At 41.1% G+C, this 72,089-nt stretch overlaps 1 protein-coding gene across 1 annotated transcript; it reads right to left on the bottom strand.

Annotated features, from left to right (window-relative positions):
* Window positions 1-56,965: 56,965 nt before the first annotated feature.
* On the bottom strand, window positions 56,966-68,508 carry NRN1 (neuritin 1). Its single transcript, XM_063450534.1, has 3 exons — window positions 68,200-68,508; window positions 62,402-62,546; window positions 56,966-58,238 (listed from the first exon to the last, which is right to left on the bottom strand). The coding sequence occupies exons 1-3, from the start codon at window positions 68,252-68,254 to the stop codon at window positions 58,004-58,006; spliced, it is 435 nt and encodes a 144-aa protein (XP_063306604.1). The 5' UTR covers window positions 68,255-68,508; the 3' UTR covers window positions 56,966-58,003.
* Between the last annotated feature and the right edge of the window lie 3,581 nt (window positions 68,509-72,089).

Raw genomic sequence — 72,089 nt, 5'->3', positions numbered from 1 at the left:
TTGGTGCTTACAGTAGTTGCTGGTCTAGGAAAAAGGGGATTATCGGCTAAACGATTTTTATCCCCTTTTGAGCAAAACGGTCCGTTACAGTTTTCTCCTGTGAGTGCAACTCTCTTAGTGTAAATATTGTTTTTTAACTGTATTACACTATTGTATGTTTTGCTTTTTGTAGATCTTCAGCTGTATCCTCTATATTGTTTTGGTTACATTTATTGTTAATAGGATATATTCTGGGATGCCCTTGAGGGAAGCTGTATACAATAAGATAAGTGTATACGAGGAGATGACGTAGGACGCTAGGGGCGGAGCGTCTGAGGTTCTGGCAGAGCGTCGGAGGTTCTGGCAAAGCGTCTCGACCTAAGACGCGAGGTGGAGGACGAGACAGGAGGGTAGCGGTTTGCGAGTGTTTTGCCATCTGTGAGAGAAGGATCCTCCAGCTTAATGGTGCTGTGCGGCGGCCCTGCCACGAGAAACCATCGTCCTCAAAAGACCACAGGTGGAAATACCCACAGTGGAACTGCTGAACCACCACTGATTGGAGAGAAGAGACCGGAGCCCTGGAGGAGGTATGAGTGGGAGGCTTGCAGTGCAGCTGCATGACAGGCTGAAATATTGGGGATTGCATGTGTTGGGAGAGTGAGCAGGGAAGAAATCCCCATACCCCACAAGCCTAAATCAAATCCTTCCACAGAAATTAATTAGATCTCATGCTGAATTAAAAAAGAAATGATTAAAAAAAACTGTTAAAAAACTGCTAAGATTTAGGTGAAGAACCAACTCTAAGGAAAAGGAGGGGTGGACAAATATAAAGCACAGAGGGTGGAGGAGTTAATAAGAGAGAAAGAAAAGGAAAATCTACTAAGTGGTTATTTGAATTGTAGAGAGCTGAAAAGAGCATGGCCTCAAAAAAAGGTGATATCAAAGCAAAAAAAAAAAGAAGCTGAAACAAGAAATGAATAAAAATCAACATGATATTTTCTGCCCAGGGCTAAAAAACCCCCAGATATAACAAACACCTCATTTGGTATGTATGAGAGTGATATGGATGTTTCAAGTAGATATTCAGTTGGCTCAGCTGAACAAAATCCTCAGCATCAAATAATACAGAAATCTCAATCAATTACCCAGGAATACTTGCAGCAATGCATGAATACACAATTAAATCTATTTAAAGAAGAACTAAACAAACTATTTGGCTCTATGAAAGAAGACATTGCCGCACTTGGGGAAAGAATTAGAATAAGTGAACAGAAAAATTAATTATTGGAATTCGAACTAAAAAATGTTCAGGAAGAATGTACGCTATTAAACAAGAAGTTACAAGATTTGGAAGAGAAATTAGAGAAGAATTAGAGGCATAAATGAGAATTTCGATTTCTATTTATTATCAGAATTCTTATTAGATCTCTTTAAAACCATGGGAGCTCAAGAAGCACAGAAGGAAGGCATAATAGAACAAGCACATCGAACAGCAAAACCTAAGGGATCTCGGAATCCCTTCCAGGAGATATAATTGTTTGATTTTCATCATCATTGTCCGACAAAAAATCCTCCAAGCTTCAAGAGATTTCAAATCCAATGAGGAAAAAAACAAAAATCTTTCAAGACTTAAGGGCACAAGGAAAAAATTATATGCTTTCAAGGATTTAAATACAATACTTAGAACCAGACAAATTAAATATAGCTGGGGATTCCCTACCAAATTATTTTTGTGGCATGAAAATCGGCAATATATCATTCATACAGTAGAAGAAGGCCACAAATGGCTAAAAGCACACTCAGCAAAATAGAAAGAAGTTCCAAGAATTAAAGAGAATTAAAGAAAAAGTAAAGAAAGTGTTTTGGTTTTTCTCTACTCCCAAGTAGTGATGTCCCGAACAGTTCGCCGGGAACCGTTCGCCGGTGAACACGCGCGATGTTCGGTCCGCCCCCTATTCATCATCATTGAGTAAACTTTGACCCTGTACCTCACAGTTAGCAGACACATTCCAGCCAATCAGCAGTAGACCCTTCCTCCCAGACCCTCCCACCTCCATGATGAATAGGGGGCGGACTGAACATTGCGCGTGTTCGCGACCGCAAACACGCTATGTTCGCCGGCGAACGGTTCCTGGCGAACTGTTCGGGACATCACTACTCCCAAGTGGTTAATATTCTGCTCTACAGAAATATGGTCCAGAAGATATGTTGGTTAAAATAATTCCTTATAAACACACTCAAATCTTAATACCTAAAATTTTAAATGTAACACTTCTAGTCTTGGAAAAGGATATAAATATATAAATGAATGCAACAGAGGAGGGGATGATGAATGAGATACAATATGATGAGGACATATGAACACATGGATGAAAAGAAAATGTTTTCAAGGAATGTAATACACTTATTTTTCTCAATTTATTGTGAATATTGCAATTTTTTTCCAATAAATGTGAATAATACACATACGATTATATTTCTCAAAACAAGCCCCCAGCATAGGGTATATCTACTGGCATAATATAAAGTACAGGTATATATGCCTACTTTCTAAAGCACTTTTCTTTTTTAATAATTAAGATGAGCACTCAAACATAATGGGAAGGAATTGTTAAAAAAATTTGACACAATGGGGAAAATGAACATGGGAAAGGGGAAAAAAGGGGAAGAAAAAAGGAAAAAAAAATTTTTTTATTGCTGCTACACATCTTGAACGGGTATAGCATTCATATATAGCAGTAGATTTTTTTCTTTGTAATATCTGAGTGAATGTAGAATAAAATCCATGATGGTTTTGGGTTAATGCACTTGAAGAACACATCATTTGAGGGGCATGGATGTGTAGGAAAACTACTGTCTATATTGAAAGATTTTGGGAAAAATTTATAACTTTTTGTACAATGTATGGAGGGCCCTGCTCAACGAGCTTACATTCTAGAGGGAGTGGGGTAAAGTGACACAGAGGGTAAAAGTAGGGGTACGAAGTAGGTTGTTAGAAAAGTATTCACTGAGGGCTAAGTGGGTAATTTTTGACAGTTGCAGGAGAGGAGTCATGGGGGGTTGGGGATAAGGGAAGGGAGTTCCACAGAAGAGGTGCAGCCCTGGAGAAATCTTGGAGGTGAGCATTAGAGGTGGGAGTACAGACAGAAGATATACGTAGGTCTTTGGCAGAGCGTAGGGGCCTTGACGGGACATACTTGTGTATTAGGGAGGATAGGTAGGTTGGAGCAGCATTATGAAGGGACTTGTAAGCAAGCAACAGAATTTTAAATTGAGCCCTATATCTAACTGGAAGCCAATGCAGGGACTGACAGAGCGGGAGGCGTGGGAGGTGCGAGCGGACAGGAAAATGAGCCTCGCCTCATTAATTATAGATTGCAGCGGTGCAATCTGGGAACACGTAAGACCACTGAGAAGGGTATTGCAGTAGTCAAGGTGAGAAAGAACAACAGCATGGACCAGCACCTTAGCCGCATCCGGGGTTAAATAGGGGCGGATGCGCTCTATGTTTTTGAGATGGAAGTGACAGGATTTGGCGATTGATTGGACATGAAGGGTGAAGGAGAGGTTGGAGTCGAAAAGAACACCCAGGCAGCGAGCCTGCGAGAGGATATATAAGTAATGACAAATATTTTGTACAGCTTTGAAGTCCCCCTTACATTTTACACCTCATCCCTCTTTATTTGGAGGGATCGATTAAAATCGTGACTAAAAGGATTTATACAGTATAACTTATGTCTACTTACATGTAATATTCTGGTTACAGGAGCACCCCCTTGTCTCGCCTATTCCCCATTGCATATAAATGTAAGTTTACGATATAGAGTCGTCTGGCATAGGTCCTCATTCTTGTTTTTTGAGGGAAAATGTGGAATGGAGGAAAGAGGATTTTCCCCCTATTCCATAAGGTGTTACGTCTTGATGGTCCAAATGTATGGACCTTTTATATTTTTTTATTGTTTGTTATGTTGTTGTGCATGTATGTGGGATATAGCAATATCAGATATGGAAAAAAAAAGATTAAGTAAAAAGTTTAAATTCTGCTGGGGGGTCAATGCAATGAATTATCTTGGAGTTAAAATTCCTAAAAGTATAGAAACAATTATTGAAATGAATTACTCTACACTTCTAGAAGAAACAGTTAGACAACTTGGCAAATGGAAAGGTCAGCTCATATCACGGTTGGGAAGAATCGATGTAATTAGAGCTTATATTATCCCAAAATGGTTATATTTATTGAGAATGATACCTTCAAAATTAAATTAAATTTGGATTAGGATATTCCAACCAAACATTAATAGATTTGTCTGGGATGACCAAAAACCTAGAATAAATACAAAAAAATTATTTATTCTAATCGCATGAAAGGGGGATTGAACATGCCTAGTTTGGAACGATATGCAGAAGCTAGTATGCTGTGCCATTTGTCTAAGCTCCAATATAACCAAAATAAAGATGAGAGCTAGTACTACATAGAACTAGAACTAGCAGGAATGAGTATCCTGGAATGCTTATTATGGTTACATGATGAAAAATGTAAGAAGCTCAAAAAAAATCAAATGGTAATGATAACTAGGAACTGCATTGAATTCTGGATAACTTTTAAAAGTCGAATAGGTATGAAAGATAATTTTTTTCCGTCTGCTCCTTTAGACATTCTATAAAATAATATCCCTCATTTGAAATTATCCAACTGGGCAAATCTTAAAAACTTAAAAAAAATACGAGAATTTTTGACTGAAGATGGAATAAAATCTCCAATTCAATTGCTTAATGAATATGCATTTAATGAATCTGAGTTTTTGAACTCTCTAAGAATATGGCACTATTTAAGAACTTATCTTTATAATAATACTAATAAAACTTGCCAGAATATTTGTATAATACTCAAGGGCAAAAAATTCAAAAAGCTATGAGTAAATGGTATAGTATATTAGAAAATTTAGAAAAGATGTTCAAATTACAACCCTTTGAGGCATGGCAAAAATAACTGAATTCTCAATATTACTTAGAACATTGGATAAGTAGGCTGTATGGAGTGAGTAATATAACCCACTGTCTAAATATGGTTGAATTACATTATAAAGTTATGATGCGTTGATGTATGGTCCCAGTATAATTGGCAAAATTCAAGGCAGAGGTAAATCCACTATGTTGGAGGTACAAAGAAACCGAAGGGACCTTTAGCCATATATCGGGGAGTTGTAAAAAAAAATAAAACAGGCTTGGATTGATATTTCTGGTATTCTTTCCAACATTACCAATAGTGTTGTCGCGAACCCGAAATTTTCGGTTCGCGAACGGCGAACGCGAACTTCCGCAAATGTTCGCGAACGGACGAACCGTACGAACTGCCATAGACTTCAATGGACAGGCGAATTTTAAAACACACAGGGACTCTTTCTGGCCACAATAGTGATGGAAAAGTTGTTTCAAGGGGACTAACACCTGGACTGTGGCATGCCGGAGGGGGATCCATGGCAAAACTCCCATGGAAAATTACATAGTTGATGCAGAGTCTGGTTTTAATCCATAAAGGGCATAAATCACCTAACATTCCTAAATTGTTTGGAATAACGTGCTTTAAAACATCAGGTATGATGTTGTATCGATCAGGTAGTGTAAGGGTTACGCCCGCTTCACAGTGACAGACCAAACTCCCCGTTTAACGCACCACAAACAGTCCTCTATATACAGAGTAAACATGGCTCACTCTATATACAGAGTAACATGGCTCCCTCTGTATACTGTGTAAACATGGCTCCCCTCTATATACAGTGTAAACATGGCTCCCTCTATATACAGTGTAACATGGCTCCCCTCTATATACAGAGTAACATGGCTCCCCTCTATATACAGTGTAAACATGGTTCCCTCTATATACAGTGTAAACATGGCTCCTCTCTATATACAGAGTAACATGGCTTCCCTCTATATACCGTGTAAACATGGCTCCCTCTATATACAGAATAACATGGCTTCCCTCTATATACCGTGTAAACATGGCTCCCCTCTGTATATAGAGGGAGCCATGTTACTCTGTATATAGAGGGAGCCATGTTTCCACTGTATATAGTGTAACATGGCTCCCCTCTATATACAGAGTAACATGGCTCCCCTCTATATACAGTGTAAACATGGCTCCTCTCTATATACAGAGTAACATGGCTCCCCTCTATACAGGGGCGTACTTGGAGCATTTGGCACCCGGGGCGGATCCTTTATTTGGCACCCCCCTCCCCAACTTTGAAATGTAAAAAACAGCTGCAATTTTTTTTTAAATGTATGTTTATGCAGTGTGTGTATAGTGTGTAAAGTGTGTGTATATTGTGTGTATAGTGAATGTGTATAGTGTGTACAGTGTGTGTATATTGTGTGTATAGTGAGTGTGTATAGTGTGTGTGTATAGTGTGTATAGTGTGTGCAGTGTGTGTATAGAGTGTGTATAGTGTGTGTATGCAGTGTGTGTAGTGTGTGTGTATAGTGTGTGCATAGTGTATGCAGTGTGTGCAGTGTGTGCATAGTGTGTACAGTGTGTGTGTATATTGTGTGTATAGTGTGTGTAGTGTGTGTATAATGTGTGCAGTGTGTGCAGTGTGTATGTAGTGTGTGTGTATAGTGTGTGCATAGTGTATGCAGTGTGTGTATAGTGTGTATGCAGTGTGTGTATAGTGTATGCAGTGTGTGTATAGTGTGTGCAGTGTGTGTATAGTTAGTGCAGTGTGTGTATAGTGTATGCAGTGTGTGCAGTGTGTATGCAGTGTGTGTAGAGTGTGTATAGTGTATGCAGTGTGTGTATAGTGTGTGTATAGAGTGTGCAGTATGTGTATAGTGTGTGCAGTGTGTATAGTGTGTGCAGTGTGTATGCAGTGTGTGTAGTGTGTGTATGCAGTGTGTGTAGTGTGTGTGTGCAGAGTGTGTACAGTGTGTGTATAGTGTGTACAGTGTGTGTGTATATTGTGTGTATAGTGTGTGTATATTGTGTGTAGTGTGTGTATAGTGTGTGCAGTGTGTGTATAGTGTGTATGCAGTGTGTGTCCCCAAGCCCCTAGTCACACAACCAAATAAAAAAGCCCCTAACTACCCCCCTCACCCTAAAAAATAGTGAAGGGGGAATAAAATTACTACCCTGTAAAGTAAAATTCAACTTACTATTCAACGTCTTCTTCTTCTAAAATCTTCATTTTTTTAGCCCCAAAAAAGGCCAAATAAAAAGCCATCATACCCGTCGAACTTAAAAATAAAATAAAAAACCCGAGCACAAAAAAAAATTTATCCATCTTCACCCATGGAGGGCTCCGTGTCAGTGTTTATCAGGGATCCTTAGGATAGGTGTCAATCCATATCTGCCAAGTGACCCTATGTAGGGGGAACAGTCCCTATTCTGCTCTGTGTCAGTGTCTGGAGGGAGTATCTGCAGTAACACAGAGTGTCTGGGGGGAGTATCTGCAGTAACACAGGGTGTCTGGAGGGAGTATCTGCAGTAACACAGAGTGTCTGGGGGTAGTATCTACTTGTAACATTTATATGCACTAAAAAAAAAAAATAATAAATTGAAAAAAAAAAAATGGTTGCAGCTTCCGAATTAATCTAAAATGGATGCTGTCCAGTAGGTGGGAGGGTCTGCTAGGGAGGGTGTGCTGCTGATTGGCTGTAATGTGTCTGCTGACTGTGAGGTACAGGGTCAAAGTTTACTCAATGATGACGAATAGGGGGCGGACCGAACACTGCATGTGTTCGCCCGCGGTGGCGGACGCGAACATGCTATGTTCGCCGGGAACTATTCGCCGGCGAACAGTTCGGTACATCACTAATTACCAATACCATTATTCCACCAACGATTGAGAGAGCGTTGTTTCATATGAATTTAGATATACTATCGGAAAATAATAAAACCATGTATATTGGCTTTAAAGATTATAATAGCCAAGAAATGGCACCAATTCGATGCTATAAAAAACTAAATGGTAATTAATAAAATTCGACATCAGGCTCAAATGGAAAAAGGATACTACTCTACTCATCAGCAGTATGAAAAAGTTTAGAATTAATTGGCAATCGTGGCAAAATATCCTATTTGACTAAACCTTCCTTTGTATTTATATTCTGATACAATACAATGATTCAGCTGATCTGTTATCCCCGTTGCGCACAACCTAGTTTATTTTTAGTCTAGTATGTATGAGTATGTAATGTCTTGTTGCATGTATCGTTATGTCAAATTCTTAATTATACTGATTGTGACAGACCACCCTGTCACTGGAATACTCTGTTAGCTTATTATTCCCTAATTTGTTCGGTAAAAACCGTGTACACCTACTTTTTCCATGTTTTGTTCGGTAACCGAACAAAACCACAAAATACCCAGACCACCCATATGCTTGTTAACCTCCTGTTTGGTGGAATCATGCACACAGATTAGGCGAACACTATCTGCATACCAGCTCAAGCCTACGTTCGTTATTTTAGACGTTTTCATAGTCCTGAAAGAGACCGACCACCACCACCTTTTTCCTGGAACTATTTGGGGCATTGGGCATTGTATATTTTTCTGTACCAGAGAGATAATTTAATTATACTTTTTTCCCAGGCAATTATCTCACAGCCACAGAGGATCTTGGGGGGAAAAAATCTGTATGTCTGTGTTGGAAACCCGTTCACCGTGGCCCCTAATGAAACAGTTCACTCCCAGCATTCAGTCTCGACTAATGTCTTTGGGGCAAAGCTATACCTGCTCTGTACAATTCTACTTGGGAAATTCTATTCTGCCTTACTAATACTATTGGATTTACTGCAGCAAAGTTCCAGAGAGAAAGAAAAAGACGTCCTTGGCGGCGAAACCCATGTTCCACTTCCTATCCGGCCACACTGATTATTTCTATGATGGTATGTTTAGTGTATTAGCATGTTATATATTCACAAATGGCTCTCAGACATTGTAGTAAAATAGAACTTCTCTTTACTTCAGTACACACACATAATGACATAACACCAAAGAGACTAAACACAACAGAACAAGTGCATAACTTCACTATGCTGCCATCTACTGGAAGGTGGACTGCATAAACCTCAATACATAACACTCCTCCCCCCTAGACCTCAAAGTCTTTGAGATAACTGCGAGGTTTAATATTTTGTCTTGGGCGCCCCAAAACCGTGTTTGGAACTGCTTCACCTGGACCTTCAGTTGTGCCCATCCCTTCTTCCTGTGCTCTGTCAGATGGACCACACAGAACTGGTTCTTCAATAACAACTCCTGGAGAACTGAGACCTGTATCATCCAGTGGTTCCACATCATTTGGTATCACAGAAAACCCAGTATGACTGGGACCGGCAGCAGGCACAATCTCATCACTCCGTTCCCGAATCTGATCGACATGCCTTCGTAATATTCTACCATCAGGAATTCGTACTTTGTATGACAAAGGTCCTGTGGCCATAAGTACTTTTGCAGGTATCCATTTAGGCCCAGAAACATAGTTCATAGTTGTAACTCAGTTGTCAAATCAGGATGTAAACGATCCAAACAAGTTTTAAGACGCTGGTTCATAAGGAGCTCTGCTGGACTACTACCGGTGCTTGAGCAAGGTGTCACATGTTGTTGCAGAAGGAAATTTGCAAGTCTACGATTCCAATCTCCTTCAATAATTCTCTTTAATGAGTCTTTGGTAGTCTGAACCATACGCTCAGCTTGACCATTTGATGATGGGTGAAATGGTGCAATAGTAACATGTCGAATAAGATTACTTGCCATGAACATTTTGAATTCTGATGAGGTAAATTGTGTTCCATTATCAGACACAATTGTATCTGGCAACCCATGTGTAGCAAACAACCTCCTTAGAATCTTTATGACTGTGACTGAGGTAGCAGATGTAACTGGAACAACTTCTAACCATTTTGAAAAGGAGTCAACAACTAAAAAAAACATCTGTCCGTGAAAAGGGCCAGCAAAATCTATATGTAAACGGGACCAAGGTGACCTAGTCACTTCCCAAGGATGTACTGAGGCTTTAGGTGGAGCATGACGAGTAGATTGGCATGGTACATAGTTCTTCACCCACTTTTCAATAACTTCATCCATTTTAGGCCACCAAACATAACTTCTGGCTAAAGCTTTCATGCGAACTATTCCAGGATGTCCTTCATGAAGAGCATGCAATACTCGAGCTTGTCCTGCATTTGGAATTACCACTCTGTTTCCCCATAATAGGCACCCTTTATAGGCAGATAGTTCATGTTGGCGCACTACAAATGGTTTGAACTTGTCTTCCACTTTTGATTTTGGCCACCCCCTCCAAACCCAGTTGAGCACACGGGACAGCAAAGGATCCTTGGCAGACATACAAGCAATGTCACTTGCATGTAACGGAGGGTTTGGAATGGATTCCAACATGAGGACCTCAGACATAGGAGGAACAAGGAAGTCAGGAGAAGGCAAAGGTAATCGGCTTAATCCATCAGCATGTGTGATATCCTTGCCAGGACGATACTTGAACTCACAATCATAGGCATTCAGCAGAAGGGACCACCTGAGCATGTGTGGTGAAATTATTTGAGGAGTGGGAGTATTGCTGGTGAACAGACCCAGTAAAGGTTTATGATCTGTTATAATAGTAAACCTCCTCCCATACAAATAGTCATGAAACTTTTTTACACCGGACACAATAGCTAAAGCCTCCTTGTCAATTTGGGCGTAATTCCTCTCTGTAGTAGATAAAGTCCGTGAATAAAATGCAATAGGAGCCTCAACCCCATTTCTCAAAGTGTGGCTCAATACAGCCCCTATGCCATACGGAGAAGCATCGCAGGTGAGGTTGAGCGGTTTCTCCAAATCATAGTGTACAAGCAAACTGTCAGAAGACAACAGTTTTTTAGCAGCGCTGAAAGCGGTAGTATGAACGTCAGTCCACTTCCATGGAGCATCTTTATCTAGTAGACGATGCAGAGGTTCAGCAACAGTGGCTTTATCAGGCAGAAAAGAATGGTAAAAATTAAGCAACCCTAGGAAAGCTTGCAGTTCTTGTTTGTTTGTTGGAACCGGAGCTCTATGGATAGCTTCAACCTTAGAATCAGTTGGATGAATGCCCTGTGCGTCAACTCGGTAACCAAGGAAGTCCACGCTGCTTACACCAAAAACACACTTTTCTTTTTTAAGTTTTAGACCAGCATCAAGAAAACGTTGTAAAACAAGTTGTAGCTGTGCAGCCAATGACTGTATAGAATCTGCTCCAATAAGAACGTCATCAAAATAAGGCACTACACCTGGAAGTCCAGATAAGAGGTCCTCCATTAAATTCTGGAATATGCCAGGAGCAATGGAAACTCCAAACTGCAAACGTCTTGCTCGGAAAGCTCCTTTGTGTGTTATTATCGTTTGTGCATCAGCAGCCTCATCATCCACAGGTAACTGCTGGTAGGCTTGAGCCATATCCAACTTGGCAAATACTTTTCCTTTTGCCAAAGTAGTAAGAATTTGATTAACAGCTGGAATTTGATAGGGATGCTCTTGCAACGCTTTATTTATTGTACATTTGTAGTCAGCACAGATTCTGACATCCCCATTTGGTTTCATGACCGGAACTATGGGTGTACACCACTTTGGGTGTGTTATGGGTTCAAGTATGCCTTGTTCCACAAGACGTGTAATCTCAGCATCTATTTTTGGTCTGAGAGCTAATGCAATTTTGCGAGGCTTCATACGAATTGGGGGTACTTTTGAATCTAATACAAAATAAACAGGAGGGCCTTTAAACATGCCAAGACCTTCTTCAAAGACTGCACTAAATTTATCAATCACATTCTGTAGAATATCTGTGGCTACATTATTAACTCCAGTTAATGAAATTCCTAAGGGTTCAAACCACTCTCTACCTAGCAAACTTGCTCTTTGTCCCTTAGTAATTATTAAACGTAAATGTCCTCTGAATTTACCATATTTTACTGGTATAAAACAAACCCCTTTAACATCCACAGCCTGTTTGTTGTAGTCCACGAGATGAATATCACAAGGTACTATTGAAGGAGAATTATGAGGCCATAACAATGTAAATGTCTCTTCTGAAATCAAAGAATATGCGCACCCAGAATCTACTTCCTGTTTGCACGGAACATCTTGAAGCACAATTTCAGTGTAAATCTTCAGTCCTGATGGTGAATTTTCCACTTTATTCACAGTCATTTGAGTAAACACCTGCAGTCATTTCACTATCTGAAACGGTTTGTGGAGTATTAAAAGAGTGCGCTGTGGTTTGTATTTTATTCACATTCTTATATTTGGTCTGAATTCCACTGGCTTGACTTTGGCAAACTGTCTGTATGTGACCTGTACGTTTACATGTGTGGCAAACTGCATTTCGAAAACGACATGTATTACGCCTGTGTTTTCCACCGCAGCTATAACAAGTTCCTTTAAATGGAGCTGTGACATCAGTGTGTGGTGAACAGTGTTTTGATTTAACATCAGTCTTCTTCACTAGATTTACTTCAGGTGAGTTATCTTTGCTGGAGGATTGTATCTCTTTTGAATGGACATATGCAGCCTCATTTGCGAGCGCTTCCTCTTGTGCAATAATAAAAGTTAAATTCTGTCTTGCAAGCAGTCTCCTCTGCAGTGCTTCATCTTGCACCCCACACACAAGCCTGTCCCTTAACAAGGATTCTAAGCTGGTACCAAAATTGCAATTTTCAGACAGCCTGCGCAGTCCTGCAATGTATGCTGCAATGCTTTCACCTGGTTTCTGATTTCTTCTATTGAAATGGAAACGCCTCACTGTTTCAGATGGGGTGGGTGCTAAATGATGTTTTAACAGTGCCAGTATTTCTTCAAATGAGTAGTCTTGTGGTTTAGCAGGAGATATCAGTGAGCGGACAATATCAAATGTTTTGGATCCAATAACACTCAGTAACACAGCTCTCTTCTGAATAGCATCCACCACCTTATTAGCTTCCAGGAAAAACACTAACCTGTCAGCATATGAGTCCCATGAGGCTGGATTAGCCAGATCAAATTCCTCCATGTGTCCCAGAGAAGCCATGCTGGAAATATTTGTAGATAAAAGAATTCCAAAAATAAGTTTTACTTCCTCACTCAGGCTGATTTCATTTCCTTTATATATATTCTGCAGTGTCCATTTATTATAATCCCATCCTCGTCGCCAGTTTAGTGTATTAGCATGTTATATATTCACAAATGGCTCTCAGACATTGTAGTAAAATAGAACTTCTCTTTACTTCAGTACACACACATAATGACATAACACCAAAGAGACTAAACACAACAGAACAAGTGCATACCTTCACTATGCTGCCATCTACTGGAAGGTGGACTGCATAAACCTCAATACATAACAGTATGAATATTACTTTAATACCTGGACTATTAAGATAAATTATATGTAGGAAATTGTTTGACATAATTGATGTCTATGTTTGTAAGAAAAAAAAAAGACAAGTGTATACATATTTTTTCCCACATGTCACTTAACTGGTGAGGGTGTGGTGCATGTCTGTGTGTGTAAGGAGTTGTTAACAGTGTAGCATGTGTGTACATTTGAATGATGGCTGTATGTGGATAGGGGCTGTAATGCATATTTAAGTCAATACTGGCTACAGAGTGTCTGGGGGAAATTGAGGATATAGTGTGCATTTGTGAAGAAATTGGGTGTATTTGGGGGAACATTGAGGCAGTAGTGTGTGTTTGGGGGAAATTAGGGCTTTAGTGTGAGGAGGTTGGGGCTGTAATGTTTGTGTATAGGGGAAAAAGGGCTGTAATATGTGTTTGGGGTAAAAGGAACATTTCTGTGTATTGGTGGAAATAGGCTGTTAAAAGGATACGAAGGTGCTAAGAATACAGATCTGTATGTACTCCAAAATCATGCAACAGACGGGGGGGCTAATGCACATTCACGGTGAGTGCTACGAGTGCATTAGGCCCTCCCCATAGGAATGCATTGTCTCAATGACTACTGATGGTTTCAGACCAGGAGTTTGGCAACTGTTCTAGGTTTGTTACATTGACTGTCTCTTTACTTTACACCTTACTGGAATGTACTGCACTTCACCACCTGAGTACCAACTGCCATTCTTATTTTCAGGCAACCCTGATATGTCTTAGTGCCAGCCCTGGTCATCTGTCTGCATTCTCCAGGCAGAGTAAGGTATAGCTGCACACTCCGATCGCTACTACCCCCTTCCATCCATGTCTCTTTTCTAGTCCCTTCCTTCTCTCTCTCTCCTTTCCTTCCTTGTCTCTTCCCCCTTTCATCCATTTCTCTTCTTCCCTTCCTTCCATGTCTCTTTTCACCCATACCTCCCTATCCCTTCCATACCAATCTCTCCCCTATACCTCCCTACCCCTTTAATCCATGTCTCGCCCCCCCATACCTCTCTATCTCTTTCAATCCATGTCATCCCCCCATACCTCCCTACCCCTTCCATCCATATCTCTCCCCCATACCTCCTTAACCCTTCCATCCATATTTCTCTTCCCCCATACCTTCCTACCCCTTCAATCCATGCCCCCTCCCCTCCTTCCCAAGTAGGAGTGGGGATAGAATAGACATGGCACTCAGCATCTTCCCTCACAGAGCCGGCGCCCTATGTGAAAGTAGCACCAGCTCTGTACACATACAAATACATGGCCCCTCTCCCTGCTGTTTTACTTGTCATGGCAGAAGAGGGGGCCCTCGTGATGTCTGGCCCACTGTGGTCAGAATGAGCGCTGAGTAGTCACGTGCTAGTGTGCTGTGCTTGAAGTTCCCTTATGGAGCCACACGCTACCAGGGGACACATCCCTGGGGGGTGCAATAATCGTCTGTCAGTCTGACAACTAATTTTTACTCACCCCCTAAGCCTGCGCCCCTGGTGGGGGCGGGGGGGGGGCAGCTTCACCAACCCCTAGGTATGGCCCTGTTGAGCATGGCTTCTCACAGTAAAGACTGGATGGACTCTACCACTTCACTGTACTGCTTTAGGATTGCAGTGATAATATGCATTAGCACTGTTGAATGACTCTATTTGAAAAATGTATGATTTAACTGGATACAGTATGTGGGCATTATGCGCATATGCATGCAGACTTTATGTTCTGTAAACCATTTTAGTAAGCTGTATTGCTAGCATCCCTTCAGGGTTCTTACAAATACCTATAAGCAAGGTGTTTGCCCATTTTAATTTATATATTTTGTCACACCCACTGGATGTGTGTATACAGTGTACTGCCTAAAGCTTTTCATTCCTCAAAAATTTCTATAAAGGATAAATGATGAATAAATGAAAAATAAAGAATATGAGCTTTTTCATAATGCAAATTTTAAGTTTGACTGAAAAGCCATCTGTATAATAGATTGTCATTTTAAAATATGTTTATATGCTAGCTATGCATCCCTTGTTTTAATTAAATAATATGTTAATTATTTCAACAAAACGTGCTTGGTGTGAAGGGCTTAATATAGATTCATGTTAATATTTTCACAGTTTATATTTGAGATGCATCTTCTTTATGCACATCCTACTAAAAATAAATGACAAAATAACAATAATTAAAAAGATCTTTAAAGAACACATGGAACTGTAATTTGTTTAATTTTGGGAACAATCATCTTGACTGGATCTTCATGATTAGTTTTGCCCATTAGTTTTACCATTGTTTGAATGAAGGAGATTTGTCCTAGTCAGTAGTCTGGTGAAGCACACCAAACCAAGTAAGTCAAATAAGTCAATGCACATAATAATTGAAGAAAATAAATATTTGCAGCTACTTCTAAATTAATTCTTGGAAAATCCCAATATTTTTGTTTTCATTTCTTAAAAATAAATTATTTTCTTTGTTTGTATTGAGTACTAAAAGACAATTACATTTACAAATAAAAGTATATAAATTATGAATAAACTATATGCTATAGCAGGTCATTTAAATATACATTTGTATACAATATACAAATATAGTTTTTTTTATTTCAGTTCTTATAAGTTAAATATACATTCTAGAGCATATATGTGAAAGTGTTGGTCGGTATACCTTTTTTTTTTTTTTTATAATTCTTTATTTTTGTTTGCATGCGGTTTTCAGCGGTTGTCAGAGCTTCCGTAACCATATAAAGACAAAACGGCATGAATGTTATTGCACATTTGATATTAAATGAAGAAATAGTGAGAGTGGGTGCGGTCAGCTATGTCGGTCTAGGGATTAAACGTTTCACTAGGATCGTCAATGCTATAGTTTGCTTGTACACTAATAAGACAAAAACAAAATGGAGATTGGAAACACATTAGAGTAATAACTGTTAAATTGTTATACTGTATGAGGGTGGATCGGTCAGGGTATGGCAGATACATCCTCTTAAGGGAGAGGAGCAAAGGTTTTGCATTCCCCTTGCAGACTAAGGTTGTCGTAGTTTGGTGTGTGCCTGAATTACCCTTAGGCGCTGAAGGGGGAGGAGGGTTAATGATCTGCCGATAGTCAAGTAGATCTGTGCAAAAGCTTGGGGCCTACATGTCAGTGGTTTAATGCATAGGCAGTCAAAGTAAAGTTCAATGTTTAAAAGATAGGTAAATAATAAACTTTGTGTAGTGGGAGAATGTCCCGGCAAACTTTCTGTTTATCCCGGTCTGGGTTAAGGTTGTGGCTGTGGCATAAGATTCTGTGGTTGACCGTCGGGGCACGAATTCAGGAGTGCTGCCTGAGTCCCAACTTGGGGCTTCGCTGACGATTCAAGTGAATCCAGGGGGATGTCTAACAGCCTCAGGATTTTCGTGGCCTCATGGATATCATGTATGGAGTGCGTGGTGTCGCCTTTGGTGACTAGCAGGGCGTGAGCTGGGTCCCAGCGGTACCTGATGCGTTGCGCTCGCAGGAGGGAGGTAAATTGTCGCAGAGATCTCCTCCACGCTAGTGTTCCACGTGAGAGATCCGAGTAGAATGTGAGGGCCATCTCTTAGAAGAGGTATGTTGGCTGGCCCCTGATAGACTGTGGATTTGTCTCTTTGGCTCTGGAACTGAATTACTAAGTCCCTTGTAGCTGTGAGTGGTGCCTTGACTGGACTTGGTTTGAGGAATATTCCGTCCACTACTACCGCTTTGGCCATTTTCGACATTAGCAATGCTGTGAGGATCCATCTTGCAAAGTGTGGTCGCTCATCTTCTGGTATGTTGTCAGCGACACTCCTGACCTGCAGGAGTTTTAGGCGACATTTGTCTTCCTGCGTGGCAAATTGTGGTTCATGAAGCCTATTCTGCTGTCTGAAGTCTTGCACTGCCTGTTGTAGCTCTGTTATCTGGCGTTCATGATTGCTAGTGGTGTCTTCCACAGCCCAGAGTCGTCCAGTTAAGCCCTGCAGGTCTTCCCATATCGAGGCCACGTCGGCCGAGATTTTCTTGTGGTGATCCGCCATAAGCTCTCTAATTGCCTCCATAGTCACCAGTGTGGGGGTTGCCACAGGTGGCGGGAGCTGCGTCTGAGCCAGTGGTGGCATCGTTTGGGCAGGTGAGAATGCCCCCTCCACTTTGTCCGCTGATTCTTCGTAAAAGTCTGAACAGCCCCCGTGGAGGGACGCCATCTTGGAGCCAGAGGCGTCTTGGGCCTGCCGCCATAGTTTGCCGATATGCATGCCCAACTGGGGTTCTTCAGGCTTAAGGTTTTTAGTTTTCCAACCCATGGGGCTCATGTGAGTTTCGGGGTCTTCCTGGGATGCGTTTGACCTGTACCTGGGCGGTGAGAGTGGGTATATTTTGTTTTTGTGGTCTGGAGCTCAGCGGCCATGCGACCATCCACTTCAGCTGGTCTGTATACCTTTGTTTTTAGTCTCTCTATTTTCTCCATCTCCTTTTCTTTTGTCTCTTTTAAATTAACAAAGTGGTACCTTTCGTTCCTCCCCTTAATCTACGTATTTTCTACCCATGTTAGGTAAGAGGCCCAGGGTTTTTCTTTCCAAATTAGGAGCCTGTTTATAACAATGGCATGGCATGTTTTAGCAACCTCCTATGTTTCCAAACCTCTAATCATTTCAATACTAGTGAAGTTTCATGTTGGTTTGTTACGTTGGAAGAGGTTTATTATTGTTATATATTTTGGTTTATTTGCCTTTTATGAATTCACAATTACATACGTCTCAGGTGGTGGCAAATTAAACAGGGGGAGGATAAGGGGTGTAGGGGTTAAACTAGGTTATAGAAACACTTTCTTAAGCTAAGAAATATCACCATTCATATTTGTTGCCCTCAAGATAAAGTTTGTTGATACAGAAGCATTGTAATTTAGTGAAGTTGCCAATTGCATATGTTGGTTTTGCATTGTGTTATCTCACTGTCTTTCTTTAATAAATATTTCAATGAAATACCTAAAATAAAAAAAATATAAATTCTAATTAGGAGAGAGGAAAAAAATATACACATGCACATCACTGTCATGCCTAACCAGAATTCACATTAAAGGACCACTATAGTGCCAGGAAAACATACTCGTTTTCCTGGCACTATAGTGCCCTGAGGGTGCCCCGCCGGGCTCTAGGGGGAGGAAGGGGTTAAACTTACCTCTTTCTCCAGCACCGGGCGGGGAACTCTCCTCCTCTCCTCCTCCATAGCGACGTCATAGGCTGAATGCGCATGCGCGGCTAGAGCTGCGCGCGCATTCAGCCAGTCCATAGGAAAGCATTCTCAATGCTTTCCTATGGACGCTGGCATCTTCTCACTGTGAAAATCACAGTGAGAAGTGCGGAAGCGCCTCTAGCAGCTGTCAATGAGACAGCCACTAGAGGCTGGATTAACCCCATTATAAACATAGCAGTTTCTCTGAAACTGCTCTGTTTATATAAAAAAGGGTTAAACCTAGATGGACCTGGCACCCAGACCACTTCATTAGGCTGAAGTGGTCTGGGTGCCTATAGTGGTCCTTTAAATAACATTTGTTTGTAAACAGAGATCATCTACAGCAAGTTTCAACGTTTTCCTGAAATACAATTTTTTTATCCCATTTTGTATTTTTCGTCCACACGCTTACACTAGTCCTTTAGAATAGGCAAAATGTTGTATTTCCAGTAAACCAAAATGATTGATTTTGCATAATTTGAAAGGTGTAGAAGTATTGATTTTTTAAAATGTTTTCAGGATTTTTTGTGTTGCAATAAAATGCAGGCCAAATCAAATTAAGATGGGGGATCAATAATTTAGAATTCTATGAATCAATTATGAATGAAAAAGATTATGAATGAATGAAAAAGATTAAATTAGAGAACAACCCCCTTATATGAAATAGATAACACTTTAACATTTTGCCAACATAAATTGGCCCATTTATGAGATAATTTTTGCAGCAACAATCCGGTTCTGTACCAGCTGGACTTTCCACATTAACATTTTTAAAATGACACACAATAAAAAAAAACAATTTTAGTTAAAAAAATTTAAAGGTAAATTAAGTTAATTTAGATACGAAATATCACACACCACACCTAGTGCAAGGGGAAATGTAGTCCTTAGAGTAAAAATCATATTCACTTAGCACTCCAAAAGTAGTTTTGTGTGATTTAGGATTTCTTTTTTTACTATTGACTATGTGTGTGTTTCTGTGACATGTGACTGTATCTGGCAATGTATGTGTGTGACTGTGTATATGACTGTGTAACTGTGCGTATGTGACTGTGTGTGTTTGTTAGGTATTTGTAAGTGCATGTGTGTGTATAATTGTGGAATTATGTGTATTGTGATGGTGTGTGAATGTGTGTCTGTGTATGTGACTGTGCAATTATTTGTGTGTTTGTGGCTGTGCATGTGTCATGTTAGTATCTGAGTACATGTATGATTGCATGTCTTTGTATGCATGCCAGTGTGTATGGTGTATGTAGCAGGTGAGGGAATCATTAAAAGGGTTAAGAAACAGAGAAGACGTAGGGGGCTGAGAGAGGCACCAGAGTTAACATGGGTTAAAAGACACATGAGAAGTTGAAAAGGTTTAAGACAGAATTTTGAAGGGGGAAATAAGGAAAAACACCCAGAGGGATAAGTTTCAAACTCAGGAAGGAGATGCCAATATACATACCTGCCTCAGGTGCCAAGTGACCTAGGTACACCTCAGACTATGGTCCATACCATAACCCTAATTTAAGTCCTAAATCTATTTAAAATATATATATCTAAACACAAAATCACAATCTAAATACAAACAATAACCCTATTCCCTAAATCTAATCCCAACCTTAACTATAATCCCATTTCCTCAATTAGTCTCTGATTCAGTAAGACTCTCCCAATATGGAGCTGCTTTACTGCTGTCTCAGGTTCACACTCTGGTGTCGCCAGATGCTGGGGTCTCTAGGAAGCATGACACATAGCGTTATTAGATGCCTTGTGATGCACAAAGTAGACTCAGGAAACAAAGCCAATGCATGCATGCCAGGTTGACACCCCTTTTATGAAAAGGGAGGACCCTCAACACCACTTTCTTTTGTAGTCTGCTCACCCTCATGCATGCCTCCTAGTGTTGGGAAGTATCTTTGTTTTCAAAAATTTTGTATTCTATCATTATCATAGTACACTTAACTGTTTTCTACTTTTAAGCATTTTTCTTTTCTTCCTTTAAGTATTTTGCCATATAAAGCATGTACAAGATCCCTAAATGGTTTCCATTTAGGGCAACATTCATTTAATTACTTTCATTGATCTAGTCACTTTTTTAACTTAGTCGAAGACATTTTAAAACACTGCTATTAGTTTACCTGCAGGCTGTTAATACGTTGCTTTTCAGTACAATGTACATTTTGTTTATATTGTAGCCTTTATACAATATAAAATAGATAACTATAAAATTGACAGATTGGTTAAGGATATATTTGATTCAGAGAGCATAATAATATAATTCTACTTAGCTCTTATTTACAGTCTTTCTGATCATTGAATAGCAAAGCCCATCAATCATTTGCTTTACGTGGGCCGATTGTGATAAAACATTAATTACTACTTGCTCTGAACAAAACGATTATTCACCTTATTCCATTTATGATAAATAGATCATAAGGCATAGTCAGTGAATGAGCCTAGCAGCCAGGGCCGGATTAAGAGCACAGTGGGCCTGGTGCTGACAATTATGATGGGCCTAATTACGGAATCTTATCGACCAAAAACACTAAAACAGTCATACCTCCCAAGCGTCATGTACCTGATGGAGATGGTGCTGGAGGGAAACTCATAGGATGCAGCTATAAGAAAAGACATACTCTATGCTAATCTCTCTCTAACTTATGCTTTCATCTTTCAAGTAAATCCATAACCCCTAACAGCAGTGTCCAGTGAAGCAGGAAGTCAATGGGCAGGGTAAAAGGGTGGGACACTGGTGCGAATCACGTGACCAGACCTGCCAAAAGGGGAGAACATGCCCAAAAAGGGGGCATGCCTGTCCAAAGAATTTGAAGGACAGCCTGGCATGAATGCATGTCAGGCTGCTTGCCAATCATGCAGGCATACTACGCAGGCAGCACCCTGAGCTTGACATAAATGTGTCTAAAGATGCGCTCACTCCATGCTTTCTAAGGACTGTCCCCTAGCACTCGCTGGTCCACTTGTCTCCTTACCTTATTACTAGCAGGCAGAAATGCCTGGTATATAGTCTGAGACAGAGAAAAGGTGTATGTAGTAAGTGTAGAAGAAAGGGGACATGCCACAGTGTTAGAGAGACCAATGTCTGGATTACTTAAGCTAATTTTATTGTCAGCCAGTCCACACAAGTTTTGTTCCCATACATCCCTCTTAAGCTTCCAAACTTAAAGGGACACTATAGTCACCAGAACAACTACAGCTTATTGTATTTGTTCTGGTAAGTAGAATCATTCCATTCAGGCCTTTTGCAGTAAACCCTGTCTTTTCAGAGAAAATAACTCCACTGGCCGCTCCTTAGATGGCTGCTAGAGGTGCTTCCTGGGGCAGTACTGCCCATTGTGCACCACTGCTATTCAGTGTCTCCACCCTCTGCATGCAGACACTGAACTTTCCTCATAGAGATGCATTGATTAAATTTATCTTTATGAGGAGATGCTGATTGGCCAGGGCTATGTTGGACTTGTGATGGCTCTGCCCCTGATCTGCCTAGTTGACAGTCTCAGCCAATCCTATGGGCAAGTATTGTAATTTGCTCAGACCACCACTTCTGATGATGTTAGCAGACAGTCAGTTCAGAGGCAGAGCCAGCAGCTGCAGACTTGAATACAAGTTATATTTTACTATACTATAGGGAGGCAAGAAGGGGCCAGGATGGTGGTTTTAACATAATAGGGTCAGAAATACATGATTGTGTTCCTGACCCTATAGTGCTCCTTTAAGCAAGAGTATGTGAAGAGTAGTTAGGGTTCCCACCTTTCTTGGGAAAAAATACCAGCCTTAATCATTTGTATAATCACAAGGAGTGACATCAGAGAAAATTCTGTAAAATCACCAACAAACTACTCACAGTTTGGTTCTGCTGTATAGATGGATTGCTCCCAATGTCTCCAAGTGTCTCAGTCTCGCAAGTCACCCAGTGTCTCAGTGTCCCTATGTATCACAGTGTCAGTGTCCCCATGTCGCCCAGTCCCCTAGTCTCCCAGTGTCTCAGTGTCCCCATGTTGCCCAGTGTCCCAATGTCTCAGTGTGTCCCCATGTCACTAGGATACTGGGGACACAGTGAGACCCGGGGACACTGAGAGACATGGGGACACTGAGAGACCCGGGAACACACAGACATGGGGACACTGAGACACTAGGGACACAGACACTGAGATACATGGGGACACTGAAACATTTGGGGACACTAAGACACTAGGGACACAGAGACATGGGAACACATACACTGGGAGACTAGGGGACACTGGGAGACTAGGGGACACTGGCTGGGAGACAGACACTTGGGGACACTGGAAGACATGGAGACAGTTGTGGACATAGACATGGGGACACTGGGACATATAGGGACACTGGGAGACTTGGGGACACAGACACTAGGGACACTGGCTGGGGGACATGGGAACACTGGGAGAAATGGGGACATAGTGTCTCCGTGTCCCAATGTCTCAGTGTCTCCCAATGTTCCTATGTCTCACAGTGTCCCCATGTGTCTCAGCGTCCCCATGTTTTCCAGTGTCCCCAAGTGTCTCAGTGTTCCCAGGTCTCCCAGTGTCTGTGTCCCAATGTGTCCTAGTGTCTCAGTGTCCCCTAGTGTCTGTGTCCCCTAGTGTCTCAGTGTCCCCATGTGTCCCTGCTGCCTTTCCCCCCATCCCTCACTTACTGTAGAGCTGCTGTCTGGACTCTGTGCCGTGTTGCTGCTCCCCCATGGATCAGTGAGTAGTAGAGAGAGGCAGGGATATGCTGTAACTTCCTATCCCTGCCTCTCTCCACACACAGTGACCCCTACTGGCCAGTGCTGGTATTGCAGAGTAATCTCCATTTATTCTGAGAAAAATACCTGCATTTGTATTGCCGGTATTACTGCAATACCGGCACGGACAGGCACACTCAAATACCAGCTGTGCCAGTAAAATACCAGTCAGGTGGCAAACCTAAGAGTAGTGTGCTAAAAAAAAAAAAATTTTTTTTTTTTTTTTTTTTTTTAAATGGGCCTATTCCATGGGCCTGGGCCTGGAGCTGCAGCTCCATCAGCCCCTATGTTAATCCGGCCCTGCTAGCAGCAGCAACACAGTCAACATATCAATGACTCAATAGTAATCGTACTGTACCGTGTACATTCAGAGCCAGAGTTCACTTTGTACAGTATTGATTGTGTGTTTGTACCTATAGTGACATTTTATGTACAGCTGGGTGAGAGGAAGACTGCAGAGAAATAAAGTATACAAATATTATACCTCATGGGTCATTACTCACGTCTGTGACTTATTATTAATATGCTTTATTTATAAGGTGCCACACTTTACACATTCCACGGCTTTCCACAGGTACAACTGGTACAAAAAGTACAATACATTTAAAAGCAAATAAAAAACACGACAACAAATACAGGAGGAGTTGAGGGCTCTCTTTCTGTGGGAACTTACAATCTAGATGGACAGGAGGGATGTGATACAAGAGGTGGGGACTGCAAGGTTGAGAATGATGTTAATACAGAATGAGATGAGGGCATTTGTTGGTTAAGTGAAATGTGTTAGTAACTGATTTGAGTGATCGATTCCCCTTCACATGAATGTATTTAGGAGCATTTAAAAGATGGCAGACTAGGGGAAAGTGTGTCAGTGCAAGGAAGACTTTATTTTATTGGTTGGTGGTTGGGAGCATAGGGACCCTTAGCCCACCATGTGGGGGGACATATAACTTTTTAGGGGAGTGAACAATAGAATGTCTACTTTTCCTCCTGCCTGTAGGTGAGACTAAGGGGGGCCCCCAATTTATATATATTAGAGTTCCCACCCACCACCCAGGGATGGGCAGAGACATCAGGCCATCCCTCTTTATCAATATTATAATATTATATATTTTTCTCTACAGGTATTGGAAAGTGGACAATGAGCCTTAAAGGAGCACTATGGGGTCAGGAGCACAAACATGTATTTCTGACCTTATAGGGTTAAAACCACCATCTAGTCCCCTGGTTCCCTCATGCCTCCCTAAATATAGTAAAATCTTACTTGTATTCAAGTCTGCAGCTGCTTACTTTGTCTCTGTTTCCGTTAGACCTGCCCATGCTGGCATCATCAGAAGTGGTGGTCTGATCCAATCACACTGCTTCCCCATAGGATTGGCTGTGACTGACCAAGAGGCAGATCAGGGGCAGAGCCAGCACAATTCAAACACAGCCCTGGCCAATCAGCATCTCCTCATAGAGATGAATTGAATCAATGAATCTCTATGAGGAAAGTTCAGTGTCTGCATGCAGAGGGAGGAGATACTGAATGTTTGGATGCATTTTAGGCAGCCATGACACAGGAAGGATCTCTAACAGCCATCTGAGGAGTGGCCAGTGAAGTCATCACTAGGCTGTAATGTAAACACTGCATTGTCTCTGAAAAAACAGTGTTTACAGCAAAAAGCCTGAAGGTAATGATTCTACTCACCAGAACAAATTCAATAAGCTGTAGTTGTTCTGGTGACTATAGTGTCCCTTTAAACTGGATTGTAAATGTAATGATGTCTAAAGATAGAAAGAGAGTCAAGAAGACAGCTGTTTATGCAGACATAATAGTTATAATGAAAAAATAGTTAAATTAATGCTAAATTGGAGAAATGTAAAAATAAAATATTTCAACAAAACATTTCATTCACAACAACCTACAAAAAGAAACTAATTACATCATATCTAATGTTCAAAAATACAAAATAACTTCAAAATAATGTAATGCTGCCCACCATACTTCCTGGTTTAAGTGTGCATCACCATAAAGACATTGAAGGTTTGTGTGTTGATGCAAATATTAAACATGCGCCTGCAAACAAAAATGATACAAACTCACCTAGTGAAATGTAGTGATACTAGTATAACTGGCCCCGTGCACAAACCCAGATCCGCCCTATAAATCTCCTAGGTGAGCTCCAGATAAGGAAGCTCCTTGAAACTGCTTGAAAAGTTCCATTATTTTATGTTATTTTATGTTACGGTTCCTCCTGCATTTTGACTCCTGGGAGACCTTTCATGATACAATGTCTTCTGCAGTAGTGATGTAGCACAAAACAACCAATCTCAGTTCCATATATTCTGATGGATTGAATGTACAAACATGGAAATAAACACATAGAAAAAGCATTACAGCAGATAGATAGTAGATTGTACCTTCAACAGGACCAATAAGCAATAAAAATATATACACTTTGTTCTCCAATGTAATGCACTTTTTTTTAGAGCTCTGTGGGTCAAGCTAAATATCTAACTTTTTGTGTTGTCAATCTTGCGGTGCGTGCGGTGCCACAACAGCATGCATTCCAAGAGTAAACATAATATAACAGTAGCATGGCCTGGCAGGTTTTTAGTACAATTTCAGTAAACAAATAAGAAGAGCAGGCTAGGCGCACTTGTCTAATACCGCAGGCTTATGGTAGGCTGTCATCATATAACTAGCTATAAATACAGAGAATGCTTAAGCTGGGCATACATATCTCAGTGCTGAGCTACATTTATAAACCGTGTAATACATCTAGATAATGCAAGTCATGTAAAAGGCTTAACGATTAACACCTAAATGAATAAGACTAGCTAGGCATCTAGTTAATAAGTAGAGAAAACTGCTGCAAGGCAAGTAAGCTGTTCAGATGAAGAAATCCCCACTGAAGCCAGATTTGCTATAAACAGACCTCTACAGCTAAAACGTCCTGTATGATAACTGAGCCACATAAAATAAAAGATTAAAACATTGGAAATGAAAAAAAAAAAAGACATTTAGAAAGACACAACCTTGGATAACAGTTTAAGGCTGTGTTAGCCCTAGGATCTGGATAGCATCTGTTATGTATAAAGAGAATGCTTGATGTATACTGTAGGGCTATCTAGGGTGATATCCCAATTAACCAACAGCCAGAGTGGGAAATCGGGTAGGTGATACACAGAGGTCGGAGAGGGTAGCTTCATGAAGGAAGTGAGGCAAGGCCAGCTTTCAGCCCCAGACCTGTGCAAAAGCTGGCATCCTAAAACAAATGACTTGTGGCCACTGAGAGTCCATCCCATTTTGGGAAGACACCAGAAGATCATGGTGTTTCGTAGCTGCCAATGGCGGGCAGTCTTCCATCTGCGTGGACAATGTGTCTGAGGCAGTCCCCTCATGGCCTTCAGCCTAGGAGGGTGGCAGGGGAGGGCAGAGCCAGTTGCTGAGCAGTAGTGCCCAAAGAGTCCTCGTTTTCCTTCCAACTGTTTCCCAGCTGTGGTGGAGTTGCAGTACACTTCTCAAGGGTATCACAAACAAAAGCATGCTACTTGCTACTTTTTGGAAGAAAATTTACAGTTAATAGCTTTTCCCTGTGGGCTGAGATTGTACACACCTGACACGTACCCCCAGTGGAACTTGGCTGAAAATATGCCATACTTACAGCTCCTCTGACTTAACAGATGTTTGAGACCCCTTCTATGGCATGAAGCTCCTATTATATTGATGAGTCATTCATGGACTCCGTAGTGTACCTTTGTTCAACTTTTTATTACGTTTGTGTTATTGAAAAGTTAATTTCACTGACTTCTGCTTTACTTATAAAATGCACAGCTACATTTTTCCTATGACACCTTTACTGCATTAAACAATAACTCTTGTGTTCCTCCTGATAATATATAGCTATTTTCACTTCTGTAACTGCGGAACACACAAAAAAATCAATTCAAGGTCCATTTTACAGCATAAAATAAAGGGATTACTCTTTTTTAATTTACACTTTTTTTATTAATGTTTAGTATTTCAGTTATTGTATTTCAAAGACAGCAAGGCAAAGGATGTCTAAAGATATCTAAAATGTTTTACTTAGCAGACAACCATTTTTACTTTTCTTAAAGCAGTCCACTCAGTAATATGACTTGGTCTGTCACTGGTATACTACCAAGTAATTGAGAAACCAATATTAAAAGAGCACTCCAAATACCACAACCACCACAGCGCCCCAGTGTCAATGCCATAGCACTCTGCCAGTGAAAACGGTCTGACAAGTCACCCGAGATCCGCCGGGCATTGGCTAGTTTCTCAATAAGAGCCAGAAGCACAGGGCTGAGATCACCAGTTAAGAGAACTCCGTTGAGGCGCTCAGCCAACAAGCTGGCCCTGCACCACAGGACCTAGCCCAGGGTAAAAAAAACAGAAGCTCAGTGTAGGAACCTCCAGCTCTCCTGAAAGCTGTGAGTGGAGCCCAACGAACCGCAGGCAAGTTGTCAAACCATTCACAAATGGTTTCACCGTAATAATATGTATACAAACAACTTTATATACATTGCAGGGCGCCACAAATGGTCACACAACTTGCCCTCAAGGGCTTACTCTTTTTAACCCTTTTTATTTAAAACATTTCAAATATTGTTTGCCAATATGTTTGTTTGTTTTTTGTTTATTTTAACTAATATGGCAACAGTGGCAACATTGTTATATTCTATCATGTCAATAAAGTTGATTTAATTTTAACTTGAAGAAGAAATACTTGAACTAGCCATTAGTTTATTGAAAAATGATTGATAGAAAGAGATAGTCAGTTATTCAACATGAGAATTCAAGGTAAATTCTAAATTAATTTAAAATTTAAGGTCAAAATAGCCAAACTAGAAAGATTCTCAGCTATGCTTTCAGTTTGGCTACTCTGGCTTTAAAATGTAAAATTAATTTTCAATTTTCTTTAAATTCTCAATATAGTAAATAATCCTGATAAATATAGAGAAGATGGTGTAACAATGGAGTTAGTATATTAAGGGGTACGTGAATATATTATTTATTCCTCTCTCACATCCCTCCCACCACTGTTTACTCCAGGGAGCTCAAAGGTTAAGAGAAGAGGTCTTGTGGTCGAAGCCACTGTGATATAGAATCTTGCTTATATAGGCTTATATTCTATGATTCTCTTCATGCTTATACCGTTCACAGAATGTCAAAAAAAAAATTAAAAAAGGAAAAATAGATTTGTGTCACAGGAAGCACAGAGCTCCTCGTAATTGCTCTTCTCACAAGTGCAGTTGTTCACTGGGGGAGAAAAAGTTGGAACTTAATGCAAATGCAGACAAAGAGATGTTACTTTTAAATCTGGATATACAGACACTCAGCTCCAAGATAAGAAAATATGGTTGCTTATTAGTGTGCTAGATCATTGCTAAATGTATCCAAATATCTTACCCAGAATAAAAATGGTCAAAACAGATTATTAATAAAAAAAAATCTGTTCTCAACATTTTTCGTTTACAGCAGAACAATTAACACAAACTGTGAGCAGTGCTGAAGTAGTGTTGAAGGTGTGATATTCATGCAGCATGTAATGAGAATCCAGGATGGAGAGGGGAGGGGAGGACGAGAAGAGTGTGCCAGGGACTTGTCATCTCAGTACAAGCTCATGATTCAGCTGAAGCTCCCAATTGGCCTCAGGCTACTGACTAGTGAAAGACTAAGTAACATCCACCAATTGTCTCTGAAGGAAAGAAAAATGCTTGCTGTCTTAAGTAAATCCATCTCAAGAAGCTACATTAAAACATATTACCATTTATAAACTCTTATATTTAGATGATCTATGAGAAATAATATCTTAAAATATAAGGATGAGGGTGGATTGATAAGTACATAGACAAACAGGAGTTGAAAAGACAGAGCAATAGATAGATGGATAGATATATTTGACTGCCTCTCTCTATATCTGAGTGTGTGTGTGTGTGTGTGCGCATATAACTCTCCAATTGATCTCATTTTGTATATAGATTGCAACATTTATTTTATTGTGATCCCATGCTTTATGACAAGCATTCCAGAGTGGGCCACAACTAAATGCAAACAAAAACTTAGGGTTGGCATGAAATAAGCATAGTGTTAGGACTGGACCATGGTTTCATATCTTCCGCCACTCAATGTTCTGACAGGGTTGTGCTCTAACAATGAACAGAGGCTTCTAGAGCATTACATGTCAGGCTCTGGTGCATAGGAGAACCACAACTTAACACACCAGCTAAATGGTGTTATATTCCACATCAGTCAAATGGCGTTGGCAAGGATTTTGCATCAAGTATGAGCATTTGGTCTCTCTCGCACAGAGGAAGGAAATGGTTACTGTTGATAATGACGTCGGTATCAGGAGCGAGGTTTAGAATGCTCTCACTATATAAACACTGGTGTAACCATTGCTCAGATAAGATTATTAACTAAATTGTGAATTCAGAATGACAGGATGAGTCATTAAAGTAAGAATTCAAAGCAAATTCAAAGAGAATGTCAAATGTAAGACCAGAGTAGCCAAACTTTTAGCATAGTTGACTGAGATAAATTGTTCAGTTTTGCTTTTTTCCCCTTAAATTTAAAATTGACTTTGAATTGACTTTGAAGTCTCATTTTAGTAAATGACCATGGGTATTTTAAATTTAGGGTCAAAACTTCTAAAATTCTCTAACACAACTTCTAATTCTGCAATAAATTTCAAAATTACTTAGCATTTTCTTTGAATTCTCCCTTAGTTAGCTAGTAAATAACACTGTTAGCATGAACTAGTAGCCAGTATTTTTGAGCCATATTGCTGATGCTAGGTTGTTTCCATGTTTTTAACCTTTGCTGTCTTGCCTGATCCCTGTTAATAAATCATGAGTGCCAATTAGCCCCTGATACTTTTGTTTATGCTCTATAACCTAGTCTGATCCTTTGGAACTCAAATTAGGCAATGCTTATGGATTAACCATCTGACTATTCCATTTCTATTGGATCTGACCTATTCAAACTGTTACTATAACAAAACAGAATTGCCATTTTATTACTTGTATTAGGGAGCAGAGGTGAGAAACGGGGAGCAGAATCCATGACTAGATCCATGCTTAATAATGCTTTATGACAATTAAGGGTGGAATGTCATGGATTTTATGTTACTGCACTATGGTCTGCCTATTCATGTCTGTTCAGCCACATATAATAAATCAAATTTTTCATTTCATGGGTGCCCTGGAAAAAGGGCCAGGTTTTAATGATCCTGGTGGTTCCACTGTACCCAGGATGGACTAGGGGAGGTAGCATTTTTTTACTTCCCTTTGAGGCTCTATACATAACTGTCTCCCCCTGTTTAGAGTTCTTCACACCAGTCATCCTTCTCTGCCTAAGACTGTACCCAGTATCTAGGTGCCTAGTTTTATCATGAAAAAAAAACAACAAGGGAGGGTACTGATATCCCTGTATTCCAAGCACAGTGTTAGCCATGGCTGCCTAGCATCCAATGACTTCAATAAGGTAGAGTTAGCAAGGTTTCTCCTAGTAACAGACAATTCAGAAAAGGACCACCCTTACCATTTATGGGAACCTGAACATGACATATTTGTGGAGCTCCACATTCACTCACACTGATGTTTGTGCAAACTAGACTTGGACATTTGGCTTTGGCAGAATCGACGATTCAGTCGAAAGAACCTATCCAATTGCTCTAACTGATATTGCATAGCATGGGAAATTTTTTAAGTGAAATTAGGCAAAAATTCAAGTCAAATCAAGCAAGTCTCACTTCTCTCAAAGTGAGTGTGAAAGTGTGAAAGATTTTGCAGACATCGGGGCTTCGGTTCCTACATAGTTACATAGGCTGAAAAGAGACATGTGTCCATCAAGTTCAGCCTTCCTCACATTAGTTTTTTGCTGTTGATCCTAAAGAAGGCAGAAAAAACCCAGTTTGAAACAAACTAGGAAAACTCCTACTTGACCCTAGAATGACAGTCAGATTTTTTCTTGGATCAAGAAGCTATTACCCTACAGTTCAAAAATTATATAAACATCCGTGAAGAATCTGTTGAAACCACTTCTTCAGGCAGAGAATTCCACGTCCTTATCGTTCTTATGGTTAAAAAACAACAACTTTATTTTGCCTTAGACTAAATCTTCTTTCTTCCAGTCTAAACACATGACCATGTGTCCTAGGTATAGCCCTGTTTGTGAATAGATATTCACACAATGATTTGTATTGGCCCTGGATATATTTGTATAATGTTATCTTATCCCCTCTGTGGTGATGTTTTTCAGAACTAAAGAGGTTTAAATTTGTTAACCTTTCTTCATAGCTAAAATGTTCCATTCCTTTTATTAATTTTGTAGCCCGCCTCTGCACTTTTTATAGTGCCATAATATCCTTCTTTGGAACAGGTGCCCAAAACTGCACAGCATATTCAAGGTGTGGATCTCTACTGTTTTCTTTTCAGGAGGTTTGACAGGAATCCACATCTTTCTTCCCATTGGGACTCCTAGATGGACCCAGCGTGTGAGGTACAATGAATCTAATGAGAAAAGAATGGGAAGGGAAGATTATCGGATAATAAATATCAGAGTACTTGATCCACTTCAGGAACAAGTTACAATCTTTAAAAGGACAGAAACTTGAGAATTAAAAGCCAGCCAAACGTAACTGTTGTGTAACAATTATATAGGGAGAGAGTGTATAAATTGAAGTGAAGTATATGTGAAGCAGTGTATTAGTACTAATATAAGTGAAACAATCTGCAACCTTTGTGGATGGCCCATTTACTATCCTATGGAGGTTAAATGGTATTAACCAGGTGGCTATTTGTAATATACCTCATACTTAAGGTAGAGCAGACTATCAAGCCAGGTAATTGCAAGCTGTGTGTGACAGAAGTCAATAAAATAGGCCAATGGGTTGGGGGAAGGATGCAGCGTTCTAAGCCAAGCAATCTGCAGGCAATACATGTTGGCCCCTCTTAAAACAAACACTGTAAGCACTATGTGTAATGGGCAGAGTGCACTAGCCCTAGAGAGTGGAAATAATGGAGAGAATAAGGATAGAAAACAGGTCAAAGATCTTGACTAGTATAGAAAAGCCCCCATGAAAGCTCTGAAAAGTAAGTAGATAATAGTAGGTGCGAAAACCTACGCGTACTAGGAGATCTCTAACCAGGTGTTACAATAAATAGAGGAAATCAATAGAAATGAAAAATAGAATAATATTACAAGTGGGAGCCTAGAATAACAACTCCAAAATCTAATCAGGTTAAAAAACAACAGTTAGAACATAGGGATGTATGGGCAATTAGATTTTGGAGTTGTTAGTCTAGGCTCCCACTTGTAATATTATTCTATTTTTGATTTCTATTGATTTCCTCTATTTATTGTAACACCTGGTTAGAGATCTCCTAGTACGCGTAGGTTTTCGCACCTACTATTATCTACTGTAAGCACTATAACTATTTCATTTGAATAAATTGTTTATAGTCCCTGATGTTTCAGGAGCTGGCGCTTTGTTCATTGTTAATCCATTTTCTATCAATTTCATACTGAATGAGGATCCAGGACACCCATAGCCCAGCTCCATTGGAATTATGAATGTAATAATTACTTTGTTCTAGTCATACCAATTCATACCAGCAATGGATGCTGTAAAAGTAGCCAGCTGACACTCTCACCCATTTATCTCCATTCCAGTGCTGATCGAGCTAATGCTTCCTCATTAACCCACGTAGGACCACTGGGGGCTATAGTTTAGCATTAAACCATTAAAAAGAGGTTAACGATGAAAGGAAGGATTATGTCATAGTACTCCAGACACTATAACAACTTCAATGAGATGAAGTAGTTACAGTGCACTCTGACCAAATCTATACGATTTCCTGACGAAACTGATTCCCCATTGCTACATGTCTCTAACTCTTCAATTGCCAGGGAATGACAAGATTCTGTCCATAAAGGTCCCCGGCTATGACTGTCACACCCTGCATAAAAAATATTACATTATTTTAAATCAGATGTTAACTTACTTAAGAAGTTTATCTCCTGCTCTATAAATTAACCTTCAGTCACACACAAGAGGCTACTGCAAGGTATAGCAAGCTATTAATAGTGCAGGAGATAAGAAATTTGAAATTAAACAGAATGTGCAATAAAGGAAGAGCAAACATTAGATCTCACTTTACAGCCTAAATGGAAGAGAATTGTGAGACAGCATGGACATAATCTATACACTAAAACTGAAAGAAGAACAACGCTGGGGTAGAATGGACAGAAATCCATCCACCAGAGTTGTGGTGGTTAAAGGATATGATGGGGCATAACCCCTGGAAATAGAGAAAAAAAAAGAGGTGGGACTAGTGGTTGGCAGAGTTGAGGCACACTGCCACACCACAAGACCTTATATCCTTATATGAAAAGGCTGTTTCTGCACATACCCTGTAGGGGAACCCTTATGAGCAGATAGCCAGAGAAAACAAAAAAACTCTTTAATGGTCCCTCTTGGGGAGAGAAAAAATAAACGTACAAACATATAAATTAAAATTGGGACCTAGTGGGGAATAGTTATGACTAAACCGGAGAACAATGTTTCAAAAGCAAATAACATGGGTTATATCAATGACTTAAAAATGTGCCAGGGATTGTAACAATATACTAATATCACAGAAAACCAAGTGCAATAAATGTATTCAGATTGCAACTTGCAAATCAAATGGTTCCTGGAACTGCCTTGGCTGATATCCCATGTGTTAAATGCTCCTCTAGGCTGAACCAGATAGAGATGTATAGAGTATCTAAAAGAATAGCAAACTTCAAATTTCCACTGGTTTGAATGGTGTCAGACCCTTATAGTAGGTTACTTATATGTTAAACAGAAAGACACCATAACAAGACATGCAGTAAGCTATTTTCGATTAGATAGAAAGAGGAGTAGTTCTTTGAAAATGCCAACAATTTTATATCCCGTGCGTTAAAGCACATGTAGATTTGTGGCAAAATTTAGAAAGAAACACACTTCCTCGTTGTCAGAGAGAAAACAGCGTTGTGCCAAATATGTAACAGGATGCCTAAACAGCTATGTGAGATTTGGGGGTAGGAGTCCCTAGCATCCTGTTCATATAGACAACGATCTTAGGTAGAGCCCAGAAAAAAATCCGTTTGATTAGTCAAACCCCAGAACTGTCCCAAAGTAAAGTTTAAAAGTCCACGCTACTAGACCCCCGGTATAAGCAGAAAGTGGCTGAAATGTTACCAAATTACAACAAGTCGGAAAGGAAGCAGCATTTGCAAAATATATTAAAAAGTATGCTTTACACAGCGTATAAGGGTGATGTCACAGCACAATGGGAATCTAACAGGGGAAGAGGTAAAAGTCATCCTCCTCCTCCCACGACCATGCCGGCAAGGACAGGACGCTTTAAAGACGTGTTGTTGATGGAGGACATGCAGAGCTTTTTAAGTCCTACGCATCGCCACAGCCCTTTGGGATCCACCCTCAGAGAATGACTCGACCGACAGGTAGCAGACTACCTCGCCTTAACTGCAGATATCGACACTCTGAGGAGCGATGAACCCCTTGACTACTGGGTGTGCAGGCTTGACCTGTGGCCTGAGCTATCCCAATTTGGGATAGAACTTCTGGCCTGCCCTGCTTCAAGTGTTCTGTCAGAAAGGACCTTCAGTGCAGCAGGAGGTATTGTCACTGAGAAGAGAAGTCGCCTAGGTCAAAAAAGTCTTGATTACCTCACCTTTATTAAGATGAATGAGGGATGGATCCCGAAGGGACTGACAGTGGGCGATACATTCGACTAAAAAAGGCCTGATGAGATGAGCTGCCTTGGGCTAAAAATGGTCCACACGCTGCTGTATTTTAGCTCTGAATGCCGGTTGACTTGCGTGACTTATCCGCCACCAACTAGGGTTCAAGCCGCAAAGTTTTAGGGCACTTTCTGCCTGGGAAACAAACATTATTTTTTCTGGCTGCTGCTACAGCAGCGGCTGCAACAATACCTAATTTTTCAGGCATGTGTACATGCCTAATTTTTCGGGCCTCTGGTGCTGCACTGTGGCTTCAAAAACCAAACCAAAAAAAGGCACATAACAGGGATTAAACTGATAGGAATAGTACCACTTAACACACCACTCCTATCTGGTGGCACATTAGATTGCACGCGCAGTGCCCCAAATTTGAAGTAGGAGGACCGACCAAGCATCTTTTTCCATCTCCCGGTTCCTAAAATCGATGCCATATACACGTCCCCTGATAGGGCGCCAGCTCGTTATTCTCTTGGGTGCCAGCTCATTATTCTCTTTTTCACTTCACTAGGGACACTTTACTGCACTATGGGCACTTAGACCCACTCTTTGTCTTGCACAGTGTTATTCCTAGCCAGCATCTGTGATGGGAAATCAGGCAGTCATCTAAACGTTTAGATTGAGCTTTAGCTTAGAACACCCTTGAAGGTGTTTAAGGAGATCTTAGACCTCTCTGAGTCTTTATAGCCCTTCTACCTATCCAGCATTTCTGGAAACTAGCTAAGAGAAAGGGTGGCTGTGTGTCTGTGATACAGTTAACTTTTTTTTTTTTTTTTTTGTAAATTTTGCACATTCAATATATAGCGACATATGAAATAAAGATAAACAAATCCAATAACAATAAAGGGTTTAGAATGTTGAGAGATGTGTGAGTAGATACTTCTTTTTGAATTAATGTGGGCTCGCAGGCCCAGGTTCGTATGAATAGCTTTTTGGCACGCAGGCCTCAATTGCATTATACATCCCATTCTCTTTACGCATAATCATGATTTCTATTGGGATATACACCCCGATCTCATGTGTCGTTAATCGTGTTCTCGTGTCTCGGGTGTAGTTCCTGATGCTGGTTGTGTGTGTGTTCGTGTTTTGTGTGAGGGTACGTGTGTGTGTGGGGAAGGCCCCGCAGCAGCCGCGGTCCCAATGTCCCCCGATCCAGTTCCCTTTAGGGCATGCTGGTTTTTACGCCTTCCAGCAGCTTGGGGGTTCCGCAGGAGCCCTTCTCTCGTTCTCAGGGGCTTCGTGCGAGCTAGTGGGTACTCGATGAGTGGGTTCACGTACGTCCCCCCCCTATCTAACCTGTTCCCCTGTGGGGTTGTCCGTATGCTTATCTAGAATCCCACCTCTTGTCCGTCCTCTGTCAGTTCGCTTGTGTCGTTTGTTCATATGTCTGAACTCCCTATGAGTGTTCCAGCAAAGGTTGGAGGCCCCAGCCCCGATTTAGCCACGTTACCGGGAACCCCCCCCGTTTAGAGGCCGTGTCCTCCCCAGGGTCGTCTATATGTCGGTCAGAGGTGTGTCTTGTATAGCTACCGTGAAGTCTGGTTTGGATGTCTGGATGATCCAATGTGTCCATGTGTTTAAGTATTTTTGGAATGAATCGTTAGCGGTGTGGTGAAGTTCTTCTAGGGATCTCAGTTCCTCCATCTGTGCAAACCATGTTTTTAGGGGAGGGGTGTCCCTTTGTTTCCAGAACTGTGGTATCAGTGCTTTGGCTGTGTTTAGAATGCGTATTGTGAGCGATTTCTTGTAGGCGGATCTGGGGGTTGTGGTGTGATGTAACAGCATAGCTGCTGGGTTGAATGGTGGTGGGTCGTCCGTGAATCGTTGCAGTATTTTGTGTATGGCCTCCCAGTATGGGGTTATTTTTTTGCATTCCCACCATATGTGTAAGAGGGAGCCTTCTTTCTCCTCACATCGCCAGCACTGGGGGGACTGCGATGGGATTCTCATGTGTAGCTTCTCGGGTGTACGATACCACTGGGTCAGCAACTTATAGGCCGTCTCTTGCGTTTTACTAAAGCAGGAGCAGTGGTGAGTAAGGTAACATATTTTCTCCCAGTCTGCCTTTTCCAGTGTGAGGCCTAGTGCCGTCTCCCATTTCCCGTAGAATCTCGGTTGTTCTGTAGGTGTGAGTGTTAGTAGGAGGGTGTATAGGGCGGAAACCCCGTGTGCCAGTGGGTGTGGGTCTAGACAGAGTTTCTCAAAGGTGGTGGGCGCCCTGGTCAGTATCGGCCCTTGGGGGAGTGAGGCTATATAGCTGCGAATCTGTCTATATTTCAGTCGCGTCAAAAGGGTGTGTTCTGTGGTTCCCCGCAGGTCCTCTAGTGTCTTGGTGCCTTCTGCCGCGTGTACGTGTAGTAATCTAGGTATTGGGTCGTGTATTAGGTCTTTGAATGCTCTTGGATCTAGGCCCGGTGGGAAAGTCGAGTTGTGTGTGAGTGGTAATAGGGGGGTCGGGTGTGTGGTTAGACAGTGTCTCCCTTTTGTACTGTTCCATATCTCTAGGGTTGCCCTGGTGTATGGGGACTGTTTCACGTTCCCTATAGAGGCCTCCGGAGGCAGCCATGGCAAGACTGCGATCTGTATGCCTGCTACGTGTTCCTCTGCCTGCTTCCATAATTTATGGTTCCCTGTCTTCGACCACTCCAGTATCCGCAGGAAGTGGCATGCCTTATAGTAGAGAGTGAAATCCGGTAGAGCCAGTCCACCCTTGTCTTTGGGTTGTGTTAGTAGTGAATGGCTGAGCCTGGGTTGCTTGCCGCCCCAAACGTAGTGCCCCAGTGCCGCACGCAGCGAGGCGAAAAAGGGGCCTGGGATCGCTATGGGGATGGTTTGGAATAAATAAAGGAGGCGTGGGAGGAAGTTCATTTTCACGACCTGTATCCTGCCCAGCCAGCAGATGTGTGGGAAGGCCCACTCTTGCATGTCCGCTTGCATTTTTTTCTGCAGGGTGGTGAAGTTTTCCCTGAACATGTCCCCTTCCCTTTTCGTTAGCCAGATACCTAGGTACTTAATTTTTTGGGACGCCCAGTTAAAGGAGTAACTTTGACGTAATGGTTCCGCTCTGCCTTCCGGGATGGAAACATTAAGTATGTAGGACTTGCTCAAGTTTATTTTAAGGTTGGATAGTTGACCAAATTCCTGTAATGCTCGCAGTATGTTAGGGAGGGATATTTCTGGGTTGGTCACGTAAAATAAGAGGTCATCTGCGTACGCCGCAATTTTGTGATGTGTCGTCCCTAATTGCATCCCTCGTATGTCTGGGTTGTTCCTGACGGCCACTAGAAGCGGTTCCAGGGCCAGGACGAATAGGATCGGGGACAGGGGGCATCCCTGCCGCGTGCCGTTTTGTATGTCAAACGGCTCCGACAGGGCGCCGTTCACTATGACCTGTGCTGAGGGTTGCGAGTATAACGCTTCTATCCACCCCCGAATTCCCGGTCCCATTCCCATGTGTGCGAGGGTGCGAAATAGGTATTTCCACCCCACCCGATCGAAGGCCTTCTCCGCGTCCGTGGATAGCAGGAGAAGGCCTCCCGGGGTTCGTCTGCCGCTATGCATCACTGTGAGGGTGCGTATGGTGTTTTCCTTTGCTTCGCGTCCTAGCACGAATCCCACCTGGTCTGGGTGTACCAGCATTGGTAGATGTGTTTGTATCCTGTTTGCCAGTATTTTAGCTAAAAGTTTAAGGTCGCAATTTATCAGAGATATAGGGCGATAGCTCCCGCACTGTTCGCCGTCTTTGCCTTCCTTAGGAATAATCGTGATGTGCGCCGCCAGGCATTGTTTGGGGAATTGGTGGCCCTCCTTTATAGCATTTAGTGTTAATACTAGTGGGGTGTACAGAATGTCCGCGTACGTCTTATAGTAGCTGAGTGGCAGGCCATCTGGGCCCGGACTCTTGCCTGGTTTCATCTGCTTCACCGCTTTCGCCAGTTCAGCTATCGTTATCTCCTCATCAAGGAGCTCTGCTGTGGTTTTGTCTAATGTGGGCGTCAAGTGTGTTTGCAAGTATTTGTCGATCGCGTCCGTCAGACGTTCGTCTGCGTGTCGTGTGTGTGGTCGTGGGAGCGCGTATAGTTTGGCATAGTATCCTCTTATGGATTCCTGTATTTTTAGGGGTATTCTGTGTAGTGTGTTTGCGCTGTCTCTGATTCGGTCTATGTACGTTAGTTGTCGGCGTTTGGCTAGCATTCTCGCTAAGAGTTTCCCGCTCTTGTTACCGTGCAATGCGAAGAACGCCTTGTGTCTCAGGGCGTCTCTGTGGTATCTCGTCTGGAGGAGTTTGGTCAGTTCTCTGCGCAGTGTTAGTAATTGGCACTGCAATTCGGGTGTCTGAGTGGTTTTGTTTAGGCTGTCTGTTTCTTGTATTTTCGTCAGTATGTTTGCCATGGCTGCCTCTCGCTGACGTTTAAGTATGGAGCTTTTTTGCAGAAAGTGTCCCCTGATCACACTCTTGTGTGCCTCCCACCTAATCGTCGGGGACGTTTGGGTCAGCGTGTTAAGATCAAAATATTCTCGGAGGGTAACTCCGATGTCTGAGCTAACTTCTGGTATGGTGAGGAGATGCTCATTAAGCCGCCACTTGGCGGATCTCGGTCTGTACAATGGGGATGCGATTGTAAGTGTCACCGGGGCGTGATCCGACCACGTGGCTGTGCCGTGTTCAACTTGTAATGCGAGAGGGAGGTGATAGTGTGTTGTCATAAAGTAGTCGATTCTGGTGTATGAGTTGTGGGGGTGGGATAAGAACGTGTAGTCCCTCTCGTCTGGGTGGTGAGCCCTCCAACAGTCTACCAGCCTGTGTTTAAATAGAAGTTGTTTGAGTGCGGTCAGGTGTTGAGTCGGGATGTGAGTGGTGCCAGTGGACGTGTCCCATTTCGGGTCTAATGCCAGGTTGAAATCGCCCCCTATTATTAATATACCCTCCGTGAAACTCTGAATCCTACGGAGAATACCCGCTAGGAATCTGTAGTGTCTCTGATTGGGGGCATATATATTTGCAAAAGTGTAAGTTTGTCCAGCTATCGTGCCTTTCAGAAGTACGTATCTGCCTTCACGGTCTGTCTGTGTACCCTGTTCCCGGAAGGGGACTCCCCTGTGGATTAGAATTGCCGTGCCTCGAGCCTTGCCCCCATGATAGTCACTATAATACCCCGTGGGGTAGTGTTGGTCGTGCAGCTTCGGCCTGGCTCCCTCCTTAAAGTGTGTCTCCTGGATGAAGACAATAGATGCCCTAGCGGCGTGAAAGTCTCGTAGGGCTGCCGATCTTTTTTCGGGTTTATTCAGACCTCTTGCGTTGATTGTAATCAACGTGAGGTTAGCAGGCGTTAGCGTCATTTTAGGGCCTGTCTCGGCAGGTCCGGAACCCCGGCTGCTACGGGTTGGAGGGATGGTCGTGTCTGTGGGATATGTATGTGTGTTGTCTGTAGTGTCCGCTGTCTCTGCAGCGTTAGGGAATTTGCGTCTAGATGACCGTACTAACCCTCTCCCTCTCTAGGGTTTTCGTGTCGGCCACCTGAAAGTGGCGCTTCTCCCTTGTGGGAGTGGAAGGAATGCCGAGAAGTTCGGCTTTATCAGCGGGTAGGTGATTAAGTGTGGGGTGTACCCTTCACTAACCCTATCCGGTGTTGTCTTCGTGTCTCGGTCCGTGACCCTAGTCGTCCCCTATGGGGCTCCAAGTGATTGGATGCGTGCTTAGTAACCTCGTCTCTATCTCGTTGCGTGGTGTCGGGTCAGTTGAAACCCATATTGTGTTTTGTAACATGAAACATATAGTAAAACCTTTTACATAAACATATTAAAACATCAACTTTAAGGTATTTCCCCTTCAGTCAGTTTCAGGTGTGAGCCTTCCTTTTTGCTTCTGTTGCCTTAGGTCAGTCAGCGCCCATGTCCTCAGTGTCCTGGTCTCGGGACCCTCCCCCCCCCCCACATCTGCCTTCTTATGCGTCCGTCCGTCCCCATGGGTGCGTTCCTATGCGTCGGTACTTGTGTAGCAGCTGGAGTATTCCCCCCTGTCTTCTCCTCTCCGGTTCCCTATGTCCGTGTGTGTGCCGTTCGGGTAGTTTCGGTCATATAACATTGGGGTTGGGATATAGGGGTCTGTCTGATTCTGTCCTTTCCTATCCACTAGCTCCCGGTTCCCATCTTATATAAACTTCTTGGTGTTATTGCTCAGAGCCATTACATCATTCCCCTCCCTCCTCCCCCTCTCCTCACCCCTGCGTGTCGGAGCGGCGCGGGCCCCCGTCCCCCGGCCTGCTCCTGGGAAGGTCATCACTAGGCCCTTCGGGGGGGGAATGCGGTTGCCCGCGTTGGTCGTCTATCACCCTCCCGGTTCCCTCCCAATACATTAAATCGCTTCACATGCAGTTTTACCCCTCTGTACATCCCCCTCCCTCCTCCCCCCGTTACTTGTTAACGTTATCTCCTAATTGGTATGTTAATAAGGTGTGGAGCCAAGAGTCTCTCTGGCCTGTCGGCCAGCTACACTAAGTACTTGCGTTTGGTTTCTTCCGACCCTCTGCCACCGGTCCTTGATTCCCGGGTCGTGGTTCAGTCAGTAGATCTGGGATCTCCAGTTAGCTTTTTCTGGGATGGAGGGGTCAGTGTCCTCGGTAGTCCTGCGGTAGAAAATGTCCTTTCTGTGGCCTGCAAAATGAGCCGTGTAGTCCAGATAGCGTTATGTCCACTGGGGTTGTGTATGTGTCCAGTAGTGGGGTGTCGGACGATGGTAATCGCGGCAGGTTAGGGTGTAGGTGGGTGGGGGAGAGAACTCCCCTATGTGGGATCAACTCCTCAGTTGGTTCCAAATTTAGGCGCTGGCTTTTCCTTCTGCTCCTCACAGTCCTCTAGGACCCGTGGCTTGTTGACGGGTGGTACGTGGAATCTGGCTGCTTGCATCTTGCGTTCTCATATTTTGTGTAGGTGTCGGCGTATATAGGGTGAGAGGGTCCGGCCACTGTAGCGGGGCCGGCATGATTTGGAGCTCCCTTCCCAGGGCCTCCATGTCTGCCCTTTCTTTGATCGTAAACGGGCCTTTTGGTGTGTGCACTTGCAAACCGTTCGGGAAGCACCATCTATATTTGATTCTGTTCGCTTGGAGCTGCCTGGTGAAAGGGCGTAGGGCCCTGCGGTAGGCCAGGGTGGTGGGGGACAGATCCGGGAACAGTTGAAGTTCTTTGCCCTCCCGCAGTACTTTGTCAGCCTCTCTGGCTCTGCGCAGGATCTCCTCCTTTGCCTGGTAGCTTGCCAGGCAGCAGATTACGTCTCTGGGGAAGCTACCCGGTGGGCCCTTCGGCCTGAGTGCTCTATGTGCTCTCACCAGTTCAATCGGTACCTGGGGTGTGCGGCCTAGTAGGTTATTGAAAACCTCCAGCAGGGTAGTCTGTATAGGTGTATTATCATCTACCTCTTCAGGTATTCCTCTAATCCTGATGTTCTGCCTCCTTCCTCTGTTATCAAGATCCTCCAGGTGGAACGCCATTTGCTGCATGCGTTGTACAGTGAGCTGTAGGGTTTCTGTGTTGGCAGACTGCGCCGCTTGCACGTGGTCGCAGTCTGCCTCGAGTTGGGACACCCTCTGGCTGAGGCCGCCAAACTCCTCCCTCATGGCCTGCAATTCTAGCTTGATTGAGGCCCGTAGTTCGTTATTCGCCTCTGCCAGGTCTGATTTGGTCGGTAGGCTTCGGAGGATGTGCAGCCATTCCGGGTGAGTATCCGCTGGGTGTTGTGTTGGTGCTTCGGTCAGGTTCTCCTCTCCGCATAGGGAGGGCGAGGACGGGGATTCGTCCGAGGCCTGTGCCTCGCGGTCTGCCGGAGTGGAGAGATACCGCCGCATGGAAGCGTTGGTGCTCGCCGTACCTCTCGGGTGTCCGTCGGTTTGGAGCTGTGGGCTGCCCGGTGTGATTTGCCCATTTTCTAGGCAATTCGGAGCTTTAGACGAGGTTGTGCTTGGAGCCTTACGGGGAGCTCCGGGTTCAAGCGGCCATCTTGCTCGGCTTCCAAGCCACGCCCCCCCTGTGATACATTTAACTTTATATCACCTTATTGACACTTTATCACTCCGGTCTCCATACTCTCTGCCTATACCCATCTATTTAGAGGGAATTTCCTTGCCCCTGCCAATATTATATAATAGGTAATAGTATTACCATTATTACACAATAAGCCACTATAGGGGAATGAGTATAGTATCCCTTTGTTATTTACAAATGATACAATAAAGACTTTTGTCCATTACTCAATTTACTTTAACAAAGGGTACTAACCACGGTATTAGGAAGCATTACTCTGCTTTCCCTTTCTCCCTCTATTATACACCTATGCTCACTAGGATTTGTAGGTATCACTTTATTATAGTTGTCTAACCTTTTCCTATGCCAGTTTTAGATCTCCTTCTTGGGAGATTTTTAATTTTTTCAGTTTATTAGCATACTTTCAGGGACCCTTGGTGTTGTACGTGGCTGGGTGGAGGAAGAGACCTTCAGTGACATCAGTGAGGACAAAGAACGGACATGGCTAGATTGGTATCCAACCTTGTGCAAATGGGGAGTTTGCGGTTGTGCAAATGGACTGTTTGCGGTTGTTTGCGGTGCGTTAAACGGGGAGTTTGGTCTGTCACTGTGAAGCTGGCATAACCTTAACACTACTTGATAGATACAACATCATACAGTAGGTCCCCCCTCATTATTTTTATGGCCCCCACCCACCGCTCACGGGTCGGGGCAGGCGGGAGGACAGTAGGTCCCCCCATTGTGATTTATGGCCCCCACCCACCGCGCAGGGGTGGGGGCCAGGGGGGAGGACAGTAGGTCCCCCCTTATCCTTATTTGCTGAATATTCCCCTGTATAACAATGTTTGGCATTTAGTGAATATTCCCTATTCTGCTCTGTGTCAGTGTGTATCAGGGTCTCTGAGGACAGGTTTCAATCCAATCCATAAGTGACCCTATGTAGGGGGAACAGTCCCTATTCTGCTCTGTGTCAGTGTGTATCAGGGTCCCTGAGGACAGGTGTCAATCCATATCTGCCAAGTGACCCTATGTAGGGGGAACAGTCCCTATTCTGCTCTGTGTCAGTGTGTATCAGGGTCTCTGAGGACAGGTGTCAATCCATATCTGCCAAGTGACCCTATGTAGGGGGAATAGTCCCTATTCTGCTCTGTGTCAGTGTGTATCAGGGTCTCTGAGGACAAGTGTCAATCCATATGTCAAGGTGTCAATATGTCATATGTCAGGTGTCAATCCATATCCATTGTGATTTAGGAATGTTAGGTGATTTATGCCCTTTATGGATTAAAACCAGACTCCGCATCAACTGTGTAATTTTCCATGGGAGTTTTGCCATGGATCCCCCTCCGGAATGCCACAGTCCAGGTGTTAGTCCCTTTGAAACAACTTTTCCATCACTATTGTGGCCAGAAAGAGTCCCTGTGGGTTTTAAAATTCGCCTGCCCATTGAAGTCTGTGGCGGTTCGCCCGGTTCGCCGGTTCGCGAACGTTTGCGGAAGTTCGCGTCCGCCGTTCGCGAACCGAAAATTTTGTGTTCGCGACATCACTAATGGTGACACTGTGTTGTGTGTTACGCGTTACTGTGTGTATGAAAGTAACTGTCTATAGGGGGTTCATGTGTATGAGGGTGAGTGTGTGGGAGAAAAGTGTGACAAGATGAACGAGGGGGGTGAATGTGCTGGTGACTGTATTGGGTGGTCTGATTGTGACAGCCCGGGTGACTTGACGCATTGTCACAGGGTGAGTGTTTGGTGTAAGTGTTGAGGGGTTACTGTGTGTGGGCTGAGGTGAGGGTTTGGCTGTGAGGATGTGGTTGACTGTGTGTGTGACTGTGTGGTGGGTTAGTTGAGTGAGGTGAGGATATAGGAGGGTTATTTAAGTTGGGATGACTGTGTGTTGAGAAGCTGTATGTCTGAGTTTAGTTTCCACCATACAGTGTATCGTTTTAATAATTTTATTACTTACCTTTTGGGCATGCAGGGGGTCACTTTTTCTTTCTCTGGCAGTCCAGTGGGCTTCTTGGTGCTCTAGTAGGACCCCCTGGTGGTTCATTGGGCTGGGTACAGATCCCCTTTCATTGCTTCCTTCAGGTCTGAGACCAGGAGGGAGAATTGGCCATGCTCTCCTCCCAGCCAGAGATACAGACCTGATCCTGGGCAGAGAAATCTATAGAACTCCACACTGGCCCAGGCTGCTGCAGGGGGCTCAGCAAAGCCGGCGTTATAATGGTAGTTCAGGCTCTACTGTATGGTCAGAGTTTGCAAACTAAATTTAAATTTCATTTGCAATTGTCAAAATTGTGTATAGACAATGTATGCACAACTGGTGTAGTGAAGAGGTCAAGCTAAATATATTTGCTACATTCAAATTGTAAATGTAAGTTATGGCACTTATGAATAGTGACAACATACATCATTACTAAAGAAGACACATTCAAAAATATACAAATAAGGCAGCAGTTGATCTATGTTTTTGTTTTTTTTCACAAATACACAAGTGGAAAAAAAAAGTTTAGAATATAACCAATAAGAAATATAATCGTATCTGGTTGAATTAAATCATCAAGGTACTAGTTCTAGTGTGAAGTGTATCTTTTCTTAGGGAAAATTCGGGGAATTTTTTTGCACTATGGGCAATTGGGAGGCCTAAAATCATATTCAATTAACACATTTTCTTATCACTGAAATTGACCTCCAAATTAAAAACTGTGTGAATTGATGGGAACATGGTGTGAATGGTTACAATTACCGCTCAGATTAAGAAAAATAACTAATAACTAACTGTTTGAGAATAAAGAGGTTATGAATAAAAAGTGTCTGTTCTGATGAGTGATGCACAATAGACTTGTGCAAATAGGAAAGTTTGGCTCAGAAAAATAATTTATCCCAAAATGTTCAGGATGTAACAGTTCGGTTCTGGTATAATATTCGGAAAAAACTCAGACAAACCAAAAAGGGCATGGAATAATATAAATATGCGTACATTTTAGTACCCTGATTGGCTTGTTTTACCATCATTTGTTTTACAGATCAAGTGAGAAAAAGTAACCAATAGATAGAAAAAGAGGTGATGCAGTAAATTCAATCTATATTTATATTGTTTTTTCTTTTTTTCCTCACTGCTCACTTGATATAAAAAAGTAACATTTAACTGTTGATCCCTAGCATTCCATCATCTTTTTTTCCCATTAATCATTGCTTTTTCATTTATTTTCTTTGGTGGCACAGGCAAAACCCAGCATACGGAATCATGCTAGTCTTTTGCTCGGTTTTAGGTCCATATGACTTTTTGGCCCAAATTTGCAAAGTTGCCATTTGTGATAAATCCGAATGCACAAGTCTAGTGCAAACATGGAAACGGGGCAGAGTTACCAATGCAATGTGCCTGCTGTTTTCATTGGTTTCTATTGGTCACTATTAATACTTTAAACCACTTTTCAGAACAAAACACTTTATACATATACATACCCCCCAAAGTCTTGCAATTCTATAACTAGCCTCACAATAAAGAAATGAGGCATTGATTTAATATTTTTATTATTTTGGAAAAACATTTGAAAAATGTATCCAAAAATATTAGCTGATTTGAAAAACCTATCCAAAAAGATTAAATAAAGGCCTAAGTAGGACAGTGTGCAAAGCTTTTTCTACTGGTACGAACTAATCAAATGGCTTTTATCCTGTGTCTGTACGACTCGACTCTGGACAGATCAGTTTGTTCAGGCACAGATTGAAATGGCATTTGATTTGCTGAAAAGCATTTAGGCACAAGTCTACTGGCTATGTCCTTCCACATGTGTCCACAGACCATATTTTTACAGTGAGCAGCTATTGTACATTTAGTCACGATGCATATTTAATTATTATTCAACAAATACACTAAAACTTGACAATGTGGGTTATTTTTTGTTTTTTACATTTTTCAAAAAAAACTTCACTTGGGAAAGAATAACTTCAGAAATGAGGGAGAAAATACCAATATTTTTCCTGTACTGATAACCTGGTGTATAAATAGGTGGTCAATGTTCATGATTTCATCCGTAATCAGATGAATTAACCAAAACTAACACAACAACGTCTCTAATAGGTGGGAGGCAGATAAGACCATATAATGGGGGAGCTTGGGCATTCCAAACTTTCTCATACCCAATATGCAGCCACATGTATACACATATCTGCTTTATACATTAAAGGGACACTCCAGACACATAAAGCACTTTACCTTGCAGAAGTGATTTATGTGTGAAGAGCATGTCTTCTTTTTAGACACATTTGTAAATTAACCTGATAACACTCCCCTGCCTGTCACTCAGACAACAGGTCTTGTTACTGGTTTGGTTAGCTCAGTGGAGCTAAACTCAAGAGGCCTCAAATACTCAGAGCACCTGCCTTACAAAGACTTCTCATTAAGCTGCATTGGGAAGTCTGTGATTGGACAGCCACAGAAAGTCTGGACTAAATTATATATATTCACTGAGCTGGAAATGGTGCAAACTGGGCAACAAAACTGCAAATGTGGGGCCAAATTTGGAGCCCTAAAAATAACTGAGTTAGGCACTTTTGAAAGGATTCTGTCTGTTTTACTGTTAAATGTGCAATTTAATTTTCCCTTGCCCAAGTTTCACAATTTAGTAGATAACCAACAAACATGACTGACTGGGATAAATTACATTTCCACATTTGTCTCCAATAGGATATAACGGTAACACATTAGATGCGGTTTAGTGAATAATAAATATCGGAATCATATAGTTTGCATCTGACATCTCTGGGATATTTTTTTTAGCACAAATACTTCTGAATGCAGCTTACACAATCATGCTATATTCCAAATTAGCTCCAAATTGGTTTTAATAGCAAAATGGTGACAGACAGAAAGACAGATTAGATAGAACAGACGAACAGACAGACAGACAGACAGACAGACAGACAGACAGACAGACAGATAGATAGATAGACAGACAGATTAGATAGAATATACAGATTAAAATAGAATAGAGAGAGAGAGAGAGACAGACAGACAGACAGACAGACAGAATAGACAGATGAAAATAGAATAGACAGACAGACAGAGAGAGATAGATAGACAGACAGACAGACAGACATACATTGGGGCAAGATTGTACATACCTGTAGTTTTTGCCAGTTTGTATTAGCATAATATTTAGCTGAAAAAATAACAATGAAAAATAACTATGTTTCTATGCAGCTGGTTATCTTTAGAGCTAACGTATTGGGTTATGTCGTCATTGTTTTAGTTACTATGTTTCGATAACTTTACTTTGTTTAGTTACTTTGGTTCTGTGTTTAGGTGATAATTCAAAATAAATGAAAATATTATGTTCTCTGATAAACGTAAAACAAAATTCCCAGATTTTACTAATAACATGACGTAAAGTCATGATTTTATTAATGACACGGAGGCGAGTATTATGCTATCTCTTTCTTACTTTATTCCTCAGCAGCAAAGAAAAAATATACTGAAAGAGAAAAATATGTAGAATATGAAATATATAACCGATACAACCATATCTGCCTAGTAACAGGGCAGCCAATCAGTCTCTAGGAACAGTCCATAAATCTCCATCCTTGTACTTCCACTTCCTCTTCTTTGCCTTCTGAACCGAAGACCCAAACCGAAACATCCATATTAGTAACGAGTAACTTTCCAACTGGTAACTTCCACAAAACGAAATCAAGCTGTAAAACAAAGAAATATGTGGTAAACTCCAAACTTAGGACCTGAGTGTAACATATCGTATACATAATACCTGTACATCACGAGAATCCTAGTTAGATAATAAAGATGTATGTCACACCCGACAAGAATATGCATTCAAAACAAGTAACCAAGTGCACTTACCATGAGTGAAAAAATCACCCCGATTGAACCATAAACATAAACTTACCCCAGATCCATGGGCGGGTGGGTGGGAATAATACTCGCCTCCGTGTCATTAATAAAATCATGACTTTACGTCATGTTATTAGTAAAATCTGGGAATTTTATTAATGACACGGAGGCTCCTATTATGCTAGTTTAAAGCTGAGCCACCACCAATGAAGAAACATGTTCAATCGGGCGGAAATAGAAATTACGGAACGTCGATTCTTTAGACCAGTCCGCCGCTCTCAAGATATCGTCCAGACGACATCCCATCGTAGAAGCCTTCGATGCCATGGCACCCCTAACCGAATGTGCCGTAAAAATCGAAGTATCAATTCCTGCAGCGGAAAGCAGACCCTTAACCCAGCGGGCTAACGTAGTCGAGGAGACAGGTAGAAATGGTGCCTTAAAGGAAATAAATAGTGGAGGCAAGTCCGTTGACCTCAACTGTCGAGTATGAGCCAAATAGACCTGGAGACAAGCCACAGGACATAAAGTCGGTCTGACGGAGCACCTAGGGTAGTCCACCGACTTGGAAGCCGACTTAGTCCTCCTTGAGATATTAAACGACACACCTTCCGGAGTGAACGAAATCGCGTTCCAATCCAGAGCCCTGACGTCCGATACTCTTTTGCATGAAAGTAAGCACAGAAGCATGACCAGTTTCCATGACAACTGTTTGAGAGTCAGGTCCTCATTACAGGGCCAGGAGTCCAAGAAACCAAGGACAACATTAACGTCCCAAAATGATGAGTATCTAGAGCTTGGAGGCCTAGCGAAACGGATACCCTTCAACAGTCGACACACAACAGGATGTTGACCAATCGGAGATCCATCTAGCCCTCTGTGTCCGGCCGAAATAGCCGATCTATAAACATTAAGGGTACGATAGGCCAAACCCGAATCGAAACGTTCAGTCAGGAAACTGAGCAGAGCGGTTAGAGGGGCAGAAAGTGGATCCAGCAATCTTCCCAAGCACCAGCTAGACCACACGCGCCATGCGGACTTGTAGGCCTGCCTGGTACCTGGCGCCCAGGCATTTTCCAAGAGTCGAGCAGTTGCCTGCGAAACGTCCGTGACACACCAGGGTCCCCTGAGATCAGCCAAACCGTGAGTTGGAGCAAGTTCTGATCCACCAATTCGTGCGAGTTCCCATCCGGGTCTAGAAGCACATCCGGCCTCATTTCGATCATCCGTGGGAAGTCTATGGCCATTTCCAGGAGACGGGGGAACCACGGTTGAGATTGCCACAGGGGGACCACCATTACCAGCGTGCAATCCTGTCTGGTCGCGTACGTCAACGTCCGGGATATCAGATTGAACGGTGGGAACGCAAAGTGGCGCCCTAGCGGCCACGTCTGTAAGAACGCGTCCACCGCAGCGGCTGTCGGGTCCGGTCTCCAACTGAAGTACTGGGGCAGTTGGGAGTTCAGTCTGGACGCGAACAAGTCCAGGTGTAGAGGACCCCATAGCCGGTCCATCCTTTGGAAGGTTGAGGATAGTAAATGCCAGTCTCCTGAATCTTTCAGGTAACGCGAATTCCAATCCGCCCACTCGTTGTCCAGTCCCGGAATATGTTCGGCCGTAACCGATATAGCGTTGTGGAGGCAAAACTGCCAGAAGTCCCTTGCCAGGTTCGCCAGCTGTTTCGATTTCGTACCACCCAGGTGGTTTATGTACCTGACTGCGGACACATTGTCCATGCGCAGTAGTACGCAGCAATTCCCTTGAGTCGGAGATAGGCTCCGAATGGCGAACGAACCTGCCAGAAGCTCCAGGCAATTTATGTGTAAGGTCGACTCGACCTCGGACCATCTTCCACCGGTGGAGATACTGCCACAGCGAGCGCCCCAACCGTGTAGGCTCGCGTCCGACTCTATAACCATGTCCGGCGCGGAGCCGAAGATGGCCCGGCCGTTCCATGCCTCCATGTGGTCCAACCACCATCGTAGCTCGTCTCTGGAGTCGGCGTCCAGGGTCAAGATGCTCTCGTACGAGCCCCCGGCCCGAAGATGGGAACCTTTCAAACGTTGTAGGGCCCGGTAATGTAATGGGCCTGGGAAAATCGCTTGAATTGAAGAGGCCAAGAGGCCGATCACTCTCGCCAGTTGTCGGACGGAGAGGGAGGAGGCCCGTAGTGCACGCCGTATCTCCTTCTTCATCGACCGAAGTTTGCTTTCCGGTAGGAACAGAAACTGGGTGACTGAATCGACCTCGAAGCCCAGGAATTCTATCCTCTGTACTGGTTCCACAATGGATTTTTCCCAATTCACGAGGAAGCCCAGGCCTTCCAGGAGGTTTACCGTCCATCCCAGGTGTCTGAGAAGTTGGTCGGGGGACGAGGACATAATCAATATGTCGTCCAGGTAAATAATCATGCGGACCCCTCGGGCCCTGAGGAAAGCCACCACAGGCTTCATTACCTTCGTGAAACACCATGGAGCCGAAGATAGACCGAACGGCAGACAGGTAAACCGCCATCGACGACCTTGCCACGTAAAGTGCAATAAGTCCCAGTGCTCTTTTGCCATGGGTATAGTCAAGTAGGCATCTTTGAGGTCCAACTTGACCATCCAATCCCCTTGACGTAGCAGGTCCCGGAGACAGTGGGCACCCTCCATCTTGAAGTGATGGTAACGGAGGAAAAAATTCAGGTGTTTGAGGTTTATCACCGGGCGGACACCTCCGCCTTTCTTGGCGACAAGAAACAAATTGCTCAGAAAGCCTGGGTGGTTGTAAGGGATTTCTTGAATGGCCTGTTTGGCAGACAACTCCGCGATCTCCGCGGTAATTAGCTCGGACTGATCGTCCGGCAGTCTCAGTTCTTGTGGGATAAAAGTCTGGACAGGGGGAGATACTAGATCCAGACGGAAACCCCTGACCGTTTCCAGAACCCAAACATCTGTGGTGATCATACCCCACATTTCTAGAAATAGTGCCAACCTGCCCCCCACACTCGCTCTGCAAGACATACGATTTTGGGTACTCACCGTAAGGGCGTCTGTATGAGGGTTGTCCACGACCTCCTCGACTTTGCCAAGGTCTCCCACGTGAGGGGAAGAAGGGCGCTGGCTTATACTCCTGGTAGGTTCGGGGGGCGGAGAAGGAACCTCTGTGGGTCCGCGAGGGAACTCGAGCTCCACGGCCGGGCGGACGGCTCCTATACCTCCCGGCCCCATGGAAAACCTTAGGGCCAAAGACCCGCTTTAGGTTAGACTGCGCTTTATCAAGAGCGGTGAAGGTACGCACAAAGGAGCCCAAATCCTTGACAAAGCACTCCCCAAAGAGCATACCTTTGGCCGAGGCACCCGGCTCCTTCACAGCGAGGTTCACTAACTTTGGCTCAATCTTGAGCAAAATCGCCTTGCGGCGTTCAGCCGACATGGCCGTATTTGCGTTGCCAAGGAGGCAAATCAATCTCTGGACCCACCCAATCGCCTCATCGAGGTCGATGGGCTTCGTCCCAGCTTTAGCTGCCTCCAAAAGCTCATAGAGCTTGGCAGCGGGGCCCAGGGTGTCCAGGATCTTGTCCTGACAGTTATGCAATGAAAACTCTAGCCCCTTCCTGGGTTTCCAGCCTGTTTTAGCCAGGAATTGGGAGATCTGAGGGTCAACCTCTGGCGTCTTGCATGCCGCGTCAGGCACGGAAGGCCTCGGGCACTCGGCCCTCAATTTACTGCGCCCCTCTTTGGAGAGAGGGGTACGCATACGAAGTGCCAGATAACTGGCAATGTGCGCGGGCGGGTCCCATTCCGCCGAGCGAGGGTGGCGGAGATCATCGGGATCGAACAGGGGGTAACCCTGAGGATCACAGATGTCCTGCCCCTCACCCGGAGGAAGTGCCGAAGCGTCAAACTCCGCCTCATCGCCGGAGCCCCCTTCCTCATAGGAGGCGTAATCAGGGGGGTCCGAATCCGACTCTCCAGTCTGATCGGTATCCGATCCATCATCACGGGCACGCGCCCGTTTCCATTTTCTGGCCGATTTTGCCCGGCCAGCGGCTCTCTTGCGCGGAAACGCGCCATCTTGGACGGCCATGGGCACGTCAGTCAGGGCAGGTAACATCTGCGTCACATCTGGAGAGACATGTTTAGCCTTAGTTTGAGCCTTGCGACCCGCCTGAGTCTGAACTGCAGGCATGGGAGCAGGCAACATGACAGGGGTCAAAGGCAGTGTTAACGCCTGTTGGATAGTGTGGGAGAGGGACGAGGACACGGTCCCCATGGCCGAAGCCAGAGCCCTCTGCATAGTAGAATCCATAAGGGCCTGGAACTCCTGGGAGGGAGTAAGGCCTAAGTCCCCTGCATTAGGAGTCTGAGAGGGGTTCATAATGGGGTAACTGGGGCTACCAGAACCCTCATCTCTAGCCTGCATGATAAGCAGATTAAATTATAAAATCCAAGTACTGTACCTTTAAATATTTATAACAGGTACAGGGCAGTAAGCGAAGTTAAATATCTAAACTGAACAGGAATTAGGGAGAACAATTAACCTAAACGGTAAAGGGGTTGAGTAACCCACTAAGAAAAATACCTGCACAGTAAATACAGTAGTAAGAGAGGTATAGGGAGCCGACCCGTTGAACCGACCCAGCCACGCGAGTGTCGATGCCGAAAATGGCCGCCGTGCAGAGCGCGCCGCGGCCGCTCCCAAGCTCCTCCCCCGCCAATGGCCGAGGAGAGCGTGAGATACACGCGGCCGGGAACTCCTTCGCACCAGCGGGTGCAAGGAGATAACGGTCGGGTCGGCAGATAAACGCGGCCGCACACGCGGCCGCGAGGGGAAAGGGAAGGGAAACTAGAGAGCAAAAGCTCCGGTGCAAATCTCCCCTGTAAGCCGCGAACCCTGTCTGGGTGAATAAAAGTGTAACACAGACAGGGGAAGCAGCGGAAAAATGCAGGGGAGGCAAATAGCAGAATTACCAACAAAATCAGATAATAATACTAACGCAAACATACAGAAAATGCAACAGAATAATACCAACAATAATCAATCATCAAAAGGGTAGGGTGCATAACCCTAGCAAATAAATCAATCACAAAAAATGCAAGAGAGAAAATAATACTTAGCTGGTCTGAGGACAGCAGCAAAGAAAGAGGAAGTGGAAGTACAAGGATGGAGATTTATGGACTGTTCCTAGAGACTGATTGGCTGCCCTGTTACTAGGCAGATATGGTTGTATCGGTTATATATTTCATATTCTACATATTTTTCTCTTTCAGTATATTTTTTCTTTGCTGCTGAGGAATAAAGTAAGAAAGAGATAGCATAATAGGAGCCTCCGTGTCATTAATAAAATTCATGTTGGAGTATCCAATAAATATTAGGGTCTTCCATTATAATTACTCTATCTATGTGGTTCACACAGGGATGAACTGTGCAGCTTTGGGAACTATAGAAACACTAACTGTGTTAAATGATAAAACAGAAAGATTGTTCCTAATCGAAGCCTATATTCCTGGCCCCTTATAGAAAAACAACAAAGCATCGCAGAGTTCTTTGAAATCCCTCCTCTCTGTGACAGTGAATCTCGCTGCTGGTAATAATGAGAGCCACATCTGCATGACTCTGTACTAACAGCAAGAGAAGATTTCCCAGGAGAATACAGCTCCCACTGGACAGATTGTTTTTCCTATCAGAAAAAGCTAACAAGATGGATATTACAGCCAACAAAAAAAAAATAAAAAAAAAATTAAAATAAAATGAAAGAAACACTATACAAACCTTCAATTAAAAAAAACAAAGCAAGAATAGTATGTATATTTAGATTGTTTTCCCTAATATACAGTATGCAGAATTTCTCCATCCCTAGCCTTGCAGTTTTTATCTTCACAAGGTGCTGTATGTGAAATTTCAGCATCCCTGTCTCTGTGCTATATTTAGTTGCCAGACTATCATTAATGCAGGAGAATGGGGAATAGAGGATCACGTGACCTCCTAGCAAACAGCTTTCACTACAGTCTGTTCAGAAACCGCTCCATCATTAACACTTTCACACCACCCTCACACGTGGAAGGGTTAAAACAAGTCGTTTCCATCGTGTGGGGGTCTAGAGAAAGGGCCGTAGAACTGCAACCCCCATCATGTCTGGCCGAGTGTCATGGGAGTTGCCATTCGAAAAAAAAACAACAACCCAAAAAGTAAATGTTATGTATACGTTACACACAGCAGTGACAAAATGACAACCCAACACAGCAACTGTATTATTGGCCAATAATATAGAGCTAATGGCACAATTAAAATATATGAACTATATGATTTATGCTAAAAAAGAATAATAGTAAAAATGCCAGGACGATACAATATAAGAAATAATAATATAAATATAATAAATATATCATTATATGTGTGTATGTGTGTGCTGTATATATTGAAAAAATAAATAATATAATATAAGTATATATATTTATATATATATTAAAAATAAATACTGTGATATAATAAAATAATATAACAGTAATATATATATATATAAAATAAATAAACAATAATTTAAAAAAAATGTTTCCCAATTGTTCTAATCATGCACAGAATGTACTAAATCCACGGATACATTTTAGAAGGTCACCCAGAAATTTAGGGCATGGCTCACTAATCTCCTTATGTGTGGAGCCGGATGCTGCCCTGTTCTCTGAGTATTTCCTAATGTCTGTTTTTTTTTTTTTTATGTTGCACTGAGAGCCTTGCTCATATTTCTACAATGAGAAACTCAGGGGAAATGCGTATTGAACTGTACTCTGCCTGCATTTGATGATGTCTTCTATGGTGCATTGTTGAGTGCTTACACATTACACTGTATCTACTGAGAGACAATGGGGCAGCTTTTGAGAGCAGGCTATGAAGTTAAGGAGTTAATGGGCATACTGCATTTGAACATCTAATGGATTTTAGCAAAGGTACACAGCACATATTGCAGATGATCAAATGATATTCTACTATGTGTGTCCTAATGATGTCTTTTATAACATGGATGTATAAAGGGTTGTTGCTTTGAATGCACATACAGACAAGTATACTTACTGAAGACATCAAGAGGTTGCACTTGCAAACAGAAAAGGTTAGAGGATTGTTTTTCTCTGCTAAATCAATAGGCCCAGTCTCCTCGCAAATTCAGCAGAGGTGTCTTATTAATTATGAGACGATTCATCTGATCTCAAGAACAGGATGCTTCCTATGCCCCTGCACAAACTTAATAGAAGTGACCTTTTGTTCAACAAAAGCTGCCTCCCCCTTTGTATGATAGAGATTTGATAAGCAGGTTGAAACTAAGGTTGGATCACAGAATCCTAAGTCGTAGCTCTGTGCTCACATTGAGTACTTTGTGACACATATATGGAGTTTATTCACTAAACAATGTATTTTTTTTTTTTTTTTAAAATCTGAATTAAAAGATTTAGGAAATAGGAAAATAGCTAATTTGGAAAAAAAAAATCATCTGTCTCAGCTATAGTCAAAGCTTAGCTATTTAACTTAAATTGTGCAGTTTTCATTTCTATGTTTAGTGAACAAATCCCAAATGATTTGCAGACAAAAAAAGGCAAAGATGTAAACAACATTTTTTTACAAAAATTATTCGTTTGGTTTGCATGTAATGTTTTGTTTAAAGTTTACTATTTTATTTTTTTTCAAGCCTCTCTCTTTTACTGAATAAAACCACAAGGCTGCATAAACATATATTAATACTTGCCAAAATATATATTTAAGGAGCGACAATGCTTGCCAAACATTAATCATTTCTGTTATATATGTCGATGAAAATGTGAACAGTTAATATTGTTTAAAAATAATATTGATAATTTCTATTTTCATCTAAGAAAGAAAAAAAAACACGAAATATATACAATTAAATGAACATCGACACACATTTTTGAAACAATAATTTTATTTAATACTCTTTTTACTATACTTTGTAGCAAATTTTTTTTGCTGATTTGAGCTTATAATAAACTTTATATTTTTTTTTAAATTACATTTATTTATTTTAAAATCAAGGCTCTCTTTCTTTTTTATTTAGTCAAAATCTTTTTACTTTGTATAATTTTTAGCTTTACATATAACTATTGTACGGTTTTACATTTAATTTCCCCCATTTGTGGTTTACACTGTGGGATACTTAGGTAATTATGTGTAACATCTAAACCAAGAGAAGATAAATAAAGGCAGTGACATGAAATTATATCTTGGCAACAGCAGATAAAGCTAATATCCCTCAGCAATCCATCCATCATACTTACCCATTCATAATTTCATCCAACCACCCCATTCATTCATATGTGTACAAATCTATAGGTGTTCTCCTTCCTTATGTACAAGTTTATTTTTTCATTGCTTTGTTCTGAGCTATCCTTTTTTCTTGGTTACATAAGTATTTGCTGATGAGGAAAAGATGGCTCTAGGGTTTTATGGAGAACATTAGAAGATGGAATGGACCACTGGTGGTTGACAAGTGAATATCTACAGTACATTGTGTATGTAGAAGAGATCCCTTGGCTTGTTCTCTAGGTTGGAGTTTTGTTCTGAGATGAGCCCAACTCCCATATCTTCCTCAGAATTGTTATTATTATTGTTAATATTATTATTATTATTACTTGGCCCAGGGCCTTTCCTGAGTTTATTTTAAAGAAGAAAAATAAAAAAAGGAAAAAAAAATAAACGAAAAAAACAACAAAAAAAAAAAAAAACAAGAAAGGAAGCTGAAACAGGGCTCTGTTTTCTCTTTTTTTTCCATTTGAAGATGTAAAGCTGAGGTCCGGTTTTGGCTGTTGTTGCTCACTGTTTGGTAATATTTGGCAAAAAAAAATAAAAAAAAAAAATAAAGAAAAATTAATAATAATAAAAAAACATATTTTTTTTCTTTTCCACAATCCTAGATGGTTATTTTCAGCGTCAAGAAGAATGACTAGGTCCCCCAAAGTACTGACAGATATTTCCTCTAGAAATCCAGCAGGTGGACATTGTAATGGTGGATTCCTGGAGCTTTGGGTCTAGTTGAAGATCCATGTCAGTAGAGCAGAGAGAGACACCATGAGTAAAGGCAGGACGGCAGGTAGCAAGGGTCTGGAGTTGGCTGAGCCATTAGATCCACTACACAGTTGGAACAAGCTGCCTTTAATTTCGAGGTTTTTGGAATCCATTTTCAGTTTATCCCAAATCGCTGCTGCATCATCCTGGCAGTCTGCAATCACCGTGACAGCACAGGCGTGGAATTCATCCCAGTATCTGGGAGGGAGCAATAGGAAAGTTAGTTACATCCTAAACTTCAGTCATTCACCCCATCAGTTACTGCCAAGAGTAAGGTGTATAGGTATACATATCACAACCTACAATATATATATAGACATTCAGCAACACATGTATCTATATTTGTATAGTGTACATAGATATTCTACAATGTATATAGATATACCACAACACATGTATCTATATTTGTATAGTGTACAGAGATATTCTACAATGTATACAAATATACCACAACACATGTATCTATATTTGTATAGTGTACAGAGATACTCTGCAATGTATACAAATATACCACAACACATCTATCTATATTTGCATAGTGTACAGAGATATTGTACAGTGTATACAAATATACCACAGCACATGTATCTATATTTGTATAGTGTACAGAGATATTGTACAATGTATACAAATATACCACAACACATCTATCTATATTTGTATAGTGTACAGATATATTCTACAATGTATACAGATATACCACAACACATGTATCTATATTTGTATAGTGTACATAGATATTCTGCAATGTATATAGATATACCACAACACATGTATCTATATTTGTATAGTGTACATAGATATTCTGCAATGTATATAGATATACCACAACACATGTATCTATATTTGTATAGTGTACAGAGATATTCTACAATGTATACAAATATACCACAACACATCTATCTAGATTTGTATAGTGTACAGAGATATTCTACAATGTATACAGATATACCACAACACATGTATCTATATGTTGTATAGTGTACATAGATATTCTACAATGTATACAGATATACCACAACACATGTATCTATATTTGTATAGTGTACATAGATATTCTGCAATGTATATAGATATACCACAACACATGTATCTATATTTGTATAGTGTACAGAGATATTCTACAATGTATACAAATATACCACAACACATCTATCTAGATTTGTATAGTGTACAGAGATATTCTACAATGTATACAGATATACCACAACACATGTATCTATATGTTGTATAGTGTACATAGATATTCTACAATGTATACAGATATACCACAACACATGTATCTATATTTGTATAGTGTATATAGAGTATTTATACATTATATTTATATTTACTGGGATATATGCATGCATAGATATAAAGTATAATACACCATTCGTGCTTTAAAATCCTCCGTTAATCAGTGATCTAGGTTATTTTCTGTATATTCATAATTCATTTGTTGAGCTATCAAACAGAATAAAAAAAATACACAAAATCCAAGTACAAATACATATTTGTGTGTATATATTTATATATACATATACACACATACATACACACATACATACACACACAACACACAAACACACACAAGCATACCCATAAACATACGTGCAGAGACGGTGTGCTGTGCTGACAAATGAATAAAATATCATGTGTGCATATAAAAACGATTGATGGATTAATCTGTGCCATACAGATATACCATATCGATTCTTTTACTGCATGCCATTTTGTGTCATGGTCACTGCCATTCCTTATATAATTTTATCCGTCTCTGAGGTTCATAACAATTGAGATTTAAAAGCCCCCCATCAAATGCCACCGGTGGAGCTTTCTATTCCAAAAGCAATACATCTTCAAGCATCATTGATATGCAAGTGTTAAATCCCTTGGGGAGGACACGTTTAAAGCTGGTGCCTCCCTTTATCTCTTGATCTCTCATGTGACACGTGTCTCTGTGTTCCCTTGTCACCCTGCCCTCTCTATGCTGTATGAAATGACTGAGGAAGGATAGCTATCTGCACATTACTTGCCCAGACAGGCGCCTGTATGTTGTGTTCTAAAGTGGTCCTACAGAATCTAATTTATGAGCACTCAAAGCTTGTTGTAAACTCCATTGTTGGTGATTTCGTAATAAATAATGAGATATTAAGATGCCAGAAATACCCAAAGCATCTATCTCACGATATCACAGCTGTAATCGCATTCTCCACTAGAAAGCCACATCAATAAACCTTTTTCCACGATCAAAGAAAAGAAAACAATGTATCTTACATGTTCTGTAGAAATTAATGCTATCTGCATACTGTTCGACTTTTTTGGGGTATGTGTTTTTTTGGAGGGATATATATATATATATAATTTAATTTAATTACATTTAGAGAACCTAGATGCTTTAATTTGACAGCTACAAATGAATATGTATGTATCTATACATATATCTAAAAAAAAATCATTACACGTTTACATTTTGCAGAAATAGTACATAATTGTTTGTATAATCATGACTTTGCTTTGCCATTAAGCAGCTATTCGGTGAACAATGAGTTTTGGCGAGTTCATTTATAAACATTTGGCCAAAATAGTCAGAATAGGAGGGAAAACACAACTGAGCAAGAATTTATTTGCTGAATTCTAAAACTGCAGTGAATTAAAAGTCAAATGGCAACATTTAGACAAAAATAAGCTAAACTACGACTTAAGCGCAGTATAAGTGAACAATTGTTAAAATCAGGTATTTTTGATTACATTTTGCAATTCGATCTCCAATTCAATTCGATGTTTAGTGAATAAGCCAGCAAAGTCTGCTTTATTACAATGCAGCTTTCCCAGTTAAACTTTGTAACTCACCAAAATGTGCAATTTAGTTAATTCTTCTACAAACTTTATTAAAAATAATACCTGGCTCTTTAATTTGCATTTCGTTGAAATTGTTGTTGACAGCCATAGAATCCATTTAACACAATCAGGTTATCTTATAAAAGGTCTCTATATAAGTTTGTTTTTATTTCTAATTGGCAACATAAAATGTCTACTTTTTTTTTACTTATGCGAAGTTAAATACACATATATCCATCGAATGATCGTGATCTTCAGGAATTCCATAGGAACCATTTTTTTTTTATATTTAATATTTTGTAATTATTATAAAATAGTTTTTTTTCATCCTGGCTGTTTGAATATATCTTTAAGTGTAAAATTCACGTACAAATACGATTTGATTCAGATGCTTTTGATCAACTTTACATTGACAAAGTCTCAAAAAATGGGATTGAAGAGAGCAGTGTAATTATTATTATTATATTAATCAATCATATCATATCAAAACAGGCTGACATATCGTTAGTTGTACTAGGTAAATAAATAGCACTGGTGGGTGATGTTGAATGGGGGTTGCACTATAAATTAATGTAGGGCAAAGCATGCTTACTAGGTTATGTTCTGGTGACATAGATGTCTGCATTGTAAAGTAGATACACACGTGAAGATAAACTCACACATATACGCACAGACACTCAAATACAGTCACATATGCACACCCACATATACACACAATCATTTACACACATGCACCCTTCTACACACATACACACACACACAAACACACACACAAACACACACACGTATAAATTTACACACACACACACACACACACACACACACACACACAATAAACACAAATACACAACTAGTTCGTAAAAGCAGCTGCTGAGGTTCTTCTGCTTAGTATAAACATATCAAAATTCTGAGCTACAAACAGTTTTGCCCCTTGAAAATACTCAAACATGATTGTAACATGCCTTCAATATATTTCCAAACTTTCTGCAAATAGTGACTGCACTCCATTTTATGTTACTACATATTCCACGTATTTCACAGCATAGTCTTGTTTAAAATGTATCGAGTGCTTTGTTTAGATTAGTGTATAAAATCCATACAGCTGGATCGAAATAGTAAGTAGGCTGTATGGTCCAAGGACAAACATGAAATTTAGAGTGAGAGAGGCCAGTATGTCATGTACGTACCTTTCATACCCAGGTATCAAGATAAGTCATGAAAGGTGAAAGGTTTAGGGCCCCCGCCATGGTTATCATTGGCACTGAAGAAATATAGTTCACAAGCTCCTGCAGTACCAAGGACAGCCACCAGTGGTGGAATACAGGGCCCTCCAAGGCATTGATGGTTAACCTTGGCACACCAGAGGTTTGTGAAATGCATTCCTCATCATGCTCAGCCAGCCTTTATATTCACAAACATCTGGGATGCCAAGCTTGGCCATGGTTATCAAGGTAAATCAAATCAGCTGTTAGTACACCCTGTCCAACAACAACAACAACAACAACAAAAACAGTAAACTTAAAATCAGAGAGGCTTACGTGCAAACAGTATTGATGTCTTTTTCTTGGTCGAGGCCGTGTGAAAAGCTTTCCACTTGCTTGCCCATGGTGATCATACAATTGGAGAATCCCTCAAAGAGCGCATCGCACTTCCCTGCTGACCTTACAGCCTGCACCAGGTAAGCTGGGGACACAGATCAGCACCACATCAGAAGGACAGCTCCCAGTAAAGCCAACACCAGGGGCAGGCAACCAGATGTGAACTACATCTCCCGTTAATGCGTTTACAGCCATAATGCTGGCAAAGCATCATGGTAGTTGTAGTCCACAACTGAAGGTTGCCTACCCCTGGCCTACACATTAACATTGTACATATAATCCATTAAAAAAACGCAGAAACTGTAAATCAAGTTAAATCGAGCAGTTTTTCACTAAACAGTAAAGTGTAATGACGGAATTGCAAAACTTAGTAAATATGTACAATTTTTTCATATCAGCTATTTTGGCTTCAGTTTTGTAATTAGAGTTTCGAATCACAAAAAAAATCGCTGTTTAGTGAATAAACCCTTAGCATAGTCGATTCTGTATTCTTTTTATCTGTCACTGCAATTGTTTCAGCATAGTTTTTACTTTAAGTATTTCAGAGCATGAAATGGTTTAGTTCCAAACAATTCATCATGTTCTCTGTATCATATCAAGAATGCAACATTAAAGCACAATAAAATGACTCGAAGGGTGTTTAATAAGTGAATTGTTAGCTCAACTGAATAGCTAATAGTTTGCTGTGGTTATTTGATCAAAATACCGACCAAAACTCCCTCTTAAGAGGATGGACTTAAAAATATATACATTTTACAGTCAATGCTTCTAGTAGGGGTGGCTAAATGTGTACACAGACAGTAAGTCGATATCTGAATATATGTTATGTGTGTACTACTTTGAAAACTCTTATAGAAGAGTGAGCCTTTTTATCTCGTATCTTCCAGGGTCTATGGGGACAAAAATGACAGAAGTGATACATAAATTGTTCAACTGTAACCATTTAAATCCACTACAAAAATGCAAACAATATGATAAAACATTCTTAGACCTTAAAAATAAAAATAAGTACACAACTGTTAAGAAAGGACGATTAAAACTGTTTTTTATTTTTTTATTTTATTATATATATATTTTTTTTGTTTCAGTGAAATTAAACCATTTTTTTGTTGTTGTTTTTGTTTTATGTTCCCCAAGTCGCTGTTAAAGGAGTTTTCTATTAAGAGCTTATTTCGGATATTGCACATTAAGAGACGTAACATTCTATTGGTTTCCAGAGGGATGGAGATAATTTCAATGTAACAGCATGCATACTGCAGTGATCAAACTGTGTGCCACGTAAGAGCTGGGTACCATTTTCTAGACTAGGATGTAAGCCATCTGCATTGCATGCCTGCTCTGCATATTAGACTCACATATCACCTGTGTGCAGATGCAGAGTATTCAGCAGATATGTGTACGACTGATTTACTTTATGGTCTACCACTCCCATGACACTAAGCCAGCCTACAGGTGCATGGTGTCTGATTAGATAAAGCAACAACATCTTACTTTGCTATATCATGGCACCTGCATATTGTCAATAGGGAAAGCTCTCTGGCACTCTAAATGTTAAATGTTAGATCTTTATTGTTGTGTTATTTGTTGATATATTTTTCTTTCCAAGCACTTTTTTTTTTTTTTTAACGAGTGTTGTAAGTGATGGAGCGTTAGCATTAAAAATGCATGTGTGCATTACCACATGATTTTCCAGCATCTTTTATAAAAAGAGCACAGGGCAGATCAAACACAATCAGATGGGTAGAAGGTTAAGTATTTCATATATTTCCTGACTTTTGTTTTAAGAGTGGGAAAGGTGTCCCTAGGGCCAGTCTGTGAAAAAAAAACCAAAAAAAAACAAACCTCTGGGTTTATTCACTAAACAGTGATTTGACCACATAAAGACTGGTAGTGGGACATTATTTTTGTTAGATTATTTTGACATACAATTTGCAGTTTAACATTTCACTACTTGCTGTTTAGTGGATTAAAATTAAACGAATGGTGCATTTAAAGCATTTAATTTAACTACATGAGTGCCAGAGAATTGTTATCTAATTAGAAAATCACACACACTTTGTAAAAACAAGTTGTTACTAAGTCGTTTGTAGTTTAGTGATTTGTGTTTTTCATCATTCAGGTTAAAATATAGTTTGTGTTTATTTTTATTTTGTCAGAAAATGGAAGTTATTCACTCACTCATTTGATTTTCAGATTTAGCCTTAGAAATAATATATAACCCGTCCCTCTCTCCCTCCAGAAATATTCAGATCAAGGAAGTCACAACTAAAATCCACCTAAAGATCTTCTTCTTATTAAATCATGGTGCATAGCACATTGATAATTGATTAAAAAGAGAGAGATGTCAGATTGAAAGGTGACACCCACTTACTATGTATGAATTAAGAGAAAGGAATCTGCAGTACTCTGAGATCCACCCTCTTGCATTGGTTTTTACTCTAAAGTCAAGGTAGTCCCAAATCTCCCCACCCCCACTCCCATGCTTCCAAATTAATTACACTACAGTAGGTGGAGTGGAAAATATAATATATATAAAACCATTAGCCCAGGGCCAGCAAGTCAAGAGCAAGTGATTATAGCTCCACATAAACACACTATTTTTTAGAGACACCAACTGCTCTTACACCATTGTCTTATCTGCACAAATGATCACTGCTACAAAATGTTTCTGCAGTATCTGCGCATGTGCAGCCTTGTGGCAGACATATTTCTTACAATAAATACAGGAGGTGAGTGCCACTGCATGTATTAACTCTTCTGATCTCTGATTCTCTTCTCTTGCCAATCAGGACATTTAAACGCACTATACCCATGAATGAAGCGGTTGCTCTACACTCCTCCAAACTATGAATGAAATAGTTAATGAATTCGCAAATGTCTCCTGACAAACAGCATTCAAAGCTGTCACAGGTTCAACTACACCCCACACACTTGATAACGAAAAGAGCCATAATGCTACAAGATACATCTGCCAAGCAGAACTCTTCAAGGGAAAAAGAATCTGCTCTGGGTGAGATCTGAGCCAGTAAACAGTAACATTCTACAAACCTACTTAACAAAATATCTATTTGCCAAAGGATTTTTTTTTTTAACCAACGAGTTGCACCAATACATTATAACACCATGAAATCAATCCATGCATCTTCAAATTCTATAATATGATAAAACAACACGGTATATATAACTTTGCAGAATAATTACCAGACAATCATGCTATAGATTTGTATCCAGAAAGCACAGCGATGAACACACCCTTTAAAGCACCTCAATCGTCTACAAATAATGTCGAAAATTATAATGCACCCTTGTGTAGTTACCCCAGTGTACCCCATGTTCACCCAGGTGTGCTTTGTATACCACAGGGTCCTTTTTTAAGGGTATGGATATATGTTCTGGGAGGGGATGTAAATATATTGTTTTTCAATCTAGAGCATTGAAGATCATATGTTCTAGAATGGTGAATTTGCATCGATATGTATTTTAGATACTTGTTAGAATGTATGTATGGTTTTATAATTGATATATATATATATTTTTTTTTTCTTCTTCTCAAAAGTGTGGTAAGTATACACAAATATATTTGTGAACTTTTCTAATTAAAAATCTATTTAAAATTATAAAAACACATGATATATATTTTTTTCCTAGTATTGACATTTTTTTTAATATTATAGTAGTTATATCCATAAATAAATTAATTCTTGCTCATGTCAAGCATAGTTCGAAATAAAATGCATTTATTTAAAAAAAAAAAAGAGACACTATTTTCAAGCTTATATGCACAATAATCAGTTTCATTAAGCAAAACTCATTAAAATGGAGAGATTAAAAATGCAATAAAATGAATAAACAAAGTCTCTGCATTAAATGAAATCCATTGACATGTCAGAATGTGAGCCCTGTATTGAGATAATAAGACTGTCTTGTAGATGCAGACATCCCTTTTTTTTTTTTTTTTTTTTTTTTTTTTTTATAATTAACAAGCTCTCTCAGATGTGTTGCTGACTGCCTGTATAGTCACTAATGCCATTACTGGTGTAAAGTCAATTTTAACGCCTCAGATCAAAGTCACAAGGGTACAGGAATTGTACAGATGAGAATAAAAACCAGATACTTTCTTCACAGCCAATAGCATCTACAGTATCTATAGTCACTTGAAGTGGGAAAAGGAGCTATTCTTCCTCACTTATTATCCATGCTTTCATTAGCTGGGATTATTCTCTGGGATTCTACCTTGTTAAGCACCAGAGCTGTGTTAATTGCATGTCTTCATTTGTATACTTTTTTTTTTTAGTAGAAGTGCTAATTGAATATTTTCTATTCTGTCAGCTGGGCAACAAGGATGTACAGAGCTGTGTGGCAACACACTGAATTCAGACAAGATCCTGCAGGTTCCTCAGCCAGATAAGTGTATTGTTGTACTTAGTAAGTGTGAGAGCTTCTGTCACTGGGGCCCATTTGTCACAGGGTTAGAGAGGAGAGGTGCCAAGGATAGCGGGTTCCAGCAGCTACTGTCGCAGTGAATAGCTTACACTGAAGTATGAGCAGTGTTTTTAAAGGCATAGTCACTCTGTATGGAAAAAACTAATAAGATCTGACTCTGCCCATTCATAAACCGTACTATAATCCTTATACCAGTCTGTACACACAGGTCAAATTACATAAACACAGCAAATAAAAAAAATAAAACCTAACAATTTATTGCATTCAAATTCTATGGAAAATCTGTCTGTCTGTCTATCTATCTACTTTTACTTCTTAATGCACCAAAAATTCATTCCAGCATACGATATTTTTTAATTAAGCTTACAAATATAAGACCTTACAGAAGAAAAAAAACCGAGATCCTTTCAAGCTTTTATTTAAATATATATAATATATATATATATATATATATATATAAATATATATATATATATATATATATTTTTTTTTTATTTTTTTTTTTTTCTTTCATTTGATTTTCTTTCATTTAAAATGACACTATAACTGGTATAATTTAGGACAGTCGGTTGTTTTGCAGCACACAGAATAAACGGAATCTCGGTACACGAAAAAGCTTTATTTTTCTAGCTGAGTGAGTCTTTGATGTGCTATAAAAATACAATACTACACATTGTTTCTGTTTTTTTTTATATTAGCTTTCATACTTTCATTAGATCTCTTTTTATTTTTTATGTTTTGCATATTTCCTTTAGATCAGCATGAGTTGCACCGATGCATATTTCCTTTAGATCTATATGAATTAAATGATTGCATATTTCCCATAGATCTGTATTCATGAATTTGTCATGAATTTGTATTTTTCTTTAGAAATTCATGGCTGTAAACCATTCCCCATTTCCTTTAGATCTACACAAATGTAATGACAGCCGGTTTCCATTAGATCTGCACGGATTTAGTTACAGTATTAGGAAGGTCTGTTGTTTTTTATCCTGCACCCAGTGCATGCACTCAGATTATTTGTTTTGGTTTCAAGCATTTTAAGATACACCAAGCAGATTTAAAGCAAGCAATGGAGAATTCACGCTACATAATGCAATATGTCTCAGATTTACAATGGAAACCGAGTTCTTCATACAAAGCCCATTTTACCAGGACTATAGAATCAAAACCTTATTAATTCTCCTGCGTTTTTTTTTTAACATTTATTCTACAAACTAGATACTGATGTCTACAGGGATAGATTCGCCAACGTTCGATCTCACGTTCCATTTAACATTATGCAGTTCACTCACCTAGCTGCACAGCAAGGACCAGAATAATATATCTGCCGTTCAACTGAAGTCCCATCCTACATTGAATAAAACCATTGGAGATTGTAGATATTAAATAGTTACTTTGGAAAACCTTGGTGGGGATTGAAGACTAGGCATTGCCAACAAGTTCCCGCAGCTGACACTTAGCAGAGCCGGAGAGAGAAGGGAAGGGGAAGGAAGAGAGGGGCAGAGAAGAAGGGAAGAGCCTGGGTGGACCATACTATTTGCAAAGGGGAGGACGGAGATCAGCCCCCGCCCCCACCCCACTGCCAACATTGAAAGCAAAGGCTCGTCGAAATTGCCCGTTTGCCTTTATATGGATCTCGGAAGGGGGGTAGCTATTTGCAGTCATCAGAGGCTGTGATTATCTAGATATATCCTTTATTACCGTGCAATCAGACTGAGCACCCACCACCACCTCAGTGAGACAGCCCATCCTCCCCAGGGGTTGATGGGTTAAAACTACATGTAAGTAAGCCATTGCTGTACAGAAAGGGTACCCTGCCAATACACAAGATTGCATATACACAGGGATTCCTGATATGACTATATAAGATGTCCAGCTGCACTCTGAGTTAGTTATAACAGCAGGAGCTTTCACAGCCCTCAATACACCGTGTTGCCTTCCCTACCTATATCACAGTAACATCACACAAGGTGTAATACAACGAGGTGAAAATCACAATTCAGTGTAACCTAGTTTTTGAATGTGAAAATTTCATAAATATCAATTTATCGTTAAATAGTGTCAAGAATCAATATGTCACTGCACACTTTGTCAACTAAATGCTAGTCTAATTAATGTAATAGAAAAAATAAACACTGCTCTGTTGCATTCTTTAAAGTTTAGCCTTTTCTAGAACAGACACAGTTTGTCATTTAAGCTGTTTTTAATTCTGTCAAAAAAAAAAGGGGGGGGGGGGGATATTTGTAACTTGTAAATACAATCGAATATTGCTGAATCAACTCTGGAATACCAAAAATATCTCTTGAACTGTATACCTTTTCCAGTCATGTTTAATTCTATCAGTTCCAGATGTGTACAGTTCTATTATACCTCCTCTTCCTTTAACTGGATGCCTTTTGGCTACAAGAATGTCTTCCAAATTAACAAGCATTGTAGATAACTTTGTAAAACGTAATGTCGATTTATTTGCTATTTTGTATATAAGAACATAACACTCATTGCAATAAGAGAGAACATGGTGTGGACACCATCACCAAAGGAGAAAGACACGGACTGCAGGTTTTAGCTGAATGGAAAAAGGATTTCCGAAGAGAATTGTTAGAACTTAGAAGTGAACTGCATAGAATTTTCAATGCTTGCTCCCCCCCCCCCTCCCCCCTCCTTCCAGTCTAGGTGGAGCTCATGACAAGATGATGTAATCTTTCTCAGATTTAACATTTATTCATTGCAATGCTTTACTTTTACATTTCGTTCTCCATTCTCAGTATATGATTTGCCAATAACTTAATATCACAATTCAAGTTTATAAACGTTTCTACCTAAAGACTAGAACTGTGATATTGTCAACTTTGAGATATGTACATGTATGTTATATAATACACTATAATTCATTCATTTGTGTCAGTACAGTAATATAATAAGTATAAAAATCCAAATCTAATATTGATGTAAATATTTATTTGAAGAATCCTATAATCCCCTAACTGTTAGCTTCTTGATGTCTGGTAGGTATGAACACAGAAAAGCAGACGAATTGAAATCAATCTATCTGCCTGCCTGTCTATGTCTGTCTGTCCAGATTCTGTAGATATTATATAAAGTACTCATTAATCATTTCTCTTTTAAACTTTATTCTCTATATACCCTATGGATACTGTATGTAAACCTTATATTCACATGACATTAGACCATTTCAATTCCTCGGTGATCTATTTCTTTCAATGCGATTCCGATCTGTCCATACCATCCCTCCTAAATTGTGCCCCTGTACCACTCCACCCCCCCCCCCCCCCAGTTCTGGTTCTCACTCTCCTGCAGAGGATCCTGTGCTGTGACGTAAGCTGAGAGAGAGCTTTGATAGATGTTTCCTGCACCTGCCCTGCATCCTAATACACCCTCAGAACCAGGGAGACCTGATGGTATCCTTGGCTTCTCTTGATTGCTCACTGTCGGGAAAGCTTAGGTGGAGGGGGAGCCTGGGCGGAAAGAGTAGGAGGGAATCCTTCCCCATCAAAATGATAAAGCACTGTGTCCTGCCTGCTAGACGTCAGGATGCTGCACAGGTACTTACAGGACAGAAGAATGCCCTTGAGCTGTTTCAGTTCCATCCCACCCTCACTGCCTCTTGTCAGTTCCTCCTTTTCACACTTTCAATTTCTCACATGCTTTTCCTCAGCCTTTTAATTTCCATCCTTCAACCTCCCCTTCTCAAAGATTCTCATTCCTTCACAAAGCTTGCCTATTCATCCCCACAAGCCATGGATTTACTGGCATATGTTTAATTAGTGCTATACAGTAGTTTAGACTGATGCAGGTTTCATAACTTAGAATTCTCAGTGTATGGCTGGGATGTCAAGGTTAGATTTTCCATATGGCTCCATAACCAAGGATTAGATTCATCTTTAAACATATAGTCCTGAGAATTGTCTACATGTAAATCTATTTATAGCTCTTTCAGTGTTTAACCTCATTATCCATGATTCTCCTCTGTTAGATGCTATGGTTACATTCATGCTCATCTGCTTAATAAACTCCTGTCCCCTTGTTCAATTACCCAAAGCTCTAAGCTCTCACTGCAGTACTGTACTTCCTCCCTCTTCTGCTGCAGTTTTGCTGCTCAAAACTAATTAAGTCCCAGGACAGAGCTGCAAGTACCAGCTGTCTCCTCTGGGTCGTCTCTAGATTTTCAGGAATATAGGTGGTGAGAGATTTCTGCATAGTGAGATTTTAGATCGCTCTTGAACATGCAGTTTAACACAAAGAGCTAATTTTATCCCCCCCCCCCCCCCCCCCCCGAGTTGCTGTATGCACTAATATAGGCAATGAAAAATTACAGCCAGAATATTATTTTTAATTCATTCATAACATATAATAGAATAATATCAGGGCTGACACAATAACAAGGAATAACAAGGAATGTCCAAAGGTATTACAAATCGAGCTGGATTACATGATGTGTGCATGGTCAAATCTAAAATCACATTCCATAGTAAAGTAATTCACCAGTGGGGTCATTTATAAAAGAGACACAAGAAGCTGCAAAAATAAATTAAAATTTAAATAAAAGCATACTCACTTTTAAATTGCTTTGCATTTGCTGTAAAATACCAGAATTGCAGCTTCCTGCATTAAGATCTGCACAGATTAGATTAGGACATAGATGACCCCTGACCCCTATTTTGTCTTACACTATTGTTTTTGTTTTCAGTGAGATGAGTTGATTTGTAGTTCAGCACTTTACAGCAGTGTTATTTGTCACATAAGATAATGTAATACGCTTCCTAAGCTTGCAAATGCTGCCTAACTGTTTACAGATAGCTCACCGCAAACTTTTGAGAATAGATCTGCAACCATGAGTGCACATTTGTATGTGTAGCAATGGCTCTGCCTACTTCATCTTAAGCTGGCATCACAAACTACAACCTCCCGGGTGTTCCTGACCTATAGCTCCCATGAATCTGGCCTTTTATTGCACTTATAGAATTTTGGAAGTTGAAGGCCAAGAACATCTGGGGACCAGATGCAAAGAGGACCAGATCCCAGTTGCCCATGGAACCCAAGCATGTGTACAAACTGTTTAAAACTGGGATGGCGCCAGGGGGCTTCTAACACCATAAACTAAAATAAACTAAACTAATCTAACATGTTCTCCTCCAAATGCTCTAGATTTTTGGCTCTGAGT

The sequence above is a fragment of the Pelobates fuscus genome, chromosome 4, assembly GCF_036172605.1.
Source record: "Pelobates fuscus isolate aPelFus1 chromosome 4, aPelFus1.pri, whole genome shotgun sequence".
Classification (NCBI taxonomy): domain Eukaryota; kingdom Metazoa; phylum Chordata; class Amphibia; order Anura; family Pelobatidae; genus Pelobates; species Pelobates fuscus.
Note: the sequence above shows the minus strand (reverse complement) of the source record. Positions and strands in the feature narration are given on the sequence as shown.

Coding starts and splice junctions, on each gene's coding strand:
- NRN1 (XM_063450534.1), bottom strand. CDS start 68,254: ATGGGACTTCAGTTGAACGGCAGATATATTATTCTGGTCCTTGCTGTG. Junction 62,547..68,199: donor GGTCCTTGCTGTGCAGCTAG/GTGAGTGAACTG, acceptor CTGTGTCCCCAG/CTTACCTGGTGCAGGCTGTA. Junction 58,239..62,401: donor GACATCAATACTGTTTGCAC/GTAAGCCTCTCT, acceptor GCTCCCTCCCAG/ATACTGGGATGAATTCCACG.